We start from the raw sequence: 72,089 nt of genomic DNA, 5'->3' as shown, positions 1-72,089 counted from the left end.
TATGAAACCAGCTCACAAAAAGATAGAAAAGAGAGATCCACGCCTTAGAATTCAGCCTCTTCGAGGGGGAAACCTCCTTTACATTACATAAATGAACAATTCTTGGATGATACAAATGACAAAACCTCCTTTCTATATATAGGAGTCTAAGGAGTCACAATATAATCCAGCCGACCTAACAATAATAATATAAAGCCACAAAAATAACAATAGAGGGATTCTAAGGGGCACAGAAATAACAATATGGGGGTAATAGGGGCACAACAATATAAATAGGGGGTATAACTACAATAGTAATGGGGTAATCACTAGTATTATAGGGACCCAACAAACTCACATGATTAAGGGTTGTGTGAGACCTAACATTACTTCTTTTGCTGCGGTTGGATTTCTCTGGCAAGTTCAGCTGCTCATTTTGCATATAATATCTGCATCATATGCCTTTTCTATTCCCTTTCTGAATGTTAGCCTGAACGTTGTTGGGTAAATGACTCATCTCCACCCATATTCCATGAATAGTCGGCCTCCATACTCATATCCCCTTCATACACTCTGTATCACTGGTATGGAATGTCATGTATCACTGGCATGAATGTTGCGTGTTGAATGTTGTGGAATGTTGCGTTGAATGTTGTTGAATGCGCAGCGGAATCACACAATTCTCCTTTGCATTTCTCCATCCCCGATAGTCACACATTTTATGAATTCGTAGCACCATTCTGCTCGCAACAATTCCATCTTCCCATACCACTCCACCGTCGTCCCTACGAATCGTTGGCCCTTTGACCCTACATTGGCTCAGTGGTATCAGTTCACCTCACAATATCATTGGAATCGTTGCTCTGAGGACACAACTCCACTCGTAGTGATTGATTACTTGATCTGAAACAGAGGTAAGGCATGCCGAGAAAGCTTTGAAGGGGTTCAAATCGAACATACCCATAGGATGGGATGCAATGAGAGATACATTGTTAGAGATCGGATTACATGAGAAAGGCAATAGGCTTGAGACCTCTCCGTTCAACAGGAGAGCTAGCATCGTTGGTCATGCCACCCATTCTGCGTGAGTCTTTGTAACTTCAACATTCTACAGAGTCATAGAACCAGTTAATAAAAATGGATCAAGGACACTTTTCTTGACAATTTCAGTAACATGGTTTTTGTTGTACTCTGTTATTGCTGCCACAACTTGTATGCCCGAAATGTTGGTTAAATCGAGTTGAAGACCGTGATGCGAGCCCATGCCTCGTATTCTGCTTTTGTCGATGCGTATGAACTATGCAATGAGTTTTGTTGACATTACAACATTACATCTGAGTTATATAACAACGTATGTTTCTTTGGTATGAGCTTTCCATGCTGTGTTTAAAAGATCGTAAACGTTTCTGAAATCCATGAGTTATGTTAGCTACATTGGTGTCGTATGTGCGTTAAACACTTTGTTGACTGTCGTGCATATATATATGGCTTGGTGTGTTCTTTTAAAAGGACCGTAGCATAAGCATTGAAGTGTTATGTAAAGGCATTGTCATATATGATGGTATTTTAAAGGGGCCTCAACGATGCTTCCAAGGTTAGACATGGCATAGTGAAGATCCAATTTCATTTCGATATTTTTGGCAAGAAGATGAATGGAGAGAATCTGAATTGATGGCCAAATGATGGTTGGAGGCAGGCTTTTAGTTAAGAATTGAGTTGTCATTAAGATTCAAACACATACCTGTAGCTGAAGACAATTCGTAAGGAGCTAAGTGTTGTGCAACTTAAAATTTGTGGTGTTGAGTGTAGCAAACTTTAGCAAGTTAGGGAACTAAGCCACATTGAGTGCAACATGCAACCACCATATTAACTTACTCTCAATATGTCGTTTCCTTTGAGTAGTTCATTGCAGTGTGGTGGAATGGTACGTCGGTGAACTGGTTTGGTACATTGGTTTAGCTTGGACACTAGTTTGGTAGGCTAGTTTTTTGCTTATGGTTGGAGCCTTATGTGTTCGTCCTCTTTGTTGCCTCAGTTAAAGGATGGTGTATAATGCATTGAAAGAATTGTGTGTGTGTGTGTGTGTGTGTGTGTGTGTGTGAGCGCGCTAAACTATAATGAATTCAGATTTCTAAGTTCTTAAGATTTTGCTGGTTTAGGTATAACGCATTACAATGATTGTTTCCCATTGATTGAAACATTGAGTCTATGTGTTAAAGTCTCGAAAATGGCTCTAATTTATGATGTATTAGACTTATTAAATACTTTGATACAATCCACTGTTGATGACACAATTCATATCAGCAAAGCCTCTCTATCAGACATTCAAACATGTCTATAGAATGCACATGAAAATATAGAGTTTCTGCAACTTGAATCACAGTTCCAACGAGATGAGCTTCAACAGAATATTTGTCATTCTAAATTCTTGCATGCTCAAAACAATATATTGTTCAAGGTTAAAATAGACACCCATAAACAACCAGCAAGTGATGAAATTAATAAGATTGAAGTTGAATCAGATCCAGTACCCAATGAAGCAACAATTGTACTTGCATATGCAGAAATTCAATCTGCACTTCCCAAGCCCATCATCAAACCTTGGGAAGAGATTGTCCATAACAAGCACAAAATTGGTCTTGGATATGAAAAGGATGTGTCCTTTCATATTCCAGATTACTCAAAGCCCATCCTGTTTCAGAGTGCTTGATTTCTTCATGATAACTCACCTTCAGTTGTTTCGTATTCTGGTCCTTTTCCACAATAGCCACAACAAGTTGTTAATAGCCAACACTGTGACAGAGTTGTCCATATGAAATATTGTTTTGATCTTCATCCATGTAAGCACTGTCATAAAACCAGTCATTCTTCAAACAGATGCTTCAGAAACAAGTCTCCTGCAAGAACAAAGATTCATCTTGGATGGATCGCTTCTTAGCAATGGGCATCAACAACCAAGAAGATATTTCAATCATATGTCAGAACTTGTTCTAGAGTATTGAATAGTCTTGCAATTGATTTTTCTCCATCATCTCACCTTGTATCTGACAGGGGGGAAAGTTATGGTCATCTAGAAGCTTCAAATCCACATTAAGCGAGCCTAAGCCACAACCTGCCATACCAAATTTAGAGTTGTAGCCAGAGACAAATATGCCCCTGAGCATGCCTTTAGTTGGTGATGCCTCTTCAAAGAATTGGGGATACTTCCTCTAGCATAAGACTTTAGCTTCTTGCCAGACCTGGAAGAGTTTTGGGAACTGCACTAAGCATTCCAATGTTGGTGGTCATCCTTAAACCACCTCCCTTGATACCAACATTTCAGAGAGGACATTCAACCTAGTGCTGCCATGCATTTTTGCACATTTTCTATTACGACTCTCTTCTTGGACTCATACAGAATACCCTTCTGATTAAGGGGGGAACGTTGGATACCTAATCTTCTCAGGGTTGGTGTGGAAGTTGAAAAGCCAAAGGGATTCCAAGGGACCAGTTGGAATATGAAACCAAGGGTCACTCCTATGTATAAATGTATATCATGTCAATAATAGATGTACTCTCATGCTTATCATTCATACTCTATGTCTGCCATATATGTGTTTAACATAAATTTTAATTTAATTATCAATAATTATTAGAGGATGATAGAGATTTAACCTCCACATAATATTCTAAAATATTCTTAGTAGTATACACAAATCAAATGTTGAGATTTATTTTCAAAGTAGTTATGTCTTTTTTCTCTTTTAATTAAATTCATTAATTAAAAAAATTGGCATAGGGACAAGTGCCATATGAAATGAGTTATGGTTTTTTAGGCATTGGTATTGAAAAGCCATGGTATCGGCCCATGGTATTGTAACAAAACCTATCTATAGATTAAGAATCTCTATGATAAAGTAGGGGTGAATCTCTATAGTGAAGAAAGTTTGTAACAAGTTTTTTTATTATTCATATATATATATATATATATATATATATATATATATATATCACTTATATATATAAAACTTATATATTATTTTCTTTTATCATTAATAATAATTATTATTATTATGTTAAATAAAGTTTTTTTTATCAATTAGAATAATATTTACAAAGCATATAGCAAAAAAGAATTGCAAATTGCCCTGTCCTGTGAGTTTGGAAATCAAACCAAAGGCAAAATTTGAGGCTCCAACAATGTTTATCAAAAACTGCAAGTTGTTCATGATATACATATTGAAACATAGCAAAAGAATTGGGCAGCTTGGGCCTATAAATTGTGCTTACATATGGAAAAAAATAAAATCCCTCAAGTTGCAGTGAGGCAAAATAGTTGGCCATCATCTGCAATAGAAATAGCTAAGCCAATATGATTAGATCCCTTGTGCAGGAGTAGGACTAGCCAGGGGAGGTCGATCACACAAAAGGATGCTCTCAATGCGTTGTAATCATTGGTCCACAATTTGGTAAAGCAAGTGCAGTTCCTACATCTTGAGGAGGAGTTCATCACGTGCTCATTGCATTCAAATAATGTGTTTCCTAGAAACTCCTTGAGATGCCAATACAAAACAATAGTAAGAAGGTATTGGTTGTGAAATTCTCTCTTCATACTGTTAGCTCTGCTATACAACGAGGATTTTCTATGGTCAGAGACAGGCCTGGTCTACTTGGTTGTGCTCAAATAGATGTCAGTGTTAGCCTTGTGGGAAAACGGCCCAAAAAATGGATTCAAAACACTCTTGAACTCTTCAAGAGTTGATTAAGATCTTCCCAAGGTCGAAACAATCATATGCCAAAAGCCCTCAGGAGAGCAAAAATACACTATCGGGAGGGAAAACACTGCAAAACCATGAAAAAAGACCAAAATCGTAGGCTTAAACAATGGTTGCACAGCAGCCGTTCGATCTAGCTGATCAATGATCCAGATCGCATCGGCAGATCTGATCGGCACAGGCAGGCAGTGGCAATCGGCGGAGGTGAATCGGTGGTATCGGCACGGACAGAAGGGGCATTGCGATTGCGATCAGCAATGCAATGTGGACCGTGCTATATCACTGTCGGAAAACACCAAAGGAGGACTTACGAAGGGGCACAGGACACTGCCGATTAGCGATCGTCGATGATCGGATCGGCAGGTCGCATCGGCGGAGGCTATCAGTGCAAAAAAAATACAAAGGAACCTTGGGGCAATGTGATAGCGATGAAACCGGACCCATGGGTTTCCGGAATGAAATTGTTTAAATATTTGAAGTCCGAAGGGAGGCCTTTCTTATGTATTTCCCGTGTTTTTCAAGTATTTCAAGGAACAAAGGGAACAAAGGGACCAGGCCGAGTGCGACATGCGACAGCGACCCAAGGGCGGACCCGATAGATAGTTAAACCATACTTGAGGACTTTTGAAGTCCGAAAGAAGCAGAATGGGTGGGATTTCTCAGTATTACAGCGTTTTCTATATACAACAGAAAACAATCATTATTAAGCATTTTTCAAGAGGTCACATCACCTAAAAAAGGCCGAGAGACAGAGACAGAAGGTTGGAAGTGGAAAGGTGATAGCACAACACGATGCAGCAAGCAACAGAAGTGATCAAGGAGCATAGACATCACAACATAGCCATTTCATATTCCCACAAGGACGAAGGTGGCCAGTGTTCACCACTCCACACAGTTACTCTTCAACCACCGCATTCAACAAACAAGATGGCCGAGAAGGGAAAGGACAAGACTCGAACAGATCAGCACATCCAACAGTTAAGGGATTTCATCCTTTATGACACTCCACCTGCTTGAGGAGTACAACTGAGCACCAGAGAATGTCAAATTAATTCATTGAAGCAAGCAGATTGCAGCAGAGACGCCATCAGATAGTTAATGTGGTTGGTGGTCAATTATGACCCCTCCATGCATAGAATAGTAGAAAATTTTGTAATGAAACTCTATATATACCTAGAACACAGATGTAATCAGGGTTGATGGTTGTTGTTTTGATGTAAGGTTCAACTTCTAGAGACTATAACTACTTTGATACTTGCAGCGTCTGGTCTTCATTTTCAGCTAATACAAGCTTCTTTTGTTGTTAATTGCTCACTTTCCATTTATACTTTGTTCTAGGTTGTGCCTGTTATGCATTTGTTCATGTGCTCCTGATATTTAGCATTAGGGGGGCTGTCATCCCACCTCTGTGTTGAATTCTAGTATGTATCATTGAATGTGTTATGCATGTTTATGTTTACTTAATGCCAGAGAGCTGTCATCCTGTCTATATATTAGGAAATAGATTTGCAGACCTCCTTACTGGTTGCAGTCGACCATCACATGGTCTTGTGCATCTACTGGTGTGGTCAGTATTCTCCATGTTCACCTAATCCTCAAACTGTGAGTAATTGGTGGTCTAAAGCCTTGTAGTCTGGGGGTGTTCACCCATGTCTGGAGTTAAGCATAGTAGAAGTGGTTATCTAGCTTGGACAAGCATCATTCCTTCCATTCATCCATCTCCAACATTTTGTTGAGTTTGTAATGTTCCCGAGCATCTTCGAGATACAACCTAGGAGAGTTTCTTGGGGTGATAACATGTACCTCGCTCAGTGATCCACTTGGAGATAGATGCTAACACCTTTGAATCAAACATGTCTTTGCATTCATCGACCACCTCTTGCTCGATGCCCTTGATTTCTTGTTGCTTGGGCCTGAATCAAAAAGTATAGCACGAGCTCGAATGTCGTTGGGGCCATCATGACGCACAACTCTTTGTCTAGAACATGCTCTTTGATGAGGCATGCTTGATAAAAAGATTTCACATCCAAATAGAAAACAAATCAGACAAAGATAGCCAAGGAAAGAGGAGTCAAGGTGACAAATAAGTAGAGAGAGCGCAACTCAAGAGAAGAAGATGCCCCATTAGAGTAGAAATGTAATCACGATGAATGAAAAACTAAAAGAACTAAGTGATGCAAAAGAGAATTACCTAAAATCTAGAGAGAACCTTTATGGAGATAGATGTCACAACAATCACCCATTGTTGCATTAAAGAAGAACCAAACACTACTCCTTTCCCGATCAAACTTTGGGATAGTCGAGTGTAGGGAGGCTATGAGAACAACCAATACAACCCAAGCTCAAAAGGAAATGACATTCCTTAATGAGAATGTGAGAATACAAGAGGGATAGAAAAGAAGCACCACGCTCGAAGGGCCTATTCCTTCCACATACTTAGAGCTATCAAATTGATAGGCGGGAGCATGTTGTGCATGGAGGTTACTAAACCAATGTAGATTATTGTCTAAAATCACAAAAGCAAGAAACATTTACTTGATTTTCCTATAACTAGTTGAACAAACAAATGCACAATGCCTTGAATGACAACTATGCTTCCCTTGTAGAAATTCATTTGCATCATCAATATGGAGTGACCCGCATTTATGCAAATCTATCATTGAGTGGCTCTGTATCAACATCCAACGATGAGGAGGTGCCTCTTATAAAATCATCTAATGCATGTGCATCAGGTGGGTGTATGGAGGCTAACTACCCATCCTCACTTTCACCTCCCTCCTTTGCTTGGATGTCTCCACACATGTCCATATTAATGTCTAGGATGGTGTTGTGGCCAGCAACAACCCCCCTTCTTATTTAGTGTTATTCCTAATACTAAATAAGTGGGGACCCTTAGTTTAAAATTTAAAAAAAAATCAATTAGTTTTTAAATTTCCTTTTCGAATAAAATTACCATCATAAGCTTAGGAAAACCCCCTTGCAAAATCTAAAAAAATCTAAGTTTTATGATAAGGTTAGACAAAATCTTTCCTTAGGAAATATCGCATCGCAAAAAGATGGTAGGATACCACCTTACAAACCAAATTCCAACATTGTGAGATCGCGATACGCGATAATAAAATATCGCATCGCATACATCAAACACAATTTACAATGAAACACTTTAATTTGCCAATATGCGATGACGCCAATCGCAAATCGCATTTCGTAGAAAACAGAATAACAAAGATTGCCATATATCACGTTCCTGCGATCTGCGATATTGCGATATTGCGATTTCGCGATACAACGACAATGCGATAATGTGATGTCACGAGCAATCAACTCTGCGATGTTACGATTCTGCGACGTTGTGATTCCACGATATTGCGATTTGCGATATTGCGAAGCAAATCGCAAAATCACTTCATCGCAGATCTTTCGGGCTCGTTATTCAAGAAAAGTATTTTCCATAAACTGACACCTGGTTATGCGCTTTAATGCTAATAAATGAGTTAGTTGCCAGTTATTAATGGAATATGGTTTCGTGCTTATTGAAAAATCATCTCACGTAAGGTGGTATACTTTATCTATCTTCGGCATTTAAAACTTTCCCATCACCCTTCCTTGTCATTATTTTCACTTCACTTGTGAATTGCAGGAACGGAGAACAGAGAACGATACAAAGCAATACACAGGATAAAATGGGAAAGAAAAGCAAAGCTCCGAGCTCTGAAGAAAAAGAAATGGCGCCCTTGTATACAGACACGGCCTGCAACAGAGACGCAGGAATTGCTACGTGGGAAGGCATGTATAATCTTCTTGAAGAGGAGAATCCCAGAGTAATGGAAGTTACTGCTACTGTGGGCTCAAATAGTTCTTCTGAGGCATCCATTACAGAGCTAGCTTGCTCATTCCTACACCGGATAGCAGCAAGACCCAAAATTCTCCCATACACGGACATGGTTAAGTGGATACTGGACAACGTTGATATCAGAAATAGACAGTTTAAGACTCAGGGTCAAGAGCTTACGGAATTATTATTTTTACAAATTTTGAACTTTATATCCGCTAGAAGGAAAAAGCGCAAAAGGAGAAAAACACATCAAGGAAACCCGGATCAAGAAACAGAGGCAGTTTCCGATGCGCGGCGCTGAGAAAAATTTCTTGAAAAGGAAAGCTGCTAATTTCCCAGTCACCTGCAAGCCCCGAAAATTGCAAGAAAGCAACAATAGAGATAGATTGGAAGCAGAAAGCCCAAGAAAAGGCAGAAGCAATCCAAGGGTTAACCAATTTGAACTGGGATTATTACTGGGCATACTTGGTAAAGCGACATAGCCAGTGGATGACTCTTAAGTGTATCATCAATTCGACCGAAAAGATGGCACCAGCTATTTTCGATTCGGTTTTCTCAGCTCAGCGAAAATCGGAAGTCGGCCACCCAACTCTTCTCAAACAGATGTTGCATGCGTGCGATTTCAAGGACCAGATACAGAAGTAGTTTTAATTTTAGATTCAATTTTAGTTTTAATTTTGTTTTATTTTCCTGAAATGAGGACGGTCATTTAAACCGCATCCTACATTTTTGTAATAATTTATTTTTAGATTTAGTTAGTAGTATTTAAACCCTTCTCATGCATTTAGAGAAGGGTCCTGAAATTTGTCAAAAACTTATCCCCAGAACATGCACTTCTGTACCCTCTGAGGAGGTTTTGATGAATGAATGGAACAAGATTTATTGATGTTTTCATTTGATATCTGCTACTGATGTTGCACTTTTGTACTCTTAGTGGATGTTTGATCAAGAAGAGATAAATCATTATCGCTTGAAGCTCACAAGTAGGACTAGTTATAAATTGTACTTCTATCTCTTAACTATTTCTGCCCTTGTGTTAAAGTGATTTTCATGTTCAGTTATTTATATATTGATGTATGAATGCCTGAGTTATCATTTGGCACTTTTGTACGGTGATAGCTAATTATTTATGCTTAATGTATGAATAGCTTACTATGCGATATGTTTCTCATAACTGTTTCGTATAACTTTTTATATGAAGTGGTTCATCTTTATTGAATTCTTTTCTCATAACAGTTGAATGATCTTTATTACCAGTTGTTATTTGAAATCATTTTAGATCGCAGAAAAGAAAGGTTACACCCTGGGTTAAGTGTAGATTTAGATATTTCTGCTTATTAGAATACAATTTCCATATTATTATATTAGAATTAGAGTAGAAGTATTCCATTTAGAAACTGTTAGAAAGAGAAATATCAGTCCATCACACACACACACCTAAATTGGGAAACTGGTCCCATATCCCCAGTCGGACCCACTATACCAAATGGAAAAGGAGCTGCTAACCAAGGTCCGGACCGGGTGGGTATCCCCCTTGTTGTAGACCCGATTTTCGGGGCTTCAACATATTTGGCGCTAGAAGGAGGGCCTCGAACTGTGAATGGCAAGCAAATCTAAATCTAAATACCATTCTGAGAGTAAATCGCCCTCACCATCTCCCCCGACTTCTCCGTTGCATTTAAATCCAGAGTCAGAAGTCACTGGAGTAACAATCGCTGCTACAAACCCTGACATTTCAGAACAATCTACTATTGAACCTCCTGAAGTTGAATCTTTGATTCACAAGCTTCAACGATTTTCTATATCTCCTCAAAAATCTGATAAATCTCAAGGTAGCATGACTTTGCAACATAACCCTGCTTATCCTCTGACTAGGTTAAAGAGCGAAAAGTTTGGTGTTCAGCCAACCGAATTACCACTACCTACTAGGAAGAGAGCAAGAAAGTCTCCTAAAGGATCTGATAGCGAGACTCTTTCATCATCATCATCCATCTCAACCTCTTCACCGTGAAGTCAACCATCCACTCCTCCACTTCAGATCATTGTCCATCAACCTACTGGAACTTCCACAACTCCCTCTCAACCATCTGGAGTCGTAATATCCTCATCTTCTCAACCGCAGGGATCATCTTCTGCACTTTCCTCTGTTAGTAGTTCAACGATGGCCCAATCTCCATGGAATAACCCAGAGGCAGTCTTAATGCTTGCACCCTTGAGTCAGTTACTGGCCCATCCTGAAAAATGGCTGCCTAAGTTTAATCCTAAGGCAGGGATGCTAGCAGAAGAACATATAAATAAATTTGTGCTATCCATAAATCTCAATGGAGTTGTTAACGAAGATGCTGTTGTTCGAATTTTTCCTTATACTCTGCAAGGAATAGCCGGATCATGGTATTTCTCATTACCATCTGGATCTATTACTAGTTGGAACATCTTCCAAGAACAATTCCTAACCAAGTTTGGTGATGACAAGTCTACAGTGACACTGATCAATGACTTGTCTAACCTTAAGGCCGAATCAAGAGAACCTATCAAAGATTTCAATTTACGTTTCAATAAAATCTTAAACAAAATTCCTACTGCTTCGCAGCCTAGTGAAGAAGTGCGAAGTGAATGGTACATCACCGCTTTACCATCAAACTTAGCAATCTTTGTTGATAGGGCTAACAAAACAACCTTAGTTGAAAATATGAAAGAAGCAATAGCAGTAGAGAAACGTATTATGGCCCTAGAAAAGAAAAACGCGATAGAAGAACGAAGATCTAAGAAGGTGTCTTTCAAAGAAGATCCCAGGAAAAAACAACCGAAAGATCCATTCGATTTAGAAGGATTACAAAAAGTTTTGAAGACCATGTCTAGTGAAATGGTCAACATTAAGAAACATGTAGCAGAAACTTCTTCTAAAAAGCCATATAGGTCTTTTAAAAGAAATCCTTCAATTGATTCCAAACCCCCTAACGTTATTACAAATGCTGAATCAGAAGAAGAAGAAGAGGAAAATGCTACTGAAGAACATACTGATGAAGAAGAAGTTGTAGAGTTACAAGGTATGTGGGATTTCATCCTCCCAAATGAAGAGGATCAAGAGGCATTCCCGGTTAGTACTCGCAGTAGAAATCAACTTGATCCTCCTCAACCTACACCTAAGCCAAAGAGCGCAAGCTTGATGACTAAGGATAAAGTCGCAGCCAAGAAAACATCACCTAAAGCGACTCAAACCAGCCCAGTCCAAACATACACGTCAACTCCATCTAAAACGCTAATCATTTCGAATGAAATGGAGTATAATATCGTAGAAGATATGAAAAAGAGTAGGGCCAATATTACCCTTTTTGAATTGAGCAAGTTAAAACACCAACAAAAAGTACTTTTGAAAGAATTACATGTTGTAGCAGTTGCACCTTTACCAGCTGCTGTAGTCTCTCAAGCTTCCCATGATATGGGAAGACCTCCAACTAATACAATGAATAAGGTTGATCCAAATGATATTTCCTTAATTGGAGGAAGATCAAGATCGCATACTCCCCCATTTCTCCTTACTTATGAAATTTTCAATAAAAACGTGCATAATTGCTTAGTGGATTCTGGAGCTTCATCGAATATTTTACCAAGATGAATTTGTGCAAGGTGAACGTTCAACCACAGAAATCCACTGTACGCATAGTTCATCTTGATCGATCGCAAGTCGAAGTGATTGGCGAGTTAAGTTAGGTTATCATAAGGCTGTCATCCAACCCAAAGGTATGTCAAGTTATTGACATTTTAGTTGCTGATATTCCTGAATTTTATGGCTTAATTCTTAGCAGAGATTGGTCAGAAAAACTTCATGGATACTTTGCAACCGACTGGTCTCACATGTGGCTGCCTTATAATGGTAAACCAAACCAAATAAAAGTTGAATAGGAAAAACATCAGAAATACATGGTAACAAAACTCGAGGGAGAAAACGAACCAGTAGCATATAATTCTAACATCATAGGCAACTATTCAATAGATTCTTTTCTAGGAAATTTTAATGCTCATACTTCACCTTACTTAGAACATTATGTTTTATCTCAAGTAGAAAAATTTTCTCAAACAGATAGTTCTAAATGCATTAATTTTATAGATAGTCCTGTAAATAAATCTTTGTTTTGGAAACTATTTTTTGATGGTTCTAAGTCTAACGAAGGAGCAGGAGCAGGATGCGTGTTAGTAATCCCGGAGGGAGATAAAACCATGCTAACTGGCAGACTCAAATTTGAGTGCACCAACAATACCACAAAATACGAGGCATTAATCCAAGGGTTATACAAAGCAGTCGGACTAGACGTCAAATACCTGCAAGTTTTTGGAGATTCTGAAATTGTAATCAGAAAGGTACGTAATACTATACACTGTTTATCAGGTCATTTAAAGCATTACCAATATTTAGTTCAAGATCTGACTAAACACTTTATAGCATTTAATATTTCTTCAATTCCCAGACTCCAGAATGCTAGCGCAGACCTCTTAGCCAATGTAGCTTCCAAGCTCATTCCTTCAGAAGATTTTAGCCCTGACCGATTTTCAATTGAGTTAATTTTTAGACCATCTATTCCTAATAACATTACCAATTGGAGGATTTTCAATGATGATCCTGATATCGTGAGTTTTCTCACATCTGAAGGATCCTACACCAATCAAATAATTGACGAAGACCAACATGACCAACAATTGCAACAGGATAGTACTAACAATGCTATACCTAAATTAGTGGTCAAATTAGAAGACCTTTATGATTTGAAAGATCGATTCAAAAGATCTACCAATTCAAAACTCCAAAGTTCAACTTTGAATTATGAATTAGTAAATCTATAAACTGATGCCAAACCGCAGAATATCAACCTAGGCCTTGGCCTAGCCCCTGAAGAAAAATTAATGTATATCCGTCTCTTGAAACAATACAAAAATGTCTTTGCTTGGAATTACGATGAACTCAAAACATACGACACCTCCATCATCCAACATACTATCCCAATGATCGATAATGAAAAACCTGTCCAACAAAAGTTGAGAAAGATCCATCCAAATTTAGAAAATCAGATCAAAACTGAACTCAATAAGTTATTGAAAGCCAAAATAATCTTTCCTGTTAGACATTCTAAATGGGTCTCCAATATGGTACCTGTTAGAAAGAAAAACGGAGATATTAGAATCTGCATTGACTTTCGAAACCTTAACAAGGCCTGCCAAAAGGATAATTTTCCTTTGCCCCCTATGGAACAAATACTGCAGGCAGTTGCGGGCTTAGAATTAATGTCATTCTTGGATGGATTCTCAGTATACAACCAAGTGCTGGTACATCCCGACGATAAATTAAAAATGACATTCAGAACTAAGTGGGGCACATACGCATATCAAAAGATGCCATTTGGATTGATTAACGCGGGTGCCACATTTCTGAGAGCCATGGACATCGCATTCAAGGGGTTAGTCAATAAATCAGTGGTAATCTATTTGGATGATATAACTGTTTATTCCAAGAAACGAAACAACCATCTCAGAGATTTAAAACAAATCTTCCAATGTTGTTTAAGGTATGGGATTTCGCTTAACCGAAAAAAATCTTTTTTCGCATTAGGTGAAGGAAAACTTCTAGGATTCATAGTGTCAAAATCTGGAATTCACATTGATCCTGACAGAATCAAGGAAATTTTTGTAGTACCCCTACCTCACAACAAGAAAGCCATGCAATCTTTCCTTGGCCAGATAAACTTTGTAAAGAGATTTGTTCCAGATTTTTCAAGAATCGTGTTTCCTTTACAAGCCATGATTAAAAAGAACGAAAACTTTAAATGGGGTCAAGACAAACACAAGGCATTCAATCTAATCAAACAAGCAATTATTAATGCTCCATCTTTAGCAACTCCAAATTTTTCCGATCCTTTTATATTGTATACATTTGCCTCAGATAGATCATATGCTGCGATACTCACTCAAGCAAATCAAGAAAAGGCGGAAGCCCCAATTGCTTTTTTCAGTTCCAATCTACAAGGAGCTGAGTTGAATTATTTAGATGTGGAGAAACAAGCTTATGTTGTTTTTAAAGCAATTAAATATTTCAAACCTTTTTTACTCAAAACACATACCAAGATCATAGTACCATTTCCAGCGGTAAGAAATCTTCTAGTACAAAAGGATGTGGGTGAGAAAAGGGCCAATTGGGTTACTGCCTTACAGGAATATGGAGTAGAAATCAAACCAGCAAGTATTGTAAAAGGTCAAGGCTTTTGCAAAATGCTGGCAGGAGCATCGCTAATGTCTGAAAATCCACCTGCAGAGGTACAAGTGTATGAGGTAAGCCTAAACGATGCTGAGTCATTATACGCTGATATTATTTATTATCTAAAGAATGGATATGCTCCTTCAAACCTCAATCATACCAAGAAAAGAGCCGTAAGATTAAAAGCCAAACAATATCAACTCGTGAATAACGTTCTTTTTACAATAAATTATGATTCTATTCTCCTTAGATGTCTTGAGAAATTTGAATCTGAAAAAGTCTTGCAAGAACTCCACGATGGTCCAGCAGGCAGACACTATGCTGGACATGCCACTGCTCACAAAATTTTATGCGCAGGCTATTACTGGCCCACATTATTCAAAGACGCAGATAATTACGTAAGCAAATTTCAAGTCTGTCAAACCGCTGCTGGGAGACAAAAGAAACCATCCTTGCCACTGCAACCAATTACCATTGAACAACCTTTCGATTAGTGGGGATTGGACATCATAGGTGAGATCGTTCCTCACTCTTCTAAACAGCATAGATACATCCTTACAGTGACAGATTACTTTACTAAATGGGTAGAAGTACTTCCACTCAAGACGGCTAATGCTGAAAATATCATCGAATTCATAGATCAGTTCATAATCACCAGGTTTGGATTGCCTTCTGCTTTAATGTTTGATAATGCATCATAAATTTTTGGTAATGCAATGACTGAATTTGCACTCAAAAGGTGTTTCAAGCTTAAATACTCGGCCAATTATTACCCACAAGGGAATGGGTTAGCTGAATCTACAAATAAGAACTTAATCAGAATCATTAAGCGAACCATTGACCAAAATCATAAAAATTGGCATAAGTCTTTAATATATGCTTTATGGGCAGATCAAATAATGCAGAAAGCCTCTATCGACACTTCTCCCTTTGATTTAGTTTATGGGAAAGAAGTGGTTCTTCCAACACATCTGGAAATTCCCTCTTTAGCCTTGGTTCAGTATATTGATGAAGCACCAACTTCTTCCCTACAACTAAGGTAGCTGGAATTATTTAAGTTAGAAAAACAATGAGAACGGCCTAAAATAACTCACGCTCATCATCAAGCATTGGTGAAAGCCTCTTTTGATTCCAATATGATATCCAGAAAAGATTTTCAGATGGGAGATCTAGTTTTAAAATGGGACAAGGCTCATGAGGAAAAGGGGAAACATACAAAATTTCAAAGAATGTGGCTTGGTCCTTTTCAAATCATAGAAGTCATAGGTCCGTCTACTTTCATGTTACAAGATTTAAAAGGGAGAAGAGATTCTTTACCTGTTAATGGTCAAATCCTTAAAAAATATTTTCCATAGAAGATCATTCTTCTATTTTTGTAGAGTAGTTGTTTTTCTTTCCATAATAAAACCAGTTGTGAATGGTTACATCTGAGATTCACGAAAAGGACACAAATTCTCTTCTAGATTTTGTTTTTCGCTTGTATAAATAGAATTCTTTCTGAAAAATTAATCATTACTATTGAAAGATACAGTTAAAGGCTATACGCCTAGGAATGATATTAGTTTCAATTGTATAGACTTTGACAAAAAACACCTTTAGTTAGAAATTGTTTTATTTCAGTCCAATGAAAAGTATCAATAACAAAACGAAGATTTCTGTAGAAAGGCACTTTCCAAAAACTCTATCATTGTCGTCCAGAGCTGTCTTAAGGAAACAATGACTTCCTCCCCACCTAAGAAATTACAATATTCAGAGAATGAACCAAAGATACACTTTAAATTAAAGAGTAAGAGGTCTCATCATGAGCCGACTTATCATGATCATAGATGTATAGCATGCTGACTTTACCAATACTGCATACCACAACAGGGCAATGACTCAAGATTGTTAAAATCAAAAGACAAGGGGACTCTTCACGAGCCAGCTTGTTCAGCAAAGTTATAAATCAGTGAATGACTGTGTCATGAATTGGCTACCAAACCAAGACATTACTCTTTAAGAATAAAAAGAAAATGAAAGCAAAAAGTGTGGAAATGGATTTTTCTTTGAAAAGTTGTAAATTTCTCTAAGTGGGATACAGGATCATTGCTGGGTAACAGGTAACCCTGTCGAAGCTATAAACACTTGCTGGCAGCAGAGGCTCTACCTACGACAAATGAGCATATTTAAAACTGATTTATAAAGAAGACTTTGTTTTTATCTTTATAAACCAAGTAATGACTGATGTATATACAAGGACTGGCTTGAGAAAGTAAATAATCAAAGTTGGGAAAAAGAAGAAACAAAATATCATTGATAGGCAAAAACATAATGTACTTAGTCTTTCTATAGTAATGTTTAATTTTCTGGAAAATTCTCTGTTTTGGAAGTTTTGAAAATTCAAAAGTACAGCAGAGATAACTGGTTCTTCCAAGTGAATCGCCAATTGTTGTGGCCAGCAACAACCCCTCTTCTTATTTAGTGTTATTCCTAATACTAAATAAGTGGGGACCCTTAGTTTAAAATTTAAAAAAAAATCAATAAGTTTTTAAATTTCCTTTTCGAATAAAATTACCATCATAAGCTTAGGAAAACCCCCTTGCAAAATCTAAAAAAATCTAAGTTTTATGATAAGGTAAGTAAAAATATTTCCTTAGGAAATATCGCATTGCAAAAAGATGACAGGATACCACCTTACAAACCGAATTCCAACATTGCAAGATCGCGATACGTGATAATAAAATATCACATCGCATACATCAAGCACAACTTACAATGAAACACTTTAATTTGTCGATATGCGATGACGCCGATCGCAAATCGCATTTCGCAGAAATTACGATATTGCGATTTCGTGATACAATGACAATGCGATAATGCGATGTCATGAGCAATCAACTCTGCGATGTTATGATTCTGCGACATTGTGATTCCACAATATTGCGATCTGCGATATTGCGAAGCAAATCGCAAAATCACTTCAACACAGATCTTTCGGGCTCGTTATTCAAGAAAAGTATTTTCCATAAACTGACACCTGGTTATGCGCTTTAATTCTAATAAATGAGTTATTTTCCAGTTATTAATGGAATATGGTTTCTTGCTTATCGAAAAATCATCTCACGTAAGGTGGTATAATTTATCTATCTTTGGCATTTAAAACTTTCCCATCACCCTTCCTTCTATTTATTTTCACTTCACTTGTGAATTGCAGGAACGGAGAATAGAGAATGATACAAAGCAATACGCAGGATAAAATGGGAAAGAAAAGCAAAGCTCTGAGCTCTGAAGAAAAACAAATGACACCCTTATATATAGACACGGCCTGCAACAGAGACGCAGGAATTGCTATGTGGGAAGGCATGTATAATCTGCTTGAAGAGGAGAATCCCATAGTAATGGAAGTTACTGCTACTGTGGGCTCAAATAGTTCTTCTGAGGCATCCATTACAGAGCTAGCTTGCTCATTCCTACACCGGATAGCAGCAAGACCCAAAATTCTCCCATACATGGACATGTTTAAATGGATACTGGATAGCGTTGATATCAGAAATAGTTTAAGACTCAGGGTCAAGAGCTTACGGAATTATTATTTTTACAAATTTTGAACTTTATATCTGCTAGAAGGAAAAAGCGCAAAAGGAGAAAAACGCATCAAGGAAACCCGGATCAAGAAACGGAGGCAGTTTCTGATGCGCGATCATGCATCGCTGAGAAAAATTTCTCGAAAAGGAAAGCTGCTAATTGCCCAGTCACCTGCAAGCCCCGAAAATTGCAAGAAAGCAACAATAGAGACAGATTGGAAGCAGAAAGCCCAAGAAAAGGCAAAAGCAATCCAAGGGTTAACCAAGTTGAACTGGGATTATTACTGGGCATACTTGGTAAAGCCACATAGCCAGTGGATGACTCTTAAGTGTATCATCAATTTGACTGAAAAGATGGTGCCAGCTCTTGTCGATTCGGTTTTCTCAGCTCGGCTAAAATCGAAAGTCGGCCACCCTACTCTTCTCAAACAGATGCTGCATGCGTGCGATTTCAAGGACCAGATACAGAAGTAGTTTTAATTTTAGATTCAATTTTAGTTTTAATTTTGTTTTATTTTCCTGAAATGAGGACGGTCATTTAAACCGCATCCTACTTTTTTGTAATAATTTTTTTTTAGATTTAGTTAGTAGTATTTAAACCCTTCTCATGAATTTAGAGAAGGGTCCTGAAATTTGTCAAAAACTTATCCCCAGAACATGCACTTTTGTACCCTCTGAGGAGGTTTTGATGAATGAATGGAACAGGATTTATTGATGTTTGCATTTGATATCTGCTACTGATGTTGCACTTTTGTACTCTTAGTGGATGTTTGATCAAGAAGAGATAATTCATTATCGCTTGAAGCTCACGAGTAGGACTAGTTATAAATGGTACTTCTATCTCTTAACTATTTCTGCCCTTGTGTTAAAGTGATTTTCATGTTCAGTTATTTATATATTCATGTATGAATGCCTGAGTTATCATTTGGCACTTTTTTACGGTGATATCTATTTATTTATGCTTAATGTATGAATAGCCTATTATGCGATATGTTTCTCACAACTATTTCGTATAACTTTTTATACGAAGTGGTTCATCTTTATTGAATTCTTTTCTCATAACAGTTGAATGATCTTTATTACCAGTTGTTATTTGAAATCATTTTAGATTGCAGAAAAGAAAGGTTACACCCCGAGTTAAGTGTAGATTTAGATATTTTTTCTTATTAGAATACAATTTCCATATTATTATATTAGAATTAGAGTAGAAGTATTCCATTTAGAAACTGTTAGAAAGAGAAATATCAGTCCATCACACACACACACCTAAATTGGGAAATTGGTCCCATATTTTCCAGTCGGACCCACTATACCAAACGGAAAAGGAGCTGCTAACGAAGGTCCAGACCGATGGGTATCCCCCTTGTTGTAGACCCGATTTTCGGGGCTTCAACAGATGGACACCACCCCCATTCAAGATATTTTAAATAAAGTTATAATTTAGTTAATTCTTATGATTTTTTTTATTTCTAACAACTTGATATATGTGTTGAAGTAAGTGTTTTGATGTTGATTATGGATTGATGCCTATGGGAGTTTACTAGTGATTTAATTTATATGGTTGGGCTAGTATATATAGATTCTTTAAAAAAAATATTTAATTGTGTATATTATATAAAATAATTGAAAAAAATAAACTCTTATGGTTAAATCATTTCAAATAATTTCACTATTCTACATTTTAACACTTTTTTAGGTAAATGTTTTAGGCATTTTAGAATCCATTAATTTAAAGTTTAAGTTGTGTAGACAATCCAAGTTTTAAGGCATTAAATCCATTCATTCATTCAAAAATGCATTTTAAACACTGAACTCTCTCTCTCTCTCTCTCTCTCTCACACACACACACGCACCAAACCAACATAGATTCATTTTAACCACAATTTATCAATTATCCAAAGGAATCAAAACTCTTGAGGTGCAAATATTTTTTCAAGATGAATCTATATTCATCCTTAACATTTATCAGTTTTGTTAAGAAAATGGTTCAAAACATGATGGTATCCTATAAAAATAGGAACCAAACTCTCATTCACTGATCTGGAATCCCACCACATGGACTTGATATGTGTCGACGGGTGACCCAATGTAATGTACCATCATGATGTCATTTGAGGCCGAGCATTTAGGATAAGCAACGGTTGCAATCACAGTGTTTCATCTTTATTGCAATATTTGTTTAGAATTTGATGAAATCACAAATTTAAGCTGTAAATTAGTTCAAAAAAAATTAAACAACAAACATCAAAAATTTGATAAAAATTATGTCCTAATTGCTGCCAGTAAAAACCAAAAATTTATGACATGATTCTTACCCGATAAAAAAACCTCCAAAATATATAAAATTAGACAACATTGTTGCAATATCTTCTCATTTCCTGAATGATATAAAATCAATTTGCATGATTTAGTTTTTCAACAAATTCATTTTCAAAATATTTTACTCGAAATTTCTCAGTTATTTCTTGTATTGATTTCATTCTAATATGACCTGGCTTCATTTTAGAATATTATTTTCACGCACAAGGAAGAACACTTTGTGCTTTTATTGTGCGATAATACTGTGCAATTAAATTTTGACGAAGTCAGGAACACGACAGATGGGAAACCATAATTCCTTTGTGGCCTTCGAGTTAAAATAATTTTTGGGGTTCTGCGCTGCAAGGAATTCTGATTGCATTCCAGTTGTAGATCACATGCACTCATGCACGCAGTGATAACGTCGATACGTTCGTTGCCAGATTCTAGATTTTGAAAAATTTGATGCAGTGGAAGTGAATCAAAATCAATTATTTCACCCCAAGGCAAGCCTTATTTAGCATGTTATCGATACAAGAGAGAGGGGTAATGACAAATGACAAACCCTATTGTGGTTGTTGCTTTTCAAGTTAGGTGATTTGGGGTTCTGTTGTGAAAGGGAAGTGGCCACATTTCTATAATTTTTTATATGAGTGTCCCAATTGTAGCGCACATGCACTCGAATTAAGTCAAAGTTGATGTTTTCACTACACCCCTTTCAGTGAAATTTCCATATCCAGAAGCCCTCATTTTATTTTAATAGCCGATGTAGCCGGTGAAAGCATGATGAGGATTTTTCCTCAATACAATTATTTGGATAGTATCTTCAGTCCAAAGGGACTTCTCTCACATCTCCTCCATCGCGACAAACATCCAGAGCTTCCCATCCCCCAATTTTCAGATCCATTTCTATTTTTATAGCAAGTAGCATTGGCATACCCAATGCCTGCATCCTCCTTTTCTCCAAACGCATTCTGAAATTCAAATTCGGCGTTTTCTCCTGTAAATATGGTTCATGCTTCCTCCTCCTCCTCAATTGTTGCTGGTCTCAGCTATGATGTGTTAATCAACCATCATGGCGAGGACACGAAGAAGACCTTCGCTAGCTATCTCTACAGTCGTCTTCTTTCACAAGGATTTACGACCTTTTTAGATCAACAAGAACTGCAAGAGGGATTCCATTTTCCTTCTCAAATAGCAGAGGCTATTGGAACTGCTTTGGTCCATGTGGCCATCTTTTCCCCAAAATACGCAGAATCACGATGGTGTTTGGAGGAGCTCCAACTCATGCAGAAATCTGGGACTCCCATTATTCCGATATTTTACCATGTCGACCCTTCTGAGCTTAGGTGGGCACAGAACAAAAGTGGAGTGTATGGTGATGCCCTGCACAATCTCCAAATGAAGGAAATAAAAGACACTCAAACTCGTATGGTTGTGCCATGATATGACTTCGTCACCATTCAAAATTGGATTAATGCTTTTTCCAGTTTTTCACACATAAGTGGATTTGATCTGGATGACAAGTTTAAAGGGTAACGCCTCCAACTCTCTCTCTTTGGATACAATACATAAAGTATAATGGTATTTTTTTAATTAATTATTTATTTAGGTTTTTTTTCCCAAAAAACATACTTATGATGATCAAAAAGTATAATCTCATTTATATAGGGAGAGTCTAAGAATCCTCATTGGTTGAAATAAAAGCATCATTAGCACAAAACTTTAAAGCCCCTACAGATCTTCAGCTGAAAGTGGCAGAGAGACCTTAGAGCAGACACTGAATACACCCCCTTTCTCCCCAAAAAATAAAAAAACAGTGCCCAAAAGAGAAATATAGCTACAATAACCAAAAAAGAGCCTTAAGATAGAAACAAAGTTTAAACCATAGTTACACGGGTACTGCTCCCAGGCATTGGAGAGCACGTATCCGAAGCACCTCGCTCCTGGGATCTTGGGAGCTGATCGAAAACGCTCCAAAACTACCAGGAGCTTCAACGGGTACTTTAGAGCTTTTCGGAAGCTTCACTGCAACCGATTTTTGACATTTTGGGAGCTTCACTGCAATGAATGAGTGCAAACTTAGGTGTATTTGATGTTGCCAACTTGGTTGTTGCTTAAACTGAAGGAATTGTGTGAAGGGAAGGGTATGCGGTTGGGTTTAGATTTGGACATGGGTCTGGAACTAAGACAAACAACATGTTTATGGAAAGCCCTTCTATCCAAATGAAGATGAGGCCTTTGGCCAATCTTGATCTTTGTCATTGGAAAGTTATTCATTCTCCTCATATACTTAGATGGCAAATGGATATAAAAGAATTTAGGAAGATTGTTGGCCACTAGCAAAACCATCATTATAGTCTGAGCTGAATAAACAAAAGATGGAATACTAAAGAAAAAAAAATAGTTGAAATTATGAAATATAAATATTATGAAAAAAACAATTTTTAATTTAATGTTCATATTTATTTAAGTATAAAATATACATTAACTTGGAAATTTATAATTTTATTCCACAAACTCTTTTTAAAATAACTTTGGATTTAAACTCAATTGTTTTAAGTTTTTTTTAATTACTATATATATATATATATATATATATATATTTCTTACCTCTATTATAATTAGATGTAATATATATAATATTGGTGAGGTTACATCAAGGAAGAATTGAACCAATGACTTAACATATATCGTTGCATGAAATCACTTAATAATCGAGTAATAACAACCTTTTTCCAGTTTGGGAGTTCTGCATGTTTCTTTGCTGGGAAGGAATTTGATTGAGAAATTGTTGATGGATTAATATTTTGATTTTTTTTTTTTCCAATGTTTCAAAGTTCAATCTTTTACATGTTTCTTTGCAAGATGGAATTTGATTGGCAAGTTTTAGATCGAAATAAATAAATTATTTTATTTTTATTTTTAATCTATATTAAATTTTAATATATTATATTATTGCCACTCCCAACTTAACATTTCCTGTAAATTTGGGCAATACTTGTAGCCATGCCAGATACTCGTTCCTGCATATTGGAAGTACCCACGTATAGGAAACTTATGCAACATAGGTTTAAACCCTCCTGGCCAGATTCAGTCACAATACATAAACCTGCATCAAGACTCAACCTTTTTAGAAAGAGGATCAGCTACTGCTTTGTGTTCCTGGAAAACGCCCTTGACCTTAATGGCTTCGAAAGCTTCTAGGAAAGCCTTGATCTTGTTCTACCAAGATTTGAGCCAAAGAATCTGAAGTTTTGATTTGCAATTAAACAAATCCACAGTCTCCAAAAAAAAATACTTTTTATGCCTGTGAGGAGAGCAGCTTTCATCATTCCCCATAATGCTAGAATTTTAGCTTTGTAAATGTGTTAGAAAACCTGCACAGATGAATCTAGCTATTAATGGTTGAACACATAGCTTTGCAGAGAAAAAACACTAAAAGAAATAGAAAGAACAAAAAGAATTATTGATTCAGAAAATAGGTTACAATGCTCATGATATAGCATCACTGGGTGAAGATCCCAAGGTAATGCGCCATAGCAATGATCAATGAGAGGACTCGACACCTACAACAAGTTCTGGAGAGAACTATCTAGTTGCGAAGTGAAAGGAGGAGCAAATCAGGGAGTAAATCATGCAGAAAGGATCTTGCATGTAGTCCCATGCATGTATGGACAGTCAAAGGCGCCAATCTGTTGAAGATTCCAATGTTGAAGCCTTGCATGTAAGTGAATGCTCTAACTAAGTGTCTGCATGTGCCAGTGATGAAGGTCTTAGGTGTGTAGTACCTCCAACAACCCCCCTGAACACCACTATGGGGAAAAATAGAAAATGGGCCTTGGCAACTAAGGCCAAAGGTCCACCAAAATACAATGCAATTTGTACTAAAATTGAGGAAAGAGGGAAAACCTCGTGGGAACCCCCCCCCCCCCTCTCAAAATACAATGTAATCAAAAGAAAAGAGGAAGAAGATATAGTTGCTAAGAAACTATGTCCTTCACTCCAAGATGATCGTGTAGAGAGTGAGACTTCTGCTTAGTGAATGTCTTGGTGAAGATGTCTGCACTTTGTTTTGATGAAGGACAGAACTGCAAATCAATGACCCGATCATGTACTAAGTCTCTGATGTAGTGCATATGGATCTCTATGTGCTTCGTCTGTTGCCGCTGTACTGGATCCCTGCAAAATTTGAGAGTGCTCTAGTTGTCACACCAGATGATAGTGGGCTGGTGGAACTGGATGCCCAACTCAATGAAGAAGTGTTGTATCCACAGAGCCTGAATGGTGATGTTGACTACTCCTCTACGCTCGGGCTCAGCTGAAGAGAGAGCAATAACAGCCTGCTTCTTGCTCGACCAACAGATAGGGCCAGACCCTAGACTAAGTGAATATCTGGAGGTGGACTTGCACTTGGCAGCTTTCCAGTGTAGCTCATGCGGCTCCTGCATGTATCTGGAAACTGCCCCTACTACATATGAGAGATCTGGTCTGGAGTGGGTGAGGTACAGTAAGCTCCCCACTAGTTGTCATTAGAGAGTACTGTCAACTAATGGAGTGTCACCTCCATCCTCAAGGCGGACCCCAAACAAAAAAGGAGTGGGTGCTGGATTGCAGTTATTCATGTGAAATCTCTCAAGGAGATCCCGTGCATACTTAGCCTAAGAGAGTTTTATGCCTGTGGCATCCTAGCTGATCTCAAGACCAATAAAGAAGTGTAATGGACCCATGCCCATCATCAAGAACCTATCATGTAAGGTCCTCTTGACTGCAGCAATGGTTGAAGCCGAGCTGCCAGTGATCAAGAGATCATCCACATACAAAACTAAGATATGAAGAGAGTCATGTGTCCTGAGCATGTAAACATTCGGATCAGACTTACATCTTTCGAAGTTTTGTGATAAGAGAAAAGAATCCATCTTCGTGCACCAAGCTCTCGGGGCCTGCTTAAGGCTGTAGAGAGACTTCTTCAGTCTACAGACCAAAGATGAATCCTGAATGAAACCATGTGGCTGCTCCATGTAGATCTCCTCAGATAGGTCTCCGTGAAGAAAGGCATTCTTCACATCCATCTGATGTACATCCCGCCCCTGGGTAGCCGCAATGGCAAGTGCAAGGCATATGGAATCCATCTTTGCTACTGGAGCAAAGGTCTCATCATAATTAATGTCATGCACTTGCTGGAAGCCTTTGGCTACTAGCCTGGCTTTCTGTCTAGTGATTTTCCAATTTGCAGCACTCTTAGTTCTGTAGACCCATTTGCATCGGACAAGTTTCCTTCCTGAAGGAAGGGGGACTAGATCCCAGGTCTGGTTCTCTAGGAGGGAGACGTACTCCTCCTCCATGGCAGACTCCCAAGAGGGATGCCCAACAGCCTCAGCATAAGACTGCGGATCAAAAGACTGAACCAAATGACAATGTCAAGACAGTGTTGGTTCAGTGGCAGTGAGGGCAAGGGGAGGCTCAATAAACTCTGAGCTAGTCCTTCGTGGATCAGAATTATCCCCCATAAGACCATTTCTAGCAGCTGGGTGATCTTGTGCATATATCTCACTTAAGCTCCTCGTTCTCTGATTTATGACAGGGGAAGTTGATTCACTACTGGAAGCCCGATCTGGGCTTGGATGTGGATCATCATATGCATGCACTAGATTTGTATCTGAAGACTCTATCTCTGCATCTGTAGGCTCTACCTCGGCATTTGCATGCTCTACCTCGGCATTTGCATGCCCTGTATCTGCATCTGAGTGTACTGAGTCATCCTCTCAGTCATGAGGTATTTAAAAGGTGTCTGCATGCGGCAATTGAGGTGCATGTGAGAGACTTTCCTCAAATTAGACACTTCACTCAATGATGAGCTTGTCCATAGAGGAAATCAAGAGTCGGTATCCCTTCACACCATTAGGGTATCCAACAAAGATGGACTCAATGCTCTGTGGATCAAAACATTTCCTCTTTTCAGAGGGGATCCTGGCCCATGCTCAGGAGTCGAAAACACGGAAGTGGGTGAACTCTGGTTTAGTGTCGCTCCAAGCCTCAAAGGGGATCTGATCCTTGATAGATCTATGAGGAGATCTATTGTGGATGTAGTTAGCACAATTAAGTGCTTCAGCCCATAGCTTATGAGGTAGTGACTTAGCATGTAGCATGCAGGAAGCCATCTCTTTGAGAGATCGATTCTTTCTCTTAGCAACTCCATGCTGCTGTAAAGTGTATGGAACTGTGTGCTGCAACTGCATGCCAGACTCAAGGCAAAGGTTCTGAAGTGCTATGCTAACATATTCCCCCCCCCCCCCCCCCCCCCCATTGTCTTTACAGAGGGCTTTGATCTTTCTCTCTGTTTATGTCTCAAATAGTGCTTTGAAATATTCAAAGTGCGCAGATACTTTAGATTTGGCCCTGAGAAGATACACCCAAGTATACTATGAGAAATCATCAAGAAATGTAAGCACATACCTTGCTTTGTTGATGGAAGGATGAGGAAAAGGCCCCATGATATCACTATGGATCAGATCTAGAGGAGAGGATGCTCTGTGAGTCTTGCCGGTGTCAAACTTTTCTCTAGGATGTTTGCCAAGGACACACCCTTCACAAACTCCTTTGGATAAATTGATATTTGGCAAGCCTTCCACCATCTCATGCTTACTTAGTTGCTGCATATACCTGTAATTTAAGTGACCAAACCTCTCGCGCCAAAGCCTACTACTATCACCAGCATGTGTAAGCAATAAGGAAGATTCAGATTCAATAAATTCAGAAAATGCATACAGTCTAGCTCCATTGTTTACCTCACCGGTTACAATTTTGGAGCTGCTATGTAGGTCATATATGTTCACTACATCTGGAGTGAATTCTTTCTGGTGTCGGAATGAGTGATTTGATAAACTGAAAGCAGGTTTACTGAAAGTTTTGGAACATGAAGCACATCTTCGAAGCTTCCATGTAAAAGTTCCACTCTACCTTTTCCAGTGACCTCAATAGGTGACTCATCTCCCATGAGGATGTGACATCCTTTACATGCATCCAAAGAGGAATAGACTTCCTTTGCAACAGCCATATGATGTGATGCACCAGAATCTATAATCCATGCATCAGGGGAAGAGTTAATTGCAACTAAAGCATGGAAATTGTTACCTTTTTCGTGTGGCGGATCCTCAGTTTTCTTCTTGGCGCCCTGAGGGATGTGGTCCCCAAGGTTGTGCTTCTGAAGGATTTCTGCCATTTGGTAAATTTGTTTCTTCATGCAAGAGGATTACGGATGGAATCCTCAGTGAAAGTAGGGGCATTTGTCTCCTTTCTTCCCTTTCTCATTTCTGGAGCTGGAGGAGTCATTGAAGGGCTTGGTTTACCCTTCCTTCTTTGGATGGGAATGTGATTTTCCCTTATATTTTTGCTGCTAATTTTTTTGATTGAATCAGATCTGTGATTTTTATTGTGGCTGTCATCATGCACAGCAAGCACATGCACTTTTGGAGGTTTAATTTTCCCCATGCCAATGAGTTTATCTTGCTCAAAAGTGAGGGATTCCATGTACTCTTTGAGAGAAGGCATAGTGTAGGATTTACCTGTTGTGAGCCTTACTGAATGAAATGTAGATACAAAGACGGAGTATTCTAGTTCGAGCTTTGACATAATAGAGAGAACTTGGCGACTCTCCTCCTTGGATTTTTCAATTTCACAACCCTTGAGTTGCAGCAATAGATCATATATTTGGTGAAGAAGCCTTGAATTCTGTCATACTTTCATGGATCCAATGAGAGCAACTCCACTTCGAGTAGATGTCCTCTCATCTCATCCTATTTCCCGTAGAGTTCTTCAACCTTTTTCCAAATCTCATTTGGAGTACTGCAGGCAGATAGATGAAACTGCAACTCTGGGGAGATGCACATGCATATGGATCCATGTGGTTAAGGTACTTGGATTTCTCTATGGCTGAAGTGGGTTCCACTTCGGCAACCATGGTAATCCTGTACAACCCTTTCTGACGAAGGTATTGAGCCACTTGGTCCTTCCATTCATGATAGTTGTAGAGTGTTAGGATTGATGCTTTGGGAAACTCCATTTTTCTGTCGATCTTCGATCTCAAAGCTGTAATACCTGCAAAGTAAAGTACTGGTGCGTCTTTTATCTAGCAACCTGTGGGTTTTGATACCATGTAAATGTGTTAGAAAACCTGCACAGATGAATCTATCTAGTAAAGGCTGAACACACAGCTTTGTAGAGCAAAAACACTAAAAGAAATTGAAAGAACAAAAAGAATTATTGATTCAGAAAATAGGTTACAATGCTCATGATATAGCATCACTGGGTGAAGATCCCAAGGTAATGTGCCATAGTGGTGATCAATGAGAGGACTCGACACCTACAACAAGTTCCGGAGAGAACTAGGCAGTGGTGGAGTGGAAGGAGGAGAAAATCAGGGCGTAAATCATGCAGAAAGGATCTTGCATGTAGTGCCATGCATGCATGGACAGTCAAAGGAGCCAATCTGGTGAAGATTCCAATGTTGAAGCCTTGCATGTTAGTGAATTCTCTAACTAAGTGTCTGCATGTGCCAGTAATGAAGGTCTTAGGTGTGTAGTACCTCCAACAAGCTTCTATATTGGTGCCAGATCCAATACCAAATTTTCCTTTGAGGCAGTGATTGTGAGAGATAAACAGAACCCACAAGAAATGTCAGCACAACCCCATCAAAGAAACCCTACGACTTGTGATGAGGCCTCACAAAAGGAACTAGATTCTTGCACTTCTTAAGCTTGGGGGAACATAACACTCTATAAAAATTACGTAATTCTGGGGATACTTGAAGAGCATTAATCAGCTGGTTTTCTTCGTTTGTATAACCATCAATGTAGGCCTCTTTAACATGTACATGATGTTGTGCCTATTGTTTCGATTCCTTATTTTTTTATTTTGTTTTTAATAACCAGTGACGAGGGCAAAATGCTAGAGAAGGTCATCAAATGTGTAGTGGAAATATTGTCCACGAAGAAAAAGACACGATTGTATGTGGCCAAATATCCCACTGGATTAGCAGACAAGGTAAACGATTTTGAAGAAGTAGTAAGGTAGCATCAAACGGGAAAAGTCTAGATGGTCGGCATAGTCGAGTTAGGTGGAGTGGGGAAGACAACTTTGGCTTTGGAGTTTTTCAATAGAAAGTTTTCAGAATACAATAAATCCTATTTTTTGTCTGGTGTAAGAGAAAACGCCAAAAGCCCAGTACAGTTGCTACTGCTGCAGAGAGAACTCTTGAAGGGTTTAACTGAAACAGATCAGCATATAGATAACATCCATCAAGGTACACAGATGCTTAAAGAATTTATCTCATCTTCTCAATGTTTCGTAATTTTAGATGATGTAGATCTTGAAGGATAGGTAGATAGTCTCCTACCACCAGATAGAGATGTGTACTATTCGAATAGCTTAATTTTGATTAGATCTCGGGACAGAGATGTCCTCAAAAAGTCAGGAGTTGAAGAGATTTCCATTTATAAATTAACAGACTTGCCTTTCAAACACTCCCTAGAGCTCTTTTTCTCTTATGCTTTTTGTCAAGCCTATCCTCTCAAAGGATTTGAACATCTGGTAAATGAGTTTGTAGTGGCATTCCAGGGACTGCCATTGTCGTTAAAAGTGTTTGGGGCTCTTCTCTTTGTACAAAATGACAAAACTGTTTGGGAGGATACACTTTCCCATGTACATAAAGTTCCAAATGATATAAATAAGACATTGAAAATTAGTTACAATGCACTCCATGAAAAGGAACAACAAATCTTTTTAGATATTGCCTACTTTTTCATTGGAGAAAAGAGAGATAACACATTAAGAATGTGGGATGAACCAGGCTGTAAAGGATCGTCGAGGTTTCAAAATCTCGAAAGCAAATGCTTGGTAGAAGTTGACAATGACAATTATATACGCATGCACGATCACCTCAGAGATTTGGGACGAGAGATTGCCCAGGATACATTGTCGCGCCATCTTTGGCATCAAACAGAGAACATTGATACCTTTTTTCTGCAGCCATCTTTTGTAAGTCCTCAATCTTTTAGTGCATTTAATTAAAAAAAATCTATATAATTTCACAATTTTGATCATTTTTGGAAAATGAACAGGGATCCATTGAAGTGCGGTCAATTAGGATGTTTCTTAACAATGATACGAATTCCTATTCCGATTCGGGTAGTGATAATGTAGTGTTGTCATGGTGCAACAGGAGTGAGGAGTTGTTCCAGAACTCTGTGGTGAAGCTTTCCATCAGACTGAATAATAACTATTATCGTTTTCTTGGTATTGGTTTCAAAAAGGTACAACTTGTTGACAATGAGGGCATCTTTTGGAGTGCATTTTGAGGAGGGTCCACTCCCCACATCTAATATGGCTTGCTTGTTATGGGTGGCCCTACTCTTACCTGCCTTCCTAGATACCAATGCAGAGTTTAAGGGTTTTGAAGGTGAATGAGGGTATATTGAAAACATTGTGGCGAGGTAGATCGCAAGTAAATTTGAATTTGTTTGTTTTGGCAGTTGATGTTGCACCCTTCGACTCGAAACGAATTGTAAGAGTTCTCATTATGAGATTCATCTGCTTGTTATATCTTTTTTAACAGTTTAATCACATTTTGCAGCCGCTTCTTACGCCGCGGATCTTTTTAATAGTTTAAATACATTTTGCAGGCGCCTCTTTAGTTGCGGGAGTTAGAGATTTTTAGTAAAATCTCAAAGATCCCAAAATCCATAGGACAACTGAAGCACGGAATGGATTTTCTTCTACTATGGCCTTTTCCAAACATTGCCAAACATTGCCAGAAGAATTTTTTGATAGGAGGTTATTGAATGTTTTGGTGATAAAGGACAGCTCAGAACTAAAGGTGCTGCAGAGTCTTTCGGTAACTTGCGGAGCCTCCAACAAATGGAAAGACTGCCGGAGTCCCCAACAAATGGAAAGACTGCCGGAGTCCTTAAGTAATTTGTCGAGCCTCCAACAAATGGAAATTTGCTGAGCCTCCAATAAAAAAGAATGAATATTAAGTTATTAAGGAAATGACCTAGAACACACTCCTTAGAGTATTAAAAACAACCAAAAAAACATTTTAAAATAGATTAATAAAGAGGAAAAAAAATCTCAAATTATTATATACAACGATTTAAGAAAATCTCATCTATTTCAAAATTAACTAAAAAAAATAACTTAAAATGGATTAAGAAATAAAAAACACTACAATATTGAAATCCAAAGACTACATTTAAATTTTCATCAATCTTATAGGTCAAAGTTGGTAAATACCTAATAAAGAAACAAGAAGAGTAGAAATTTAGAACTACGAGAAAGCAATATTTGTCCCAAAAACTTTAGGTTGATTTTTAAAACATAAAATCACTTAAACATGCACCTATGTTAAATTATACATACCATTGTTGTGAATGAACGTATCAAAACAAAAAGAAGAATACATCTCCTCAAATAAACTTTAATCACGAATCACATCATTTTCTACCAATGTGATTATCAACCATTGATAGTTTGAATATGACAAGACTTTCCTTTCACACGAATCCATGGTTGAGCTCTCAATCAATTATATATTTTAAAGTTTAATGTTGTGTTATAACTTTAACTACAATGTTTGAATATGACAAGACTTTCCTTTCACACGAATCCATGGTTGAGCTCTCAATCAATTATATATTTTAAAGTTTAATGTTGTGTTATAACTTTAACTACAAGGCTCAAAATAACATATGAGACCCCAGAGAGAAAACTTATTTGATGACATAGTTGTGCAAGGAAGACTAGTTGACATTTTTCTGAAAGAAAATTTTATAAAAAAGTAAATGGATGTATTTACACATTCATCATGAGTAGCATTCCTATAAAAATCCATTAACTTTCATTCCAGCAAAATCAAACCTGACCAAAATCCCCAATAACATTAATGAGAACTCTACAAACTCACCACTTGAGTTGTAAATATTTGGTACTTGCGAAACCACCTAGTTCATAAGGAGTAAATTTTCGTCGAAAGGGTAAGAATTTTTCCCTTATCCACTCAACCTAATTCTACTGGATAGGAAAAAAAAAAAAATCATTTTTACATTCTATCTACTCACATATATAAAATAATTAGGTTAGGAAAAAAAAAAAATCATTTTTACATTCTATCTACTCACATATATAAAATAATTATGTTATTCATTGATTATTTAGTTCAACATAGTTTGTTTTACCTTCTACCTACTCACATATATAAAATAATTATGTTACTTATTGATTATTTAGTTCAACATGGTTTTATATATTAGTATAAAGAAGAAGTGTAATGGTTTTTATACTTAACCTCAAGTTACTAAGTATACTTTTTTAAATAAAAATAAATATTTTCTAAATAGAAAAATAACACTTTTTTAAATAAAAATAAAATATTACTGAATAGAAAAATGATATTAACCATAATGAAAATAAACAAAATAAATATACATATTAAGTAAAATATCAATAACATAATTTACGATGTGTTAGATTGGATTCATTGTTGATATATCATTCTCAACTAATAAGAAGGTGATGTGGTAAAAGCATTTTGCTCTCAGCCATCCATAAAATATGTCAAAAATACATAGAATAATTGAGAGTAAAAAAATTTCTTATATTTTTTACTTTTATTTATGAAGAAAATGTATAAATTTTATATTTTTTTAAAATATTTAATGTAAAAGTCAAATAAATTATTTGAATATCTATCTTCACCATTATGTTTCAATATTAACTTCATATATTTTATATAGAGAAGAAAAAAGTAAGAAAAATAAATATTATAAGTAATTAAAAGTAAAAAAAATCAAATACTTTCTAATCAAAGGGAAATGTGTAACTCATTCAATTCTTAACATAAAATTACCCTGATGGGGATGTTTATAGGACTTTTTTGATGAGAGTGCCACTAACACATTAGGTTTCTCCTCAGGTGGGTGTGGCAAGCGGTAGTTAATACTTGTGTGTTAACAAGTGTGCCACATTGAAAGATTTAAAGAGCTAGTTGATGGAGATGTAATGGAAAAGGTAAGAGCATATTGTGCGAGGACGCCAGGATGAGGCGAAGACAATACCATGGCCTCCTGTATTGTCTTCTTACTATTGGCATTTTTCTTTTGGTGGTGTTCTTACTATTGGCATTTTTCTTTTGGTGGTGTCGTTGCTGGCTCACATTTCTTCTAGTATGCATTGAGCTTACTTGGAGAAGTTTCAATTTGATTCCTTGGTTGTTATTAGGGTATAACTTGGGTTTGTGCGTTTTGTGCATGTTAGTGTTTGGGCCTTCGACATTGGGATTTCGTATTCATTAGGGTATTTTGTGGTTTGTTCCTTTTCTGGTATGTATTACGCTTCACATAGTGTTGGCAAGTTTTAGTTTCCCTGTCATGAATTTACACATTAATTTGTTGTTTTTAGGGCATAAATTTGGTTATCATTTTCTTTATTTGAAGGGGGCTTTGGTGACAAATTCTCAGTTTCGATGAGTAATTGAGGTGATTTGGGCTATGTGTTATTGGTCTCTAAAATTGGTAGCATGGTGTCTGAATTTTGTGATTTTACTTCTATGGTTCAATTGTAGTTGGTTTAGGGTGTTCATATTTCCTTTCATATTGCTTCATGGCTTGGGTATTGTTATAATTCCTGACTATCTATTCTGAGTCGTATTAAGTTTCCAAGGATTTCTCTTCATTGGGTTATGAATCTGAAATTTGTCGAACTTGATAATCTTTTGGGTTTTGGTCCAGTGCAGTGGTCTTTGGGCGATGATTTAATTGTTTTCCGGTCAGGCACTCAAAGTCTTTTGTATCGCTCTTCATCTTGTTTTTTAGGTAGAGGTATCATTAGTCATTATACTGAGTATTTATCTGCAACAATGATCATGCCTCCAAGGCAGAGAATGAATAGTCAGAGAGGTGGTGGCAGAAACATTGAGTATAAAAGGTTGCCTATGATATTGTTGCTACTGCATTTGATGCAGTTCTTGTGGAGGCGAGGAAGGAGATTCTAGTGTTGGAGAATAATGAGGCAGTGGATCATCCATACCACTATGACTCTGAATTGGTTGGGTAGGATGCAAATTGGTTCCCTACTCTTGGTAGATTCAAGCAGAGGAGGCTTCACTTCATGAGTTCTTTGGAATTAAATTAGCAAATGTTGATTATGTTGTGTCTCATCTTCAAGGACAAACAAGTGGAAAATTGTAATGTTTTCTCTTCGTTAGAGGACATTAAATTCATGCTTCGTAACCAAAGGTTTTGTCTACACAACTTCAACTCTCGTTTAGCACAGGTTGAAAGTTTCTTTGTGAGCGATTCAACATCTAGGGATAGACTCACTAACCCTCTGAGTAACAGTGTTTAGACACCTGGTCTAATTTCTTCAAATAATGACTAGTTTGATGCACTCAGGTATTTTTCCTTCCATTATTGCACATGTTCACTAGGGATGGCTTTCTGGGGATATTTAGTCACACTCTTCCTTTGTAGGCTCTGTGGGTCATGGGGATTCTATGGTTTTTGATATGCTAATGTGCTTGATTTAATGTTGGAAGTAATGTGTTTACTTTATTTTTGAAGTGTTGGCAATTGCTATGGTGGAGGAATTTGATACACTATTGCAAGGTATTACGCCTCAATTCGATGTCTATAGACTTAAATGTGGCACATTATTCAATCTCTGAAGCAAACATTTCTTATCTTTTTTAGAAAGAAGAAAATTGTGTATTAAGGCATGAGGTCTTTGTTTTCTCTTGATGCTACTTATTGCTAGTTTTCTCTACTAATGGGGGTTTCACCTGGAGCTAATTATGAATCCAAAACTATTCTCTATCTTAATCATGCTTGACGACTTATTTTCTGGCGTGTAGTTCTAAAATGGTTTAGTGTGCTTGGATGTAAGGTCTCTTTGGTCCAGTGTTTAATGGTTATGGTTTTAGTCTGTTGAGTAGTCAGTTTGCTTGGATGTATGATGTTTTTGGTCTAATGCTTAATGATTTTGGTATCAGACTATTGAGTAATATGAATTTGTCTCTCAATTTCATAAGGAGAGCAATATGGTTATGAGCATGGTGAAGAAGAACATGTAATACTTAGTTTTTTTGATATGCATTGTAAAGTACTTATATTAAAAATATATATATATATATTAACATAAAATTAATATATGACATATAAAAAAAATCTAATCCAATGTGATTTATATAAAAAATATTTCAATATGTAGAGCTAGGTATATATAAACTAGGTTGAGCCTAGCCCAGAGTTAATGTGTCTATTGGATGGAAGAACCAATGATCTACCCACTAGTGGGATTTTGATTCTACCTACTAGTGGGATGTTATCACTAGGATTGTGCTTAGTGTAGTTTGGACACCCTTTGGGGTAGTTTAAGTCTCCCAAGAGTGTCATCCATCATCAACTCCTCCCCATGGGGTTTGATCTTGGGAATTGGTGGGACTTAACCCCACTCAAAGCATCCCCGTTAAAAAAAAATAAAAATAAAAATAAAATGTGGAAAATGTGATTTTATAAATAAAATATTTCAATTCCCATGTTTGAGGTATATGTTTTACTGAGTTGAGATGTTATTTTAGAATCCATCAAATACAAGTTTAAGCTATGTGGTCTACACAATCCAAGTTTTAAGGTGTTGAATCTATTCATGCATTCAAAATTTTAAGTTAAACAATGAAATCTCTCTCCACCTCTCTTTCACACACATATGGAGCCAATATAGATCCATCTTAACCACAATCTATCTAGCACTAAGAGGAATCAAATTTTTTAAGATGCAGACATTTTTCCAAATTTTACAAGAAATTTACACTTCAATAGATTTGATTAGCCCAGGGTAACCCAATGCAACATATCATCATGATGTCATTTGAAGCCCAGCTTTTAGGATAAGCTAGGGTTGCAATCTCTTCTTATTTCCTGAATTAGATAAAAATCAATCTGCATAACCTAAGGCATCTTCAGAACATTTTACTCAAAATTTCTCAGTATTACTTTCATGCACGGGGAAGAACATTTTGTGCTTTTGTGTTTGACGAAGCGTGAGGGGGAATGGCAGATGAGAAACCCCACTTTGGTTGTTGCTTTGAAGTTAGGTAATTTGGGGCTCCGCTGTGAAAGGAAAGTGACCACATTTCTATATATTTTTTATGAGTGCGTTCCAGTTGTAGAGCACATGCACTCGAGCACGCGTGTGGGAAAAACACGCGGGGCTCCGCTGTGAAAGGTAAGTGACCACATTTCTATTTTTTTAATCAGAGTGCATTCCGGTTATAGGGCACAAGCACGCGTGTGGAGCCGACACGCAGAAACCTAACATGGCGTAAAATATTTGAAAATTTTGATGGATTGGAGGTAAGTGAAAGTCAATGGTTTTGCTACACCTCCGTCCGTGAATTTCCATTTCCGGGAAGCCCTCACTTTATTTTAATAGCCGTTGTGCCGGTGAAAGCATGGCGAGGATTTTTATATCTCTACACTCCACTTTTCCTCAATACAATCCTTCAACAGTTTTTTCGCTCCTCCTAAACTGCTGTCACATCGCCTCCATCGTGACTAACATCCAAAGCTTCCCATCCCTCAATTTTTAGATCTGCTTCGACTTCTATAGCAAGTGTCATTGGCACTCCTCCTGAACTGCTGTCACATCGCCTCCATCGCGACTAACATCAAAGCTTCCCATCCCTCAATTTTTAGATCCGCTTCTACTTCTATAACAAAGTGTCGTTGGCACGCCCAACGCCTGCGTCCTCCTTTTCCCCAAACGCATTCTAAAATTCAAATTCGGTGTTCTCCTGCAACTATGATTCACGCTTCCTCCTCCTCCACTGCTGCTGATTCCACCCCTAGCGGCAGTTGCGATTATCACCACGATAGTCTCACCTACGATGTGTTTATCAACCATCGTGGGGAGGACACAAAGAAGACCTTCGCTAGCTATCTTTATCGTCGTCTTCTTTCAGAGGGATTCACGGTCTTTTTAGATCAGCAGGAACTGCAAGAGGGATTCCATTTTCCTTCTCAAATAGCAGACACTATTCGAACTGCTTTGGTCCATGTGGCAATATTTTCCCCAAAATACGCGGAATCACGATGGTGTTTGGAGGAGCTCCAACTCATGCGGAAATCGGGGACTCCCATTATTCCGATATTTTACCATGTCGACCCTTCTGAGCTTAGGCGGGCACAGAACAAATGTGGAGCGTATGGTGAAGCCCTGCACAATCTCCAAATGAAGGAAACTGAAGACCCTCAAACTGGCATGGCTGTGCCACGATATGACTCCGTCACCATTCAAAATTGGAGTAATGCTCTTTCGAGTTTTGCAGACATAAGTGGGTTTGATCTGGATGGCAAGTTTAAAGGGTAACACCTCCAACTCTCTCTCTCTCTGGCTACATTACATAACAAATAATGGTATTTTTTTAATTAATTATTTATTTATTTTTCCCCAAAAGCTATGATGATCAAAAAGTATAATCTCATTTACATAGGGAGAGTCCACCAAGCCTCACATGCTGAAATAAAAGCATCATTAGAACAAAACTTTAAACCAAAAGGAGCCCGTACAGACCTTCAGCTGAAAGTGGCGGAGACACCGTAGACTGAATACCCAGTGCAGAAAAAATAAAAGAAAAACAGTCCCTAAAAGAGAAATGAGCCTTAAGGCAGAAACGGACTTTAAACCCTTCGGGCCAGATTTAGTCACAATACATAAACCTGCATCAAGACTCAGCATTTTTAGAAAGAAGATCAGCTACTGCTTTGTGTTCCTGGAAAACGCGATGGACCTTAATGGCTTCAAAAGCTTCCAGGAAGGCCCTGATCTTGTTCTGCCAAGATTCCAACCGAAAGAATTCTGAGTTTTGATTTGCAATTAAACCAATCCACAATCCAAAAAAACATTTTTTAGGTCTGTAAGGAGAGCAGCTTTCATCAGACCCCCTAATCCTAGAAGTTTAGCTTCTGTATTGGTGCCAGAGGCAATACCAAATTTTCCTTTGAGGCAGTGGTCGCGGGAGATAAACAGAACCCACCCAGCACAACAAGAAGAAATGTCAGTGCAAGCTTCATCAAAGAAACCCCCCTAATCCTAGAAGTTTAGCTTCTGTATTGGTGCCAGAGGCAATACCAAATTTTCCTTTGAGGCAGTGGTCGCGGGAGATAAACAAAACCCACAGAAGAAATGTCAGTGCAAGCTTCATCAAAGAAACCGCACGACGAGTGATCGTGATCGGGCCTCACAAAAGAAACCAGATTCCTAGACATCTTAAGCTTGGGCAACAGAATACTCCATAAAAATTACCCTAATTTTGAGGGCCACCCGAAGAACATTAGTCAGCTTTTTTGTTTTGTTTTTCTCTAACCATCAATGTAGGCTTCTCTAACGTGTACATGATGTTTTGCCTATGGTTTCGATTCCTTATTTTTTATTTTGTTTTCAATAACCAGTGACGAGGGCGAAATGCTAGAGAAGGTCATCCAACGTGTGGTGGAAATATTGTCCGTGAAGAAAAGAACAAGATTGTATGTGGCCAAATACCCCACTGGCTTAGCAGACAAGGTAAACGATTTCGAAAAAGTATCAAGGAAGCACCACACAGGAAAAGTCCAGATGGTCGGCATAGTCGGCTTAGGTGGAGTGGGGAAGACAACTTTGGCTTTAGAGTTCTTCAATAGAAAGCGTTCAGAATACAATAAATCCCACTTTTTGTCTGGTGTAAGAGAAAACGCTAAAAGCCCAGTACAGTTGTTACAGCTACAGAGAGAACTTCTGAAGGGTTTATCTGAATCGGATCGGCATATAGATAACATCCATCAAGGTACACAGATGCTTAAAGAGTTTCTCTCATCTTCTAAATTTTTGGTAATTTTAGATGATGTAGATCATGAAGGACAGGTAGATAATCTCCTACCCGATAGAGATGTCTACTGTTCGAATAGCTTAATTTTGATTACATCTCGGGACAGAGACGTCCTCAGAAGGTCAGGAGTGGAGGAGATATCCATTTATAAATTAACAGGCCTTCCTTTAAAACACTCGCGACAGCTCTTTTGCTCTTACGCCTTCTGTCAAGCCTATCCCCTCAAAGGATTTGAACATCTGGTAAATGAGTTTCTATCGGCATGCCAGGGACTGCCATTGTCGTTAAAAGTGTTTGGGGCACTTCTCTTTGGAAAAAATGACAAAACTCTTTGGGAGGATACACTATCCCAAATACATGAAGTTCCAGATGATATACAGAAGACATTAAGAATTAGTTACGATGGACTCCAGGAAAAAGACCAGCAAATCTTTTTAGATATCGCTTGCTTTTTCATTGGAGAAAAGAGAGATATCACAGTAGGAATATGGGACGAACCAGGCCGGAAAGGATCGTCGAGGTTTCAAAATCTAGAAAGCAAATGCTTGGTCGAAGTTGACAGTGATAATTATATACGCATGCACGATCACATCCGAGATTTGGGACGAGATATTGCACAGGGTAAATTGCCGCGCCGTCTTTGGCATCCAACAGAGAACATTGATACTTTGCTGCAGCAATCTTCTGTAAGTTGTCAATCATTTAGTGTATTTAATTTAAAAAAAATACAAGTCTATATAATTTCGAAATTTTAATCAATTTTGGAAAATGAACAGGGATCAACTGAAGTGCGGTCAATCAGGATGTTTACGAAATCGGATTCGAATTCGTATGGGTATCGCTCTGATGTAACGTTGTCATGGCGCAAAAGTTGTGAGGAGCTATTCCGGGACTGTCTGGTGAAGCTTTGCATTACACTGAACAATACTTGTTATCCTTTTACTGGTATTGGTGTTGAAAAGTTGCAACTTCTTGATACTGAAGGGCATCTTTTGGAGGGCATTTTGAAGAGGGTGCACTCCCCACATCTCATATGGCTTTCTTGGCGTGAGTGTCCCTACTATTCCCTGCCTTCCTGGATACCAATGCAGAATTTAAGGGTTTTGAAGGTTAAAGGGAAACTATTGAAAACATTGTGGCAAGGCCGATCGCAGGTAAATCTGAATTTGTTTGTTCTTTAGTAGTTGATATTGCACCCCTCGACTCGAAAGGAATTGTAAGAGTTCTCTTGATGAGATTCATCCGCTTGTTATATCTTTTTAACAGTTTTAAACACATTTTGCAGGCGCCTCTTCAGTTGCGGGAGTTACAGATTTTCGGTAACATATCGAAGATCCCAAAATCCATAGGACAGCTGAAGCACCTGGAACGGATTTTCTTCTGCGATGGTCTTTTCCAAAAATTGCCGGAAGAATTTTCTGATATGAGGTTGTTGAAAGTTTTGGTGTTAAAGGACTGCTCAAAACTGAAGGCGCTGCCTGAGTCCTTCGGTAACTTATCGAGCCTCCAACACTTGGAGCTATCTTCTAGCTCATCGAGCCCCCGTAGGTTGGATATGTCTTCTTTCTCCAGGTTGAAGAAGCTGCCAGAGTCCTTCGGTAATTTGCTGAGCCTCCAACACTTGAAGCTGTCTTCTTGCTGTAGTTTGGAGAAGCTGCCAGAGTCCTTTGGTAATTTGCCGAGCCTCCAACACATGGAGCTGTCCCAGAGCAAATTCTGGGACTCAGGACTGAGGGCGCTCCCAGAGTCCTTCGGTAACTTGCGGAGCCTCCAACAATTGGAACTGTCTGACTGCCCGAATTTGGAAGGGCTGCCAGAGTCCTTTGGTAATTTGCGGAGCCTCCAACACTTGGAGCTGTCTGACTGCCCGAATTTGGAAACGCTGTCAGAGTCCTTTGGTAACTTGCGGAGCCTCCAACACTTGGAGATTTCTGACTGCCTGATATTGGAAGGACTGCCAGAGTCCTTCGGTAACTTGCGGAGCCTCCAGCACATGAAGCTGCATGAATGCTGGAAATTGGAGACGCTGTCAGAGTCCTTCGGTATTTTGGGGAGCCTCCAGCACTTCGAGCTGTATAATTGCCCGATATCGGAAGGGCTGCCAGAGTCCTTCGGTAATTTGCCTAGCCTTCAACACTTGGAGTTGTGTTACTGCAAATTAGAGAGGCTGCCAGAGTCTTTTGGTAATTTGCCGAGTCTCCGACACTTGCAGTTGTGTCACTCCAGGTTGGAGAACCTGCCAGAGTCTTTCGGTAATTTGCCGAGCCTCCAACACATGGAGCTGTCTTACAACAGATTCCAATGGCAAACACTGAGGGCGCTGCCAGAGTCCTTCGGTAACTTGCGAAGCCTCCAACACTTGGAGCTGTCTGACTGCCCGATATTGGAAGGACTGCCAGATTTTTTTGGGAACTTGCCTAGCCTCGAACACTTGGAACTATCTCACTGCAGATTGGAAAGGCTGCCAGAGTCCTTCGGTAATTTTCCGAGCCTCCAACACATGGGGATGTCTCATTGCAAATTCGAGAGGCTGCCAGAGTCTTTCGGTAATTTGCTTTGCCTTCAACACATGGAGCTCTCTCGCTGCGAGATATTGATAAGGCTGCCAGAGTCCTTCGGTAACTTGCCGAGCCTCCAACACTTGGTGCTGTCTTCGTGCTGGAGGTTGGAGAAGCTGCCAGAGTCCTTTGGTAATTTGCCGAGCCTCCAACAGTTGGAGCTGTCTCGCTGTGAGATATTAAAAACACTGCCAGAGTCCTTCGGTAAATTGCGGAGCCTCCAACACTTGGAGCTGTCTTCTTGCTGCGGTTTGGAAAAGCTGCCAGAGTCCTTCGGTAATTTGCCGAGTCTCCAACACTTGGAGTTGTCTGGCTGCGAGGTATTGAAAAGGCTGCCAGAGTCCTTGGGTAACTTGCGGAGCCTCCAACACTTTGAGCTCTGTCATTGTCCGATATTGGAAGAGTTGCCAGAGTCCTGTGGTAATTTGCCGAGCCTCCAATACTTGGAGCTGTCTTGCTGCGAGATACTGAAAACGCTGCCAGAGTCCTTTGGTAACTTGCAGAGCCTCCAACACTTGGAGCTGTCTTCGTGTTGGAGGTTGGAGACGCTACCAGAATCTTTTGGTAATTTAGCCAGCCTCCAAAAGATAAAGCTGTCTGATTGCCAGGGATTGAGAACGCTGCCAGAGTCTTTCGGTAACTTGCCCAGCCTCCAATACATGAAGCTGTCTTCGTGCTCGGGTCTGGAGAGCCTGCCAGATTCCTTTGGTAACTTGCGGAGCCTCCTACGCGTGAAGTTGTTATACTGCCAGAGTTTGGAGAGGCTGCCAGAATCCTTCGGTAACTTGACAAACCTACAACGCTTGGTGGTGATTAGGTGCGAGAACCTGCGGAAGCTGCCAGAGTCATTTGGTAACTTGCAGAACCTCCAACAGAGTGTCTCTGTCTACCCGAGCTAGGGTTGGGGTTGGGGTTGTGGAGAGGATGCCAAAGCCCTCAGGTACCTTGACGAACTGCCAAATCAAGTGGATAACTTGACGAGTCTCCAGAGCATGTGGCTGGGTGCGGAAGTGCTAATGTTCTTCGGTAATTGACTAACCTGCTAGAGTTTGGAGAGGCTGCCAAAGTCCATTCGGTAATTTCACGCCTCCAGAACTGGAGCTGTGTAAGTGGCTGAGCCTGGAGAAGTTATCAAGTATTAGAACACTGGTTTCGTTGGAAGGATCGTGACTCGTGGGTATGAGAGTGTGAAGCTGAAGAGCATACGGTTTTTCGTGTTTCTTGCCGCTAACAAAGCTTGAAGTACTAACTTGCACTAGAAGAACTAGATGGTGGTGAACATTGTATATCAGTATTGGAACTCAATACCTCATATTGTCCCAAACTAAAGTGGGTTGAGGGAGTAGTTAAATTTGTAATTTGTAAAATTAAATTGAAATGAAAATTCACGATTTTTCAATTGCAATGGAAGGCCATTAAACACAAAAGGGAAAAATTGCTCATCCCATATTAATATATTGGTCAATGTGATGTATTTTTTTCAGTAGGAAAAAATCGACATATTATATTGAGATATGGATCATGATACATATATGACCGTAGTCTTGTAAAATACATAGCACCAATGATGCACATGGAGAGTATCAGCCGCCTGTGAAGGCCAAGTGACATAATATAGAAGAGAGAATCAGCAATGTAAAACCAAGGCAAAATAAAACGACCTGGAAGTAGGCAGTGGCGAAATATACCAGAGAAAAGCATATATAAACGCAGAATGTATGAATACATGGCTCCGGATTTGCACATGTATTGTTCAGCTACATAAAGCTAAGATTCAGGTCAATGTGATGTATTGTATAATTAATTCCCATTAAATATAAAACTATTTGATTTCTGAGGCTTAATGTTATTTTATTGAACGTTTTTACCATTAATATTCTTTATTATAGATGACTTAGTGATTTGCTTTCTTATAATTTAGTATAGATTTAACTCCCATGGATTATAAATTTGAACGTTAAAATTACAAATTATCGAATATTAAATTTTCAATATAAAATTTTAACTTATATCACAATTATAAATAAATAAAAATTAATATTGATTTTTTAAAAAGTTTATAAAATTAATATTTGAATAAATAAAAATTAATATTGATTTTTTTAAAAATTTTATAAAATTAATATTTGAATAATCTATTTCACTTTTAAAAAATTTAATATTGATTTTTTAAAAATATTTATAATACGTAACCTTTTAATATTTGAATGATCTATTTCACTTTTAAGTTTTTTTTTTTTTTTGGGGTTATGTGTTTTTGATATATAAAAAGAAAATCGAATATGATTGGATAATTTTTTTAATTATAATTAATTAATATTCTAAAATATTTTTTAATAATAATTTATTTTAAAATTAATTTTTTCTTTTAAATGATTTTATTTCTGAAAAATATAATTATTTATATTTTTTTGATAAATAATTTACAAAAATTTATTCAAATTATTTTTATTATTTTTATTAATAAATAAGTTTAGATTTAATATTACACGTGGGCCGCTTTTTCATCATAGTTTTTGATAAATTGTTAGATATTCCCACTAAATGACTTAGATACATACTTTTTTTTAAGTTAATCACTTTCTCAATCTGGTTTTGGGTTAAAATGATAGATTTTTTTCCATAAAAAGACATTGGACTTTAAGATTTAGAAAATTTTCAAGCGTCGAGCTTATGCTTACCACCATGAGACGGACGCCACTTTTATTGGGAAGTGTGGGTGCTCCTATTTTAATTATAATAATTTTTTAGACGTACTTTACCATTTTTATTGAGGTGTACAATTAGGTATGGAAAGAGGCCTTCTGCAATTTATTCTCAGTTAGCACGTCGAGGGGGAGTAATCAAATTGTATAATTCATCATATATCTCAATGGCTGAAGAAGAAGAAATTTTGAGAGTTGTAAATTTAAAATTACAAAATTATAATAAATGTTGGTTTAATTTTTTTAATATTTTATTTTACCGAGTAAAAATGTATCCGGTAGTTTAAAGAACCAACAAAATAGTTCCGAAAATAATGAAAATTTTGACATTTTTTTTGAAAATCTGGTTTACGTTGTCAAATTTCAAGATTTTGGATGTTCTACAGGTTCTTAATGGTGCTGAATTCATTTCCACCATAAAAAATAAATCAAACACTCCAACATTCTGATTGCAAAAAATCTATCAGAAATTTGTGACATTTGTAGACAATCCAAAATGTTTTTATATTAGTAATTTTATTTTAATTTTAATTTTTATGTAATTTCATTGAATGAAAATGTTAAGCCTCTCTTGCAATAATTATTTGAAATATTTGATAATTAGTTAAAATACATATATATGTATTTGAAATATTTGATGTCTTTAAATACATACTAACTTTATAAAAAAAAATTAAATTTTTAAATAATGTTAATGATTCATTCTGATTAATTTTTTTAAAAATTTAAATTTTTAAATTATGTTAATGATTCATTTTGATTATTTTTTATAGTTAAATAATTTTATTAAATTTATTATTTTTACTTTATGTTATTTATTTTGATCCTTATTACTTTCTTTATATTATATTATTAAAATTTAAATTTTTAATAATATTAATAGTTAATTTTAATAAAAAAATTCCAATTTTATTGTTTCTTACATTTTTAATAATACTAATAGTTCATTTTAATCAATTTTTTTTTTTCATTTTTATTGTTGTTTACAACATGCGGTTATTAATTCAATATATTTTTCTCTCCTTTTAATTTTGTCTCTTCTTTATATAATTTTTTGCGGGCAGTCTTGTATTATCATTCAAATTCAAATTCAAAATATCTTTTCAGTCTTGTACTATCATTCAAATTTAAAATATTTCATTTATTAAACATTTAAACTTATTTACATATTTTAGCTAGAATTTTATCTACAATGTTTATTTTTTGTGTTTAAAAATAAAATAAAATTGAGTTACATAAAAAAATTAATACACTTGCAAGGTGATTTCAACTTTTTAATTTTTCGAATATTATTTAACATGAATTGGGTGTACACTTGAAAGTTATTTTTTTGTTGAATTATGTACAACATGTTTTGGTGTATACTTGTAAGTTTTTTTTGTTGTAATAAAATAATTTTGTTTGGAAAAAAGAAAAATGTATATAATACATTACAAGAAAACATAAAAGTATGTATGGAGTGTGTTCTAATATTTGTAAGGATATGTATTATGTTGAAAGAATGAAACATTTAACATTAGAAAAATTGAATAATTTGTGTGAAATTGAAAGGGGCAACTTAAAAGCCACTGTGTCAGTGTTGATCTATGAAGTGCATGATCAAATGGTGGAGAGGGTCTCCCCTTCCTCACGTTGAAGTTTACTGGAAAGGGTGAGGAGAGGGAATAGTCAAAAGAAACCAAATTTCATTGAGTAGAGATCAACCACTAAGATTCATCATGGGGCACATTGTCCCAAAATCCTAAACCAATAAAGGGGGTTCAAAACCATAGAAGGGGCCAAGATGGTTTTTGCCAAAAACCTAGCTACATGACGTAACAAATATCCTGAAAATGAATAGGCATCCATGACGAATATGTATAATAGTTGATGAAGTTGAGAGCGCTAACATGGCATCTAATGTGGATAGACAACATGGCAGTCCCAGTTAGTACATCAACATGATGTCATCATTGACATAACTCAAATTTTCAAAATTTGCATGTCACTGAATGAAGCATATTGATAGTATAAAATGTAGGAAAATAAGTTTATTTTTACTACAAAATAAAGCATACCAAAAAGAATATCTTGAAATAAAATTTTAATGGATACATGGCTTCGCATATGTAAAATTTTGTGTGGTCATAGGTAGACACTTTCCACATATACATAATTTATATAATCATATCAGTAAGTGGATGCAAGGTTTCGTACTTCCAAACATGCTTCCCACTGATCCCTTGATATTCCAAAATGCTTCCCACTGATTCCTTGATATGAGCATGTGTTAATGCACCCGACATCAATGAATGGCATCAACTTATCCAGTGCTTTACTTAGGACTATATCCCATAAAAATGAATGCATGAACCAGAAATGACCTAGTACGATCAACAATTTTGGATAGCCATATGGATATTATTGGAGTACTCATTAACTTCACGATACCATGAACTAGAGGTCATAGTGAACGAACATATATATATTACAAAAGCTACTTTATGAAGAGTATTCCTATATAGTGTGAAACAAAAGATTTAAATTAAATTTCTCATTTCTTTCAATAATGTTGGGGTTGCTTTGGATGAGATTAGGAACGTCCTAAAGGTGGGAAAAAAAATCAGTTGTGTGATGTATGTAATTAAAGTGTAATTACATTGAACATTTCAATAATGAATTGTCGACCATCACGTTGTAGAGAACTCCGGAAATCGCTCCAGAATTCCACGAGTTCAAGCTTCGAAAGTATGAATCAAAGCTAAATCTTTAAAACACTCTTATTGATGGGGGATTGAACTGGTAGGAAAAACCCCTATCAAAAGTAAGATAGGTGCCAAAGAAAGTGTCCAGTGTGGGAATCATTTTAAACTAATTGATCCATCTCTCCGAGGTGTAGGGTTGTCTTGGAAATGGAGTTCATTTTCGATAAACTAGACTTTAATGAAGCTCACTTTTAGAATCCTAATATTTCTATAATGATCTTTCAAGGGATTTCCTTTTTCTTTGGTAGAATTTCATTTTAAAAGTAGAAAGTAGAGGTTGTAGAGGTTCATGAGATCAACATAAATAATAAGACAACCTCACTAGTATAATTAGTTGAGTCGAGGATTGTATTCTACTTAGACATGGCATCATTATAACCTTTTTTTTTTAATTCTTAAATCAATTTTTGTGACATGCATTCATGGTCGTATCTATGCCTTGTTTGGTTTTTGAAAATTATCATTCTCCCCTTAAAACTTATCTTGTGAAAGGCTTTAAGGCTTCATATTGTTAAGAGTTATTATTAGCTCTTAAAGCAATTGTATAAATTTTTCTTCAACCTTATATGAAATACTCTCGGGCTTGTTGTACATGGCTCTAAAATTAGTTATATTTCTATTGCTTTACTCAAGGTGCTTCTAAGTACAATTCAATTATATTTATATTGCTTTATTCAAAGTTCTTCTGAGTGCAATTCTCTCCTGCAATGAATTCTACTTTATTACTCTTAACAACTTACAACTTGTTCTATGTAGCTTTTTTGGTAGATGCTTTGTACTTTTTATATTATGCCAAACCAAAACTAAAGGTCAATTCCCACATCCTTGAACTTAGAAATATATGTTTAAATCCTTGATATAAAGTTGAAACCTTAATAAAATGCCCATTACAATGAAGAGAAATAGAAAAATACCTTAATAAAATGATCACTACAATGAAGAGAAATAAAAAAAATTATCAAAAAAAACTAGTTTGCAACGAATTGAAGATTTGGTATTGAATAATTTTTAGACCAACTGAACAATTATGAGCAATTATTCTACCTCTAGATATTTACCTTTGCCTATTGTTTACATAGATGAACATTTAGTGTTGCGTGAGCAACCTAACTATTCAAATTAAATAAAAAAATGTACATTAACTTGACTATTTTGACAAAATGATAATAAAAACATCCTATGACAAATCATTTTTATTATAAATTATTACAAAGATACTAATGTGAAAGGTTTTGAATTTTATCTTTTTTTTAATTATTTTCTTTGTAATTTGAAATTTGTTTTGTTTTTTTACCAGTTTTTAATATTTGGCTTTAAAGGTTATTATGATGTTTTACTTCAATTATTTTTTTTCTTTATGACAATTCCTGAATATATAACAAAATGTAGCTTTGGATATGTAAATTAATAGCTTATGGGTTTAATAGAATTATTTTCATTTTACTATATGTTTGTTCATTCTAATTCCAATTGCACACTGGTGACCTATAAGGTCTAAAAGCATTTGAATCTAAAGCTCTGATACCATGTGTAGGGACAGGTTTGATAGTTAATATCTATCATACAGAATAATATTTTCACATTACATTTAATTTAACATATACTAAATAAACATTCCCTCATAACTAGTTTCTCCGGTTTAATATTTTCACATTACATTTAATTTAACATATACTAAATAAACATTCCCTCATAACTAGTTTCTCCGGTTGATGTCAATCCCTGGATGAAAATGTTATCCAAGTTCTATTCTTCGGCTTCACTTCCATACTCACTGATTCCACCGAGCCAATCTGGGGACAAGCCTCTCTGGCTTCTAGAGTAATAAGACTTCTAAATCAAAGTATTCTAGCCCCATGCCAAAAACTCCAATAACAATGCCCAATTTCTATAAGTAAAATAGTCAAAATTTCAAACCAAAACTCATCTCCCAAATTCTCTTGTTTTCCCCTCCAAATTTCCATGTCAAAACACTTCCCCCTACCAATTTTACAGTTCCTCGGCAGAAACCCCACCTCTCACACGGTCTAATGTCTTTCAACCTTATCCAAAAGAAATTATATAATATGCTATCTTTTAAATTATTTTTATTAAAAGTTTTGACTTGTCGATCCCAACTATTGAGTTACTAGAGGGTGTTCTAGAATTCTTTCAACCTTATCCAAAAGAAATTATATAATATGCTATCTTTTAAATTATTTTTATTAAAACAAAGCGAGTTTTGACTTGCCGATTCAAACTATTGAGTTACTGGAGGGTGTTCTAGATTTCTTTCAATTTCTCTTCGTACAATGATTGACATATATTTTTGAAAGTGTCAATTATAATAATTTAAATAATAATTCAATATTGAGTTAAAATTAATATTAATAAATTATAATTAAATTAACATATTAGAAGATTAATTGAAGCATTTAATAATTAATTTATTTTCCATACACTTAAACAGTTTATACAATCAAACTAGTATGTATTAGTGTAATGTATGCACGTAACTACCATAATCATGCCTCATATACATGTTAATAATCATATTCCACTTGTAACTCAAATGGGTCATTATACTAATCACAGTTTGTCAAACCAAAGGTTAAGAATGTAGTAATCTCACGACACACACAACTTAGCAAAAAAAAAAAAATATTAGTAGAAATCATAACAAAAATAACATAAATAGCATGTCTCATTACATGCAATAAATGTAGCTTTTAAAAATAATTATGGTATCGGTTCATAAATAGCATGTCTCATTACATGCAATAAATGTAGCTTTTAAAAATAATTATGGTATCGGTTCAGATAAGAAGACACCCTTGGGTGTGCTCTTGCTAAAACCATAGGATCTTAGTATACCCGACGTGCAGGTGGTTGGTTATGCTCTTGGTGTTATAGTGGAGCAATGAGGTTTGATCCTGGGTCTCCCGTGGATTAAACTTGATAGTTACCGATTCACCATGTGTTAAAAAAAAAAAAAAAAATTATGGTATCGGTTCAGATAAGAAGACACCCTTGGGTGTGCTCTTGCTAAAACCATAGGATCTTAGTATACCCGACCTGCAGGTGGTTGGTTATGCTCTTGGTGTTATAGTGGGAGCAATGAGGTTTGATCCTGGGTCTCCCGTGGATTAAACTTGATAGTTACCGATTCACCATGTGTTAAAAAAAAAAAAAAAATTATGGTATCGGTTCAGATAAGAAGACACCCTTTGCAACTAGAAATTCTAGAATTATCTTATTGCGTCATAAATTTATTCTATTCAGAAACTCCTCAATAGTGCTAGTTATTGCAAGAATTTGGAGTTTGTGATTAAATGAAACTATTTAAAAGCAAAATTCATAATAATATTCAACTCTCGAAAACAAAACTTCAATTAGAGTTGAAATATCTTCTTTTGTTTTTTTGGATTGAGAGGTGCATTTTATAACCCAGTATGGGGGTGATGATTCTGTTTGTGTTCAACATGGAATAGACAAATGCCCATTTTAAATTAAAAACTAAATATTCTCTAAATTAAAAAACAAAGCCAACTCTAAAAAAGAATGTATATAAATATTTAATAAAGTTTTAATTAAAAGTATTATGAAACATGAAACACTTACTTGTTGATATTACAATCCAATTAGAAAGAGGTCAGATCAAAATATTCACTCTCATTTTTAACCATAAATAAAATATTTTATCGTACATGTGAAGTAACATAATTTTATAAAATAATCAAATTTTAAAAGAGATAAAGTAATTAAAATTAAAAGAAATTTTATATTTCACTTTTGAGTGCAAGGAATAATTTTAGTATTTTTTTTTAATAATCAATACATCCCTTAAATAAATTAATCAAATAAATAAATAAATAAATAAATAAATAAATATATATATATATATATATATATATATATATATATATATATAGAAAATCATCGAGATTTAAAGTGTATATATATTGAAAATCATTGAGATTTAAAGTGTGTATATATATATATATATATATATATATATATATATATATATATATATAATCATGAGATTTAAAGTTTAAAATTGTGATGAGCTATATATCATAAAAAAGGAAAAATAGAAAAATATTATTCACCATAATAAAATATTTCAACACCCTAAAAGAAAAATTAATTGAATGCTAAAAAAATCAATATCTTTCTAATACAAGTAGGAAAAAGGAAATGTACACATTATTTAATTTTTTTAAATAAAATTAATATATGAATTTTAATAATAATAATAATAAAATATTAATAAAAAGTAGATGTGAAATTCATTTACTTTTTTTAGTATAAAATTGATACTTAACATTCAAATAATAATAATAATAAATTCAATATGGTTTATAAATAAAATATTTCAAAATGGAGAGTTAAATAATATTGACATATATTTAAAAATATATATTTTTTTTCTCGGTAAAACTAGCTAATCTATTATATTATATTTACAAGTAAACTTTACATGCAGAGAGAGAGACTTTACATGCAGAGAGAGAGACAGGCTATCCAGGGCCAACTGTGGCACCTTGGATAGTTCAGCTTGACACAAAATGCTCCCTCGCAGGGGCAGCTCCTCCAGAACATACCAAAACACTTCCAGTACATACCAAAACATAAGACAATAATGACATGGCTATACCAGAACATGAAACAGAATTGAGCTCAGACAGTAGCGATACGGCCCACGCAGGGGCTTCCAATAAAAAAACTCACGGTAAACCTTGCCCAGACGCATGACCGCCATACACATGACATAATTAAGAACTGAAAATAAACAAACACAGTAACGTAGCATAATCCAAATACCCGCCGAGACCTTTGACTTAGACCATAGCCGAGAGAGAGAAGAGAAGGCCGGAGAGTGCCTCTGGGGGTCAATCTTCAGGCTCTTCCTCAACGACGTAGCACCAGCCTTGGCCTTCAGGGATGCCTGCCCACATTGCCATAGGATCCTTTGCAGTGGCCAGAGGTTCCTGCTCTGGAGGTTGGGGAGGGGCTTGCTTGGGCTCTTTCCCAGAAGTTCCTTCTTCAATTGATGGCTGCAGCACTGGACTTTCCTCACGATTGCCTTCTGGAAGTAGCTCAGCCGAAACTGGTAGCTTTCCATCTTCATTCTCCTCAGGAACCTTAGTAAAGAGAACTGAGATATGTGCACTGATGCCTGCATTATCCTTCGAGCTGCCCAAGGTGAAAACGACTGAGCCGAATGCTGGAAGCACGGGCTCTCCTCCACTGGAGCTGCCGACCTCCATGAGCTGACTGGCTTGAATTGGGGTGGCTCTCGCCCTCCTGTGGCAGTAGCAGCAGCAGCAGTGATGGTGCACATTTGCTGCAGGGGGACGTGAAGATGCACCTCGCCCCGGTCCCCTTCTGCTCGGTTGTCTTTCCCGCAATCGTGCCATAGACTCCATGTCTTCTTCAACTTGTTCCAGGACCGAGCTCGTGGGCTTGAAGTCCCCGCTGTGACTGCCAAAGGATAGCAGTACCCGTATTGATGCAGGGCGGAACTCAACTGCCCAAAGACCACGCACAGAAGTAACAAACCCGGAGCGAACTTTGCCCGAGTGAGAGTCTTCACTTTTCGCCTCAAATTCACTCCAATTGCTCTTGGAGCTCTGTTCCCTCCTGAGACATTCACCAGATTCGCAATGACGGATTGCAGTGGCTGCGTTTTGAGGGAGGAGAGCGCCCACCCGTCCAGAATCTTTCCGAGCCTGCACCACCCAGGCCTTACCATGCAAATGCCCCTGCATTGATCCGCCTTCCCTGTGAAATCTCGCAACATTCCCTCGAAAGGAGTCCTCCATAACTGCTTCCTGCATCCACATCACTTCACCCTGCGCAGCATTGAATGCCAAGAGCTCGGGCGGCTGAACATTAAACCTCGGCGGCAGTGAACCATTACTATGCATCGTTAGCACGGGGCGGCACATGCTGGGCATGTGGCTCGTCCCTGTCTGACGTGCCATCACCCGCATCCGGGGGACATATATTTAAAAATATATTAATAAAAAAAAAATATTTTAATGTGAATCATAAATAAAATATATCAATACCCATATTAAGTAACATATTTCAAAGCAATTGAAAAAAAAACAATTTCTTAAGTTTACAAAATTTCAAATAGTCTCAGGGGTAAATCCCTTTGAAGAAGCATTATATTAACCTGTCTCACTATTCTTTTTTTTATTAAATGAGGGGGATATTAACCTGTCTCACTATTTTTTTTTTTTTATTAAATGGGGGCGGGGCGCGCGGGGGGGGGGGGGGGGGGGGGGTAAATCCCTCTGAAGAAGCATTATATTAACCCCAGAACAATATTTTTACAATAGACCATATCAACACAGCGTGTAGCCCGTGGGTCGAACTCAGGTGGGGAGGCAAATAATGTGCCGTCCCATCCACGCGGGACCGTGGGTCGAACCCAGGTGGGGAGGCAAATAATGTGCCGTCCCATCCACGCGGGATATCGCCCAGGTACATAATAGTCTCACTGTTGTACATTAGCCATTTTTGTATGTTTTTACATTTTAGTTTTTTTGTATATTTTATGGTTAATTTTTCCAGTTTGTTGGAATTGTAAGTTTAAGCTGTCTATTCTACAAAATCCAAGTTCCTACAGTTATTTTCAAGGCATTGAATTCATTTATGCAATTAAAAATGCAATTTAGAAAATGATACACACACAGAGACACACACATATAAAGTAACAGTCTATTAAGCTCCTATATAGATCAAATATTTGAAAGTGTAGATATTTTTTCCAAATTTTATAATTTAAAAAGAAATTAGAGATTTGATTCCTCTCTCAAATATCTAAATATATGATTAAAATAAATCTATATTAATAAATACTAAATTTAATAAAACAATAATTAATATCGACCACTTTAACTAAAAATGAAAAATAATTCAAATATAGAAAGTATAAACCTCTCACCTAAAAGGCAACAATTAAATCTCCTTATCAAACAAAAAGGTAACCTATTCTAACTTGGCAAGTGGGAAAATATGCTTCATGAATTTCCTGGGCAACTAAAAATGAAAAATAATTCAAATATAGAAAGTATAAACCTCTCACCTAAAAGGCAACAATTAAATCTCCTTATCAAACAAAAAGGGAACCTATTCTAACTTGGTAAGTGGGAAAAAATGCTTCATGAATTTCCTGGGCATGGGCATGTTGCCTCTGCCTCTAACAGATGCCACACAATCAATTCCCTGAAATCATAAAATCCTGTGAGCAATTCGATTTCACATTGCCCGACACTATGTTTTCCATCGAATCCATCCTCATACCAGAGAAATATTAATGAAAATCATTTGGGATCTTTCTGATTTAGAATCAATGGAATTTTTAGTGCTTATCTTTCAAGCATCTGACCATAAAATTGTTAATGGAAATAGTTCAAGCATCTGACCATACCATTGTTAATGGAAATAGTTTAAACTATGTACATAATTTATAATCTACAGTTCAATGATTACTTCGTAGAGGATTTCATGACACCCGGTTTAATGAAGAACTTAATACGATGGAACAGACTAATGAAAAGAAACTAAATGTAACATGAATAGACTATGAAAAGAAACTAAATGAATACATGAACAGACTAATGAAAAGGAACTAAATGAAAAGCATTATATTAACTCTACTTTTCCTATGGCAAAGTTTTGAAGAGAGCATGATTGAATTTGGATTTTTATAGTCATAGCATATAAACATGGTTTGAAGTTTTAATTTGTCATGATGTAGAATTCATGTTGTGAAATAATATTTTTTTTTAACTTTATACTATAATGTTAATGAAGTTGAAAATCAAGAAGATATGCTTGAATTTGAATGTTAAGTTTTGAAGAGAGCATTATTGAATTTGGATTTTTATAGGTATAGCATGTAAACATGGTTTGAAGTTTTAATTTGTTATGATGTAGAATTCACTTAAAAGTTGAAGATGATATAAATTTGGTTGTATGTTATATTTTATTTATAATAAATATATTTACCTTAAATAAAATTTTATTTTTAGTTTAATTATTTTTAAATTGGATATATAGTCAATATATTATTGGTATTGGAATTTAAGAACATTTTATTATTGAAGGATGATTTTAGTGTTTTTTATATTACTATATTTCTTTTTTTATTGTTCTTTTTATAAATAGTCATTGTATTTTAAAAGCAAGGATATTTCATTATGAGCATTTTGTACATCAAAATCTAAGGTTAGCTTGTACATTGTCTTCTTTTACTTTGTTGAAAATTGAATATTAACCTAGATCCACTTTAACTCTACCAAGGGTCCATAGGGATCAAATCTCTTTTTAATCTAAATGTGGTTTACATATAAAGGGATTTGGTGTTTGGTAGACTGAGTCAAGATGTATGATAGTTTAATTATCAATAATTATTATTATTATTTTTATTTTTACTTAAATTTTATTTTTATTTTTATGTAATTTGACCAAGTCAAAATGTTTGGATAAGATAATATAATAGGACATTACAACATCTCTTTATCCTCGGGAAGCAATTAAAATTTAGTGTAATTATTATGTTTAAAGACGAGCTTAAATCCATCTTAACTTGACAACTACCAAGAACCTAGAGGGATCAAGTCTTTTGAGGTGTAAACTTCTCTTTTAGAGTGAAAAGAAATTTCATCCCTCTCACATCTTTTGAGATGTAAACCTTGTTTAGAGTAAAACGAAATTTCATCCCTCTAGCAGCTTAGTAGATCCAGAATTAACATAAATCTAAATTGATTTATATAATTTAAACAAAACAAATAAATAACCTATATTAAATTTGTTTGGAGAAACTTTACACCATAACAATAACAATGTTAACTGCACAAACAATACTATTTAAATTATTTATTGAAATACTCTAATCCATTTAACTTATATCACTATACTAATTATATTGATAAATATCACTATGCTAATTACATTAATAAATTTATATATTTTGAAATAAAAAAAATATTTTTCAATCTAAATATTACACATATGTTTTATAAACCTTCACTTTTAATTCTCATTATTAAATATAATAAAATAAAAACATAACAGAAAGCAAAACGGTTTCTCCCTCCCTATCAATATTGGGATAATCCATCGCACCCATAAATAGTTTTTGGCCAAGGATTAAAGATGTCGAGTGCCACTTCGGAGTTTAGCGGGGCTCCCCTCATGAATCCGGCGGGCAAGTGGTAGACAATGGGAAAGGATACTATTGGAAATTTTCCGAGGTTGTGGATGCCCAAATTCTTTTAATTTAAAAGAATATCCAACCTTTTTATGCTATAAGAACTTAAGAACTTGGGCACATTATATGTTTCTTTAAAAAAAATTATATAAGATATTTTCTCATTTTTTACCATATAAATTATTTTTTAATAACTATAAATATATATATTTTTAATTTAAAATGTAATTTTATAATAAAGTTTTGTAATTTATGAAAGAGTTCTCTCTTCAAATCTTCTTAAATTTTGATTTTCGTTTTTAAACCACTCCATATTTAAATACAGTAGAAACATTTAAAATGTCTAAATTAATTAGAGAATTGAAGATAAAAACAAACATTTTTATAGTTTTTTTCATGCAAATAGAAATCACATGTTGAAATAGTAACATTTAAGGAAACAAATGAATTATTTCTTCTATGTTATTTATTTATTTCAAGAAATGGATATGAAGGTTTATATTAAAAGCTATTTGGGATCTGACTCAAAACCATTGCATTTCTTTAGTGTCACCAATATCCAATATCCTTTGTGGTTGAGATTGAGTATGATGGCTCAATCCAAACCTTCAAGTGGGAATGTCATAATACAAAAAATGTGTATTTTTTCTAGGTAAATAATTTCCAAAATATTCCCAAAATAGAAATACATTTATATTCCATTTCACATTGCCTATTTGTTTGATTTTGATTGACTTCTCATTTTACTTGGAGAGATATTTTTGGCCTTTTCCCAAATTGGAACCAACTCATATTTTCATGTAATTTCGAGGGGTCAACCTTTTGTGAGTGATCTTTGTTGTCTTTGTCTCTTTTAGTAGATTCATTCTCATCTACTTAACCAACCCAAGAAATTTCTTTTAAAACCTTATTTCCTAAGGATTTAGAGGATGATCTAGCTTTCACCAGGGTTTGTTGAATATGGGTTTCCTATGTCGGTGAGTTCAAAGGGCCCTCTTTGATACACACTTCTTCATATCTAATTTTGGCTCATTTTATGAATCCTCTTTGACAAGAACTTCTTCCTGGTTGTATTTTTCTTCTTCTTTATCCTGGGTCTCTTCTTCCTTGTATACCACATAGTGTTCGCTTTGAGCTCCCTAATTTTTGTTCATTTGATGAATCCTCTTTGGCAAGAACTTCTTCATGATTGTCTTTTGCTTCTTCCTTATCCCGGGTCTCTTCTTCCTTGTATACCACATAGTGTTTGCTTTGAGCTACTTCCCACCATTTGGGCCTCCAAATACTTTTCTAGGCTTTATTATTCTATAATTGCTTGGGGAATTTTTTGAGTATATGCCTTGTTTCATAACATGCTCGACATTGAAATGAAGCATTTTCATAATCAAGATTTTGAACCCATACATAGTCTGGATCCATTAGATTTATCTTGGTAGGGAAACACTTATTGAAATATATCTCCACACATACTTGAACATAAGCAATCTTAAAAAATTCTCACTTTCTCAACTACAACAATAAAATTTCTCTATTGCACTTCCAATAGAAGATAATGATGACATATTCAAAATATGTAGGGGAAGGTTTGGAAGCTTTACCCAAACTAGAGCAATGGAGATCAATGTCATAACTAGATCAAAAGTAGGAGACCAAAGGTGCATGAAGAGAACAAAACTACCTTAGAAATATGACCCAAAATCATAAATAATCTTCCCTTAAGAAAATCAAAGTAAAAAACAAAAGAACCTCGATCGAGTGGATATATATTCATTTCTTGAGATAATAAAGGCTTCACATATAATAAATAGACTCATGGATATCGATCAACCATGGCCAAGACCAATTAAATCTACATACCAAACCTTGATTAAAACAAAAGTTTATGTAGCTAAAGGATTCATCCTACACTGGGACATTGTAGGTGGGAGCTTCTTGAACAACTGAAAGAATAGATATAGATTTCAACATGTTAGTGTAAGAAATCATGACTTTGTAAGTGTGGAAAGAAATAAATGCAAAACTAGCTGTCATTCCTTCAAGAGAGATATTATTCTCTGTTGAATCTCAGGAGGTCACCATTATTCAGAGAGTTTATGAGAACCATGTAGTATGGAGTTGTGGAGAGATCCATGCAACAAAGGAAGGGATGGCTTGCTAGGGTGAAACCCTAGCGAGTGCGGGGGTTTGCAACGCCTTACCCATGGTTTCTATGTTATTTTTATTAAGTAGTGGTAGGTTTCTTGGACCTTTTCAAATTATGAGAACTTGGACATAGTATAAATTCTTTAAAAAATATTTTAAATAAAATACCTTCTCATTTTTTATAACAAATTTATCATTTTAATAATTATAAATATATTTTATAATTTAAAATGTTATGACACGTAGGTTTTAAACACTTGATAAAGATACTATATTTGGACCTTTTTCATTTATAAGGTTGTGAAAGTCTAATTTTTTTCCAAAAGTTGTATTCAAACATTTTCTTATATGAACCATAATTTAATATTCTGACAAAGGAATGCATGACATATGTCAATTGTAGAAATTTCACCTGTAGATCAACCTGATATATGCAATGTACTAAAGCATAATACTAGATCTAGTTCTACAAAACAATTAGCGAAAGCTTAATCGATGAGAGCAAAATCAATAAGAACACATATAACTGATTAAGAAGAAACAATCACACATAACACAGAAGATATATCACTGGGGAAAGCACCAGCCTAAAACCCCAACACTGTATTATCAATCAAGTGGAAATCCTCTTCAATCTACAAAAAGAATCAGCTCAAAAGCTATCCTGCTCTCTCTGCAATCAGAAGATGAAGCTCATGGACTACCTAGGCCTGAATATATAGGCTACACAAGTCCTCCAAGCTCCTATTTCCTTGCGTAGTTTTGATTGGGGTTAAATGTCATAACATGTGTGAATTTGCCACATCATACTTGTTGTAACCTCAGGTCCAACTACACAATCCATAAGGAATAATATTCCTTCTACATGAAAGGAATATTCACAAGGAATATCCTAGCAACTAATAATACACTGTCCCTCCATCTGATCTCAATTGGGTCTCTAACTGAACTGACATGCATGAGTTATCCATGAGTAAATACTCAGTTATCTAAAATACAGTAGTTACATGCATGCAAGCATTAACTAACTGAACTCTCATTAATTTAAGAAACTGTTAAATTAATCTAATTGGACTTGACTAAGTTAAACTAAGTCAACTGATCATACACAATATATAACTCATCCTTATCTCATTTAATCAAGGGATAAATTCCTCAATCAAAGGAGAAACTATTGCATGTCCTCACCTAGACTTCAAGTTCATAATTCCTTAACTAATTAACTCAAACTGAATTAATTAATTAATTTACAAACTGCTATTAATATCAAATTCGATTTTTACTTCCTATATTTAGTCCAGGGACTAACTAAAATAGGAATGGACCCTGAAATGTTATTTTTAGAAATGATATTTTTAGCAGTTTCACTTCTCACCCAATGTTTCTAATATCCACACTAGCAGAACTGCTATTTTTAGCAATTTCTATTTCTAGCATTTCTTGTTGCCCTTTTTTCAACACTCCTTCTCAACAAGAAAGGGATTATCAGTAACCCCGGTCCTGTCTCTATGGAACTCAAACTTGCCTTTTGACAATGCCTTTGTCAACATATCTGCATCCTGTTCCTTGGTCAAAATATATAGCAACACGATGATCCTCTTGACCACACAATCTCGTAGATGATGATAGCGGATATCTATATGCTTGGACCTATCATTAAACACTAGATTCTCAGAGAGTTTAATGCAAATCTGATTATCACAATATATCACAATAGGATCCATCATCTGACCAAAAAATCCCACTAGAATCTTCCGCATCCAGATGGCCTCACATGCAGCTTGACTAGCATCCATGTATTCAACCTCCACTTAGCTAAGTGTAACTGATGTCTGTTTCCTGCTATACCAAGAAACTGTAGCTAACCCAAGGTTGAAGATTCCTCCAGAAGTGCTCTTCCTGTCTGATGGACTACCTGCCCAATCTGCATCCGTGAAGCCTTCCAACTTCACTCCCTCTGTCCGTTTGTACCATAATCCATACTATGTAGTGCCTCTGAGATATCTCAGCACATGCTTTGCTACCTTCCAAAATAACTTGGTTAGCTAAACCATAGCTTGAATCAGTTGGTTCACTGCAAAGCACAAATCCGGTCATGTGTTCACTAGATAAATGAGTGAACCCACAAGTTGTCGATAAACAGTAGTAAATACTACCTCACCTGAAGTAGCATCCTCCTTCCTCCAGTTACTAGCTAGAGGAGTCTCCATGGGCTTGCACATCTCCATGTGAAAGCGCCTGAGTATCTCATTGGCATACTTGCCTTGAGACACAAATACTTCCCCATCTCTCTGCCACGCCTCCATGCCTAGAAAGTAGTGCATGAGGCCCATGTCCTTCATCTCAAACTCTCTTGCAAGGTCCTCCTTGCAAGACTTGATCAACTGATCATCACCTATTAAAATTAAATCATCGACATAAAGTACAATAATCAATGGCTTACCTTCTACCATGATGTGGTAAAGGTTCGCATTTGCTTCACTCTTGGTGAAGCCCCACCTGGTGAAATAGCTGTCGATCCTGGTATACCAAGCACGGGGTGCTTGCTTCACCCCATACAATGCTCGCTTGAGGCGGCACACATGTGACTCATGATCGCAGGTCTCAAATCCCTTAGGCTGCTCAATGTATACCTCTTTCTCAATCTCCCCATTGAGGAACATTGTCTTCACATCCATCTGATGGATCTTCCAACCCATCTGAGCTAATAGAGCTAGAATCGATTTGATAGATGAGTACCTTGCTATAGGAGCAAAAGTCTCATCATAGTCGATCCCCTCAACCTGTGAGAAACCACGGGCAACAAATCTTGCCTTGTGTTTCTCAACACTGCCATCAACTGCCTGCTTTACCTTGTAAAGCCATCGGGAACTAACCACTGACTTGTCCCCTGGTCTAGGGACAACATCCCACACACTGTTCCAGATGATAGAATCATACTCCTCTACCATTGCATCAACCCAAACTGGCTGTTGCACTGCCTCCTAAAAAGAAGAAGGCTCGGTCGCTACACACTCCCCAACTAGGGCCATGTAACCAGTGTATCTCTTAGGAGATCTCCTCTGTCTGCACTAAGAGGATGGCTGCCCCACATTATCTCTCGCATCTAGCATCAATCTGTCAGCTTCCTGTTAGCGTTTCTGCCCATCTCTGGAAGACACTCCAAGAGTGGTGATCTCCACTACTGGATTCTCTGCATGTGACTAATCCGCATCATCAGGAGGCTCCTCCTCCTTAGGAACTAACAATTCCTCATCATCACCATGCAACTTGAGCTCCCTCTTAAGTGACACTCGTATGACTCTCTGCTCATCAAACTTCAGATCCCTGCGCACTACGGTCCTTTGACTGGCAGACAGAAACACATGATAGTTGTGAGGTGTATCAGTGTACCCCACAAGTATCCCCAACTCATCTGTTGGGTCTAGCTTCTTCTGAGCATCTTTGGTCACATGACAGTAAACTGATGATCCAAAGATGCAGAAGTGACTCACATCTGGTTGCTTCCCTGAAAAAGCCTCCATAGGTGTCTTCATCCCCAAAATACGATGAGGACTTTTGTTTTGAAGATACACTGTTGTATTGCATGCCTCAGCCTGTAGATGAAGTGGTAGGCCTTGGTCGTGCAACATCGCTCAAGTTTCTCCCACAATAAACCTGTTCTTCCTTTCAGCCACCTCATTCTGTTGTGGGTTATGAGGTGCCGTGAGTTCCCATTTAATTCCTTCTAAAGCACATAAGTCCTTAAACTGCTGGGAAACATACTCTCCACCATTATCACTACACAAGGCCTTTATTTCCATTCCTGATTCTTTCTCTGCCAAGGCTTTAAACTCATAAAACCTCAAGAAGGTTTGATCCTTCTTTTGCATAAAGTATATCCAACATCTACGAGAAAAATCATCAACAAAAATAACATAGTACCTTTGCTTTGTTGTGGAGGCTGTAGAGAAGGGACCACATACATCTAAATGAACTCACTCCAAAATTTCTCCAGCTCTACTATCTCGATCCTGAAAGGAAGATTTTGCATACTTACCCAAAGTGCAACCTTTGCATGTGTCCATTTGCTCCAGCTTGCCCTTGGGTAATTCAGTAGACATTTGTTGCATGATCTTCAAGGCCCCATGATGCAAGTGGCCCAGTCTCCTATGCCACAGCTCGCCAACATCTTGGCCTTGCACCACCTATACTTTGGAACTCAGTGTAGCACAGTCACCTACCTCTAGCTTATAGAGATTCTTCACTCGAATCTATTCTATTGGTTTGTCCAGTGCCGATATGCCTTAGGAAAACCTTTCCCATACTAAAGACTACATCATAGCCATTATCCTCAAGCTAAGCAATAGACACAAGATTATTTTTCAGCCCTGGTACATACATAACATTAGAAAGAGTGAGGGGAGAACCATCTCCCTCTGAAACACAACTGTACCTTCACCTGAGACATGGTACTTTCTGTCATCGCCCATCTCGATTCGTATCTGGAGATCCTTCTACTCCAAAGTGCTGAAAAGATTCTTGTCACCTGACATGTGGAAAGAAGCTCCACTGTCTAGGTACCAAACACATCCCACCATGGATGAAACCATGCATTTGATAAGAGAGAAATCTATCTCAAACTGTGAAGCTAGTGCCTCAACATCAAATTCCTTGGAGGAACCTTTCTTGGACTTCTTTCGTGGACAATTAGTAGCATAATGGCCCACTTCATGACAATGAAAGCACCTCACCTTTGACTTTTCAAACTTCTTCCCACCTTGAGAAGACTTGGATTGGGATGCCTTCCCTTTCCCTTTCTTAGCTTCAGTTGCTAAAGCTAAATTCTCTTCATCATCATGTTTTGATGAAGATCCATCCCTGGTGCTTTGTCTGATCTCCTCTTGCATCAAATCTGACCATAGTCATTCCCAATTTGGCAGTTTCTCCCTTCCATTAACCGAGTCTTGGTAGCTATTCCAGCTCTTAGGAAGGCCAAGGAGTGCTAGACTCACCATATCATCATCTGCTGTAGTGATCGCTATGCTTCCAAGCTCATCTCTGTAGTTGGTGACCTTGTTCATGAACGTAGTGATCGTGTCGCCTTTCTCACACTTGATCTTTTGAAGCTTGTCCTTCAGTGCCAGCTTCCTTTGATCACTACTATCCTGATATAAATTTTTCAATGTTTTCCACATTGAAAACAAAGACTCCTTCCCATGGAGGCTTGAGTCTATGTGATCTTGAACTCCCTCCAGGATGATTCTCCCAGCTCTAGCCACACACTTCCTCCATTCAGCCAACTTAGTAGCATCAGTAGGATTCGAGACTTCTTGATCAATGAAGTCCTTAAGGCTGTTATCTTCCAATACTGCCTCCTTGTGATCCTTCCAAGCTATGTAGTTTGAGATACCATCAAGGGCATACTCAAGCCTCAAACCATTGAACACCATTGATGAAATCTGAACTGTGATAAGAACTTGAGATCTATATCCCAAATAATAAACTTTGAATTTATTTCTCCTTCTGTATACTATTCTATGCTTGATTCACCTTTGCTCTGATACCATGTAGAAATTTCACCTATAGATCAACCTGATATATGCAATGTACTAAAGCATAATACTAGATCTAGTTCTACAAAACAATTAGCGGAAGCTTAACCGATGAGAGAAAAATCAATATGAACACATATAACTGATTAAGAAGAAACAATCACACATAACACAGAATATATATCACTGGGGAAAGCACCAGCCCAAAACCCCAACACTGTATTATCAATCAAGTGGAAATCCTCTTCACTCTACAAAAAGAATCAGCTCAAAAGCTATCCTTCTCTCTCTAAAATCAGAAGATGAAGCTCATGGACTACCTAGGCCTGAATATATAGGCTACACAAGTCCTCCAACCTCCTATTTCCTTTCACAGTTTTGATTAGGGTCCATTGTCATAACATGTGTGAATTGGCCACATCATACCTGTTGTAACCTCAGGTCCAACTACGCAATCCATGAGGAATAATATTCCTACTGCATGCAAGGAATATTCACAAGCAATATCCTAACAACTGATAGTACACTGTCCCTCCATCTAATCTCAACTAGGTCTCTGTCTGAACTGACATGCAAGAGTTATCCATGAGTAAATACTCAGTTATCTGAAATATAGTAGTTACATGCATGCAAGCATAAACTAACTGAACTCTCATTAATTTAAGAAACTGTTAAATTAATCTAACTGGACTTTACTAAGTTAAACTAAGTCAACTGATCATACTTAATATAGAACTCATCCTTATCTCCTTTAATCAAGGGATAAATTCCTCAATCAAAGGAGAAATTATTGCATGTCCTCACCTAGACTTCAAGTTCATAATTCCTTAACTAATTAACTCAAACTGAATTAATTAATTAATTTAAAAACTGTTGTTAATATCAAATTTGATTTTTACTTCCTATATTTAGTCTAGGGACTGACTAAAATAGGAAGGGACCCTGAAATGCTAGTTTTAGCAGTTTCACTTCTCACCCAATGTTGCTAATATCCACACTGGCAGAACTGCTATTTTTAGCAATTTCTATTTTTAGCATTTCGTGTTGCCCACTTTTCAACATCAATAGAAAAACTTTAAGTATGGATTAGAGTAGGAACATATTTATTTGATGACAAACTTTAGAGAAGAATATTATTGACCTAATGTGAGTTTAAGAAGCTCAATAGCTTGCCATAATTTTTAGATATTTGGAACCATACCTCTTTGAAAAGAAAGAAAATTCAATTGGATTTATATGCTTTTAAATAGGCTACATTAGAGAAAAATATCATTGACAAAACCATGGGTTCTCAAAACTTGAACACTAAAAATGGATAATTGTAAATTGACCATTATACCACTAATTTACCTCATTTTATTTTATTTAGTAATTTTATTATTTACTTTCTTTATTTATATATTTTGTACATGAATCAAAATATTTAGATAACAAAACATAATGTTAGAAATGACATTGCAACATCTCTTCCACACTGAGATGGTGAATGTCGCTCAATGCAATAAAGACATATAATATATATTAAAGTTTAATGTAATTTTTTTTTTTGGATATTTTTAAGTAGATTTTATTTAAATTTTGGTGGATATTTTTTTTTGAATGGTGAATTTTAATTTTGTAATTTACACCATTAGAATTTTGTAATTTTTTTTAGAATACTAAATTTATTTATAGATTCAAATACACATTTTAAATAATGAAAATTTACCAAAAAATCATTTATATTACACCAAAAACTCAAAATATTTAATAATAAAATGTTTTCACTTATTAATTAAAAAAAACAAATTTAATTCAATAATCCTATACTAATATATCTTCATTAAAAAAAATTTATTATAAGTCCAGGATTCACTTTAGTTCCATCATTGTACTTCTCTCAGATTTTATTAATTTTTTTTATTATAACTCTTTACAATATTATTAAAATGTCAACGATCCAACGAGTATTAATTTTTTTTATTATAACTCTTTACAATATTATTAAAATGTCAACGATCCAACGAGTAACTAAAATTTACATCAAAGGTGAATTGATGCATCTAATTATACCAAAAAATACCTTTCAATTTATAAGTACTCAACTTAGACCCACCAATGGATTATTTGATTATTTTTCCCCTTATAGGCTTCCAACATAAACATTACATATACAAAAGAATATAATAATAAAGCAAAAAATTACTTCCAATTTACAAGTACTCAACTTAGATCAACCAATGGATTATTCGATTATTTTTCTCCTTATAGGCTTCCAACATAAACACTCTATATACAAAAGAATATAATAGTAAAGCATAAAGTGTAATGATGTTGTTAAATAAATTTTATTTATAAAAAACATTATCATTTTTTTATATAATAATAAAGTATAATGATGTTGTTAAATAAATTATATATATATAAAATATTATTAATTAAAATTGATCTAAAATAGTGAATTGAAAGATAACTGAAAACATAGATTAAAATTTTGTGAAATATTGAAGAGTTTTCTTGTAGCGATAAAGTGTAAATATAGAAAAATCGTTTCAACCATTCATATGATTCGTTAGTTTTATATTTATGACTTACTCTGCTTTCTAACATGCGAACATAATATTAAATGAACAAAAACGTGGAAAGTTAAAAAAATAAGATTATTTCTAGAGTAACCATATCAAAACTTGAGCTAGCTCTCACTTCAATACTAGGCTCCATCCCCATAGACAAATGCTCATCTCATTAAAAAGAACATTTAAACTACGTGCTATTCTTACATTAAAAAACTTGAGATTTCAGTATAACATTAAAAAACTTGAGATTTCAATATAGGAGTGGTGGAGAAAGTCACTTTCTTTCAATTAAATAGACTTCTCAACTTACTGTAAAGCATAAGAGATCGTATACCATGCTCAACAATCTTTGGATTTATGGTGAATAAGTATACTTCCAGTCTCGTCATGCAATATCTAGAAGGATCTTTTTTTTTTCTCGATTATTTTTTAATTTGGTTGTAGCCTTGTAATGTCTCAAGTTGAAGCCCTTGATTGTAGTTAAACATGCGTAAGGAAAGACACAACCATACATTCATAGTTCTAGTGTCTGTGAACTTTTAATCAAATAAATCTCCCTAGCATAATTGTTATCATAGATCGTCTTCCTCTTCCATATTTATCAAAATAAGTATGAATCATGCAAAGGCCTAAATCTATTAACTTTTAGTTAAATATAAATGGTTACCACAATTTTTTCTTCGCCTTTAGATCTATCAAGATGTATCTCTGCCATATGTAATGTGTAATAGAACTGAGAAGTAAAACTATATTGACATAGTTACATTACTCCTACACTTCTTCCCCACATTGGGCTCTAGAACACTTCTCGATGCAATAAATTTAATTGAATACATTGTATTATGCACAAAAATTACACCATATAAATAATGAATATCTTCCTTAATCATTCACCGTAAAAGAATATATTACTTTTTTAATCAAATTACGTCATTTAACATTTTTTAATTATATTTTATATTATAATAATATATAATAACATTTATCTATTCAAAATTTCAAATTACAAAACATAGCTTCCAAAATTCCAATAAAAAATAATAAAAGTAAAAAATGACTATATCTCACAATAGACATGCAACCATACAATGACTACTTCTCATATAAATATAAATATACTATTAATGAGTACAATTCACTACAAATAATACCATATTATAATAATAAAATAAAGATTGCAATAATTAAAATAAAAAATAAACTTTCAAAATTGTCACATACAACTAATTGAAATGTTCAATAATCCATTTGGATAAATTTAATTCATTTGGATAAATTTAATTGAAATGTTCATGTGATCTCTATTGGAAAACCACACATAGTACTTTCTCAAAGTATAGATGCAACAACATCACTGTGATGGCACATAAATTAAATCTGAGAAACAAAAACTAGAATTCGGGAAAAAATAGAAACTACTCAAACTTTATTTACTAATAAGAATGAAGATATTTCTTGGTTTCCTAGCAATTACATCACGTCGCTTGGAGAGGAAGGATTTGTACTTTGAAAGAGATAAATACTTTGCAACATATATGGATGAACTTGAGGGGAATCCATTCAAGCTTAGGAACCTATCCTATCTACATTATAAAAAAATATAATTAGTTTCGATTATATAGTTTTTCAAGAATTTTACATAATTTAGTATTTTCTAGACTAAAAAATTAAACATATATATTTTTAATAATGTAGTATGCTCCTAGAGGAATACAATTATTCAAAGATATATGTTCATAAATTCTTCACTATTATTAGCTTTATTTGTAACTATGAAATTGTTTAGGTGCATTGGTAAAATAAGGTGTTCTCCTTGATTATTTTCCTCTTAGATCTTAATGCTTATTTGTTGGTTGTAGACAAAGTTTGTTTCTCAATTTTCCTATGGTGTTTTTTCTAGAACCTCAATTTCTTCTTGAAATCAGTTAAAACATAATATTTTCTTCTTAACTATAGTATTTTCATGATTTATTTCTTCATATTTATCTTTAATATATTCTTGTCTTCTTTGATTTCACTTTCATATGAAGAAATCATGTTAAAGATGATTTGTTTTCATTATGCTTTTGAAGCCCATCCTCAGTGATCAAAATCATTGTCTTCTATATAACATGAGGAAAACTTGAAAGAAATTTGTCTTCATGTTCCTCTCCCTTTCCTTCCTTACTTCCACACATATATGCTTCACTATCACATTTTTTGCCTCATGGAATTGTAGCTGTATCACTTGCTCATGCTCATCCATTTTCAAACCCATAAATACTTTTTCTCCCACAATATATTCATAGTAGACTTTACTCATAGTATTCTCAATATAAATTTGAGGATTCTTACACAAAAACCCCTTGTTCTCTCTTAAGATAACCTCTTTCTCTTCATCTTCCTGTTGTTCACACATGACAATTTCTTCACTATTTCCTTCCATCATAATATCATATTGAAATTTTTATTCTATAATAGATATCATTCAAGTATCTATTATTTCTCTCATCAACACTTCACTACAAAATTCATTAGTCATCATATTACAATGTTAAACAAAATATGATTTTCGAAAGGAAAATTAATTGCCTTAATAATTATATTTGTCTCATCAGGAAAAGCATATTCTATTTCCTATTTCAAAACTCCTTCTCACTCATCCTTAGGACTTGAATACAAATTTATCACACTACACCTTCATCCTCTAATGGTTGTAATGTGCATTTCTCAACATCCTTTTCAAAAGTGCATGTGTTCCTCAGTCCATCATGCATTTCCTTTATATCATATTTCCAAAGATTTCCTAGCAGAACATGACATACATTCATGTGCATAACATCATAAAGTTAATATATTTGTAGCATCATTTAATTTGGAAATATACTTCACATTGTCTGTTTGCTAGTATATGATGACCTTTCTATAGTCATGATGCTTTATATGGAGTAGGATGTGTTTTCCTATTTAGGTTTTACTTCTACACCATCTTTGTAGACACCAAACTATCAAAACTTCAACTGTTAAAACAACTTTATAGCATTTATCTTTTCAATTACAGATGGTGTGCCAACCCTTTTTGTTACCCCTATTGTCCATATCATTATGAATTGTAAATCATGTAAATATTATGGAAATGTAACACAATGACTGAGCTGGATGAGTAGATATAGATTCAGAGGTTTGAGGAGGAGGATCTAATTGTAAACCTAAACCATTACATTCATTTCTAACCTTTCTCCATGAAGAAATTATGGCCCTGTTGGTGCGAGCATTAAATAATGTATGGGTTGCATGAACAAAAGATGAGCCCATAAAATTTGTAATCTCATGGAATGTGTTGGTGTGGTGTTGATGGTCAAAATTAACCAAATCAACATTCAGGAAATTGCCCAGTCAGGATCTCAATTTGAACCTTTTCCATTTGGGATAGTGATTTCATCTAGTTAAATGGGTTGGGTTACCACTATGGGATGTCACTCCAATGAATGGAGACTTATTATAGATGACGAATCAAGTGCTTTGAAAGGGAAAATATAAAGGATGATGAATAAAATAGGAAATAATAATATAAATCTAATACTATATTGTTAAAATAATTTGCAATATATACATGTCCCGAGTATTTATGTGCACATGAAATAATAAAAATAGTAATAAATTGGATATATAGATCATAGGTATGCATGTGAAATAAAGAAGATAGTAATATATATATATATAGATATATATATATATATATATATATATATATATATATATATATATATATATCATAATGAATATATTTTATATTAAAAAGTTGGATTTCATGGCGATAACCATTTACATACCTCTGTAACTTCGATTGCTTCAAAATTCCATTACAACAATAACAATTTCTTTTCCTCCCCAAACTTTTTGCACTACAGTATTACATTGATGTCTCCTGTAGATTTTACAAAACTTCCCCAAAAAAGGTTCACATTTGCAGAAGATAATTCATATTTAAATGTAATTCTCTAGAGGGGCCTACTTCTAGATAACTTTCAACTGCTACCTATTTTGTGTAGTCCTGACCAACTCTTGATGATGCTCTATCATCTTCATCTTCCTACAAATTTGAATTTGAAATGGAAAATCCTCACCTGACATCATGCCTAATACTCCATCGAAATTTGTGGGACCTTGTTTTCAGCAGGAGAATCTTTGTCTCCAATCTACCGAGCCTCCTCTCCATACGTGCTTGAAGCCATTCCATTTTATGATCCATCATCTTTGACCACTCATCCCTTTCCTTATCCATGAATTCTAATCTTCTTATGACCAATTCATACATACCCATAAAGGTTTTGAACAACCTCTTCATAGACTTCCTCCAGGGAGGCATTTCCCCAACAACATCTTGGTTCTCTATGACTACAACGTAATTCTACAAAGGAAACAAAGAACACAAAGGGGAGGTGAATATAACAATTCACCTCTTCTCATACTGTTTAATAATATGTATTCTCACTCATGGTGGTTCTACCCAAGAATAAGCATTAATTCGATCCATTTTCGTAATCTCCACATATATTCTTCTTCCATACCAGATGTCCTCGAATAAAGGAATCACTTAGGTCCATTAAATTCTAGGCCCCAAAGACGTTATGTAATATCCTTGAGGTTGACAAGTGAAGGGACTATATTACATCAATACTACACCAATCTCCATGCAAATTAGTCCAGCTGGTAACTCCTTTCATAAGTTGCAACATATATAGGTGATGCCAACCTCGTGCATGTCCTCCTACGTCAATCCTCCCAAGGGAATGGGAATCCACTTGGAAACATTCATTGCTTCTGTTGGATTTTATAATTGTGTATTTCACACGATGTGGCCTCCTAAGTTTCCACATTTATCTTAATTTCCTTCATGGAATTGGAACCCAAGACCGTGATCCATCTTGTTATTCTATCATTCCTTGCTCAATCTTGGAGCAAGCTTGGCTAATTTATCTACCTCTTCATTTAGACGTCTAAGAATACACTCGAAGGAAAAAAATCCAAATTTTTAACACTAGAGGATAATCCTTTTAACTATAGAAGGAACA

General features: G+C 35.9%; 2 protein-coding genes across 2 annotated transcripts; both read left to right on the top strand.

The window, feature by feature from the left end:
• The first annotated feature begins 21,681 nt into the window (after positions 1-21,681).
• Positions 21,682-22,119, top strand: LOC149182304 (putative 2' cyclic ADP-D-ribose synthase BdTIR). Its single transcript, XM_089414522.1, has one exon. The coding sequence runs from the start codon at positions 21,682-21,684 to the stop codon at positions 22,117-22,119; it is 438 nt and encodes a 145-aa protein (XP_089270648.1).
• A 15,214-nt stretch (positions 22,120-37,333) lies between these two features.
• Positions 37,334-43,109, top strand: LOC149182303 (uncharacterized). The gene is given in 4 exon segments (XM_089416807.1): positions 37,334-38,087; positions 39,174-40,272; positions 40,363-40,763; positions 40,766-43,109. Coding segments are annotated over 4 exon segments (4,341 nt in total). The 5' UTR covers positions 37,334-37,524; the 3' UTR covers positions 43,044-43,109.
• Positions 43,110-72,089: the final 28,980 nt, after the last annotated feature.

Source organism: Pinus tabuliformis, chromosome 3_2 (genome assembly GCF_031772625.1).
Source record: "Pinus tabuliformis cultivar Carrire ecotype Pingquan chromosome 3_2, CPIR1, whole genome shotgun sequence".
In the NCBI taxonomy this organism is placed as follows: Eukaryota; Viridiplantae; Streptophyta; class Pinopsida; order Pinales; family Pinaceae; genus Pinus; species Pinus tabuliformis.
This window is presented reverse-complemented; position numbering and strand designations above follow the sequence as displayed.

Coding starts and splice junctions, on each gene's coding strand:
- LOC149182304 (XM_089414522.1), top strand. CDS start 21,682: ATGGTTCATGCTTCCTCCTCCTCCTCAATTGTTGCTGGTCTCAGCTAT.